The sequence below is a fragment of the Cupressus sempervirens genome, chromosome 6 (assembly GCF_028749045.1).
Source record: "Cupressus sempervirens isolate cs-2001-9-10 chromosome 6, ASM2874904v1, whole genome shotgun sequence".
Lineage (NCBI taxonomy): Eukaryota > Viridiplantae > Streptophyta > Pinopsida > Cupressales > Cupressaceae > Cupressus > Cupressus sempervirens.
Window position 1 is genome coordinate 574,500,970 of NC_143123.1, and position 72,089 is coordinate 574,573,058.

At 36.1% G+C, this 72,089-nt stretch overlaps 1 protein-coding gene across 2 annotated transcripts; it reads left to right on the forward strand.

Moving 5' to 3' along the window:
- The first annotated feature begins 16,532 nt into the window (after positions 1-16,532).
- Positions 16,533-40,961, forward strand: LOC149553557 (uncharacterized). Of its 2 annotated transcripts, none has more exons than XM_089788959.1 (2): positions 16,533-18,160; positions 40,643-40,961. In XM_089788959.1, exon 1 carries the CDS (start codon positions 16,805-16,807, stop codon positions 17,993-17,995), a length of 1,191 nt encoding a protein of 396 aa, XP_089645085.1. In that variant the 5' UTR covers positions 16,533-16,804; the 3' UTR covers positions 17,996-18,160; positions 40,643-40,961. The 2 variants fall into 2 exon arrangements, with proteins under 2 accessions (XP_089645085.1, XP_089645086.1); XM_089788960.1 differs by lacking the exon at positions 40,643-40,961 and adding an exon at positions 36,650-38,143.
- Positions 40,962-72,089: the final 31,128 nt, after the last annotated feature.

The following is a 72,089-nucleotide window of genomic DNA, read 5'->3' on the forward strand; positions in this document are numbered from 1 at the left end:
TTCTAATTATAAGACTCTTTGAATCAAGCTCTCCTTCTATGCTTCACTACTCCTATCAATGTTCTCAAAGCTAAAAACTTCAATTAATTCCTTAGTTAAAGATTCCATATTGTCTACTTCAGTCTTATCTAGATACAAACTATCCAAATCTTCCTCCCTAACCGAGTCTTTGTGTAAAAACTATAAAAAATCTTGTGGTAGCAATCTTTCTATTTTACTTTGTTCATTGCTCTTATCCTTGTAACTGCTACCAATTAATTCCTTAGTTAAAGATTCCATATTGTCTACTTCAGTCTTATCTAGATACAAACTATCCAAATCTTCCTCCCTAACCGAGTCTTTGTGTAAAAACTATAAAAAATCTTGTGGTAGCAATCTTTCTATTTTACTTTGTTCATTGCTCTTATCCTTGTAACTGCTACCAAAGAGAGCTATTGAATCTGTTGGTGGCATTTGCCAAAATTTGGAATACTTGTTGATTGGTTCTTTGCTGATAGTTCAGGGTTCTTTCCTATTTTTTATTGTCTGATTTAGAGGAGATCCTAGAACCTCTTCTATATTCTTGCCCATCCCATTTTATGGTTCTACCCCTACAAATAGAAGGGTATTTTATGTTTCTTCTATGATGCTGACTCCATAATCCAATGGCTTCTTAAGTAGTTTTGTCTCCAGTTTCTCTGACGACTCTTCCTCTTCAGTTGAGGCACCACTTTTCTTATTCTTCTTAGTTTCCCTTGAATTTTTCCTGACTTTCCTGTTGTTAATTGTAGATCCTTGTAGCCTCATAATAACCATATCTTTTTGACTATTTCTACTATTCTCATAGAGAGTTTATAGTTTTGAAAGAGGGCTTACACCTTTGCATTCTCCAATATCTGGTTCATCTAATTTTTCTTTGTTAGACCCTGATATTGTGTATTGCCTCTCGTGTTTGCAGTTGTAGCTTGTTGTCTATTTTGATTCGAAAGATACTTGATACTCTTTTTATTTGTACCTTGAGTTGACTTGAAGGTCAAATGTTATACTTTGATTCAATACCATAGATGCTTTAGTACTATACTGTTCAATTTATCATTTTTGCATGTTGATGCTATTTTGAGATGATAGAAGATCTATGATAATATCTGGTTATATGGTTTATTAGACATATTTGTTGATTATGTTATGAGATGGATTTTGTGTTATGGTTATTTACTTCAATCTTGTTCTTTATGCTTAATGCAAATGTGAGTGGTGTAAATGGATTAATTAGTTATTAATGCATTAATTGCTTTGGCTATTATATTATATGCAAATGCACTTGATCGTGTGTTTTAGAGTGCAAGATTTATATCCCTAGCAGTGACACATGGAGTTAGTGATTCAACTATTCATATATTACCGATATTGTCCCTGTATGGTTGTCGTATCCTTACTATAATTGTTTAAATTAAAACCTTTTGATGATTAGTAAATCCGAACTCATTTGCATTATGTGATTAGACCAGCGAGCATATCTATGCATTTAGAGGTTCACTTTATCATGAAAGTGTAAAGTGATTTTTTGTCATTTTGGGTTTTTAGGTTTTAAATCTTTTCGAATTTAATTTTTGGCAGCTTTACCTTAGGTGAATTCTCATTACAGAGAATAACCTATTTTCGTTTGGGTTGATTCAGAGTCTAACTACTCTAGTTGGCTATTTGCCCTAATTGACTATTCACTCGTAAAGTGAATAAGTATTGAAAAAGTGATTTTATTATTCACTTCTCACTTTTTGAAATAGAAAATTTGAGAACTTTTTGAAAATCCTCTTCTAAAGGATTTGAATTCTATTCATTCTAGGAGCTGTGAGTGTGGGTTTTTTCGTGAGGTCAGTCTCATTGGATTTGGTTCAGGGAGTTCTTGCTTTGCCATCACTTTCAACAATTTCAGCGTGATATTTGTTTTATTCTGTGAGTTTCAATTTTTGCCCCTTTTGCTATCAGGTAGGGTCTTCTTGTTTTGTTGATTTTGCTCCATTTTAGCTTCCGTTTCTTGTAGTAGTATGTAGAGGCTGAGATCTAGTGTTCCCCTCTATTTCTATTTGTTGTTTCTACCCAGTTGGTTGGGTATGAACATTGTCCCTATTTTTGGGATGGGGGTTTGGGATTTTGATCCATTATGTTGGTCATTTTTGCATACAGTGTCTGAATTCATTTATTTTTGGATTTTTGGGGTTTTTACACCCAAAGGCCAAATGGGTTTTAATTTCAAAGTTTTCCAAATTTTGGGGTTTTTACCTCATTTTGTGTGTTGCCCTATTTTCTCAGGTTTTCTTGGCACAATGTGGGTCGTGGACCTGGATGATCTGTTTGGATATCAATCAGACCACTATTGCACTTTTATGTTGCATTGGGATGCTTGTTGTATCCATCCTCTCAATTTTGTTATCGGTTGAGGGACTTTCTACTTTGTGTTCTCATCCAATCCTTGTGTTATGATCTTCATGATGGTGGTGCACCACACATGAGTACATGTGCATACGAATGTTAGAGGACTTGCAGGTCTTGACCTTCTGTGGTACTTTCAGAAGTTATGATCATTGGGGTTGGGTTGGGAATTTGCATGTCTATGGGCACTCATCATTGGATAAGCATGGGTAGGGTAGGGTAACATATGGAGGGGGCTTCTATCTCGCAGCTCGGTGATCATGATGCCAAAGGTTGGTAGAGGGAGCTTTATATAAGTGATAATTAAACAAAACATTGGGTGGTAATAAAGCTTAAGATACTAAAAAGTTCTGCATTCGTGTGATGGTTCCAAGGGAGTCTCTTGAGAGTGTTGCTACATGTGATCCAAGCTTGGACTTTTGGATGCCAAGCGACTCTCCATGATGTTAGCCCCTACATAGTAGCCTTTGAGATGTCTGACTAGGACCTGTAATTTATGCATTGTCTTTGTCTTGGAGTCAGTCATCATACTACCTAGTGTGTGTGTTAGCCTTGAATGTTGCTTGTGTGTGTTTTTGGTTGGATCATTATCTCCATCAACATGACAGGAGTGGACCTACAGGTGCCACGTGGTTGTGAGGCATAGCTACCTATGCCAATGCTAGGGATTGGTGAATAGAGATGGTCTATTGTTCTAATGCGACCATTGTTGGATGTTTTCACCTGACACTTCAAGTTTTGGAGTATGCCTTCTTGTGATATACGCATTTCCTTATTATGATGATTAACATGTGATAGGTGATATTATCTACTTGTAGGATTATCTTATGCTTTACTTCTTGCATGTTAGATTTCCTTACACTTATGTTGTAGCATGTTATAGTAGTGACATCCCTATTATGATAGTACTGACAATCTAATTAGTGGCTTGGGATGTTAGACATGGGGGATGGCTAGGGCCCATGATGGTCTTATGATGCTATTGACAGTTGGGAGGAATCACGTATTTAATTTGTTTGTACTGCTTATTGCGATGTTATTTCTATTTACTGCAATGTTGCTTTTAGTACTCTACGATGTTTCCCTTCTATTCTTTTCCTTCACTATATGATTGGATTGTTAGATGTTATTTTTAGTTTTCCATCTTTTTGATATGGTTCAAGTGTTCTTGCCTCGAAATGTGGATCCGGTACTCCCTGCTGTGGAGGAACTTTGTTACTTAGTTTTCTTAGCTTTGTTATTTATTTTTTGTTTTCATTTTTTGGCATGTTGATTTGAGATCTCGCGTGAAATTGTACTTTCTCACATGAGACTGCAAGTCTTCGTGCAACATGTTGGGTTTCTTCACCTGGCTTGGCACTTTCTCGAGTGAAACCCTACATCAATTCTAGGGTGTCTTGTTAACACTTCCTTATGCCTTTGAGCACTTCTTTGTGTGGCATGAGTTACTTCTTCATGCAGAATTCTGGCAGAGAATGTTCTCGCATGAAAAATAGGGGCTATCTAGGCTTGTCGGAGAAAAGTTCAAAAGTTGGTTTTGGATACCCCTTTAAGTTTTACACCTTTATAGTTCAAAACATATTTACTATGGGGTTTAAAATATTTTGTTTAAGTATAATTCCTTATGATATATTTTAATATATGTGACGAGTCTTTTCAGATAGGTTCTAGACCTCTACGAGCTCAGATAAAGATTCTAGGAAATTTTAGGACTTCAGAAATTCAGACTTAGCCAAATTTCAGGGCTTCAAGATTTCAGACATAGCCAATTTTTAGGAGTCAGCGTTTGTCTTTTAGCTTGGTTGATCTCTTATGTTTTCTTGTTGATGTTTTAGTCAGTGGTGATGCTTGGAGATCTTTAGTGATTGGTTTTTGGTTAGTCTTTCGCTGCAATAGTTATGATCCATGTATGATGGTTGGCTTGTGCTTTCATACTTTATTTTTAAAAAAAAAAAATTATCTTGCTTGTATTTCATCCTTGTTTCCAAGGATCTCTAGGCGGGGCATTACATATTGTGCATTTTCCTTTTTTTGTACACTGACCACTAGTTATCTTATCTTCTTGTTTTGCCTTTGGCACTTTCTTTTGTATTTCCTTAACATCTGAAGGGAGGTTATGTCTAAGATCTAACATTAGAGTTGCCCTTGTGGGTTCTTTAATACTTACTATCCCCTATTCTTGGATTTGATTAGAATTTTTTGGAATGTCCTGGTGAGGCTGAAATGAATCCTTCTTATGTAAAAAATCCCTTTGATGCTCTTTTTGATTCCTTATGTTCATCATAGGGAAGGTGCTTTTAAGATCCACATTTAGTTGTGATGTTTTGAATATGATTTTTCTATCATTATCTAATCTAATGGTTTTTGATATTTTGCCTTCATATTTGTGTAATTTTAGTCTATATATTGCTCTATTAGTTATCACTTTAACTTGATCAGATTCTAGATTATTAGCTTTACATTTGATTAGTAGTTTGATATTATTACAAAACTAAAAGGAAGAATCCAAGCCTATCAATTCACCCAAAGATGACCCTACTTCCTTAATAATATCCAAATGAAGGAGTTTCAAAGGTAGGGATTGGATGTTAAACCAGGTTAGAATCATGAAGTCTAACATCCCCTCATTACAATCTAGAAACCATTCAAAAAATTTCACAGCACAACCTTTAAAAAAACAATCAGAGACATAAAGGAAATCCTTTCTGACATATTCATCATTGCAATTCATATATACTAGTCTATTTGAATGGTGAGAGATACTTACCTGGTTCTTGCAGAATTCTTGTAACCAATTACTAAAGTTGAGCAATTCACACTTTGGACCGTTCCAATATGCAAATATGCCCACTTTTTGGTACTTTGCCAATGCTCTTCACTTGCATAGTTACTAATGATGATAGTTTTATCATTTGGATTGAGAGAGTACTTAACAGGTGAAGATCTAGAATGTTGGTGATTGAAACCTAATGGGCTGACAGCACAGATTCTACAATGGGGCTAAACATAGGAGCTGGAAGAGACACAGGGGGATGATAAAATTAAGGGTTCATACCTCCTAGGTTGGATCTTGTAAGAGTGATTTGTAGTGCTATCGAGGAGAAACCCTATCTGCTACAAAAACAAATCATTCTTATTGTTGCTTGAATATTTGGTAAGATTAAAAAACCTCATTTGACTATCCAAGCTAGTTGTGGAAAAAATAATAGGGCAAGAACTAAGATAAACCGATGGGAAGGAAAGCCACGAAGATTTGACATCAACTAAATGATAATTGCCCTATAGGTTGTAGTTTATCTTCTAATGGGCATGGAACTGAGGTTTCTGGAAAGGAGCCTTCGTGACTTGCTTGTTGCCATCCCCATCTGCGGTATAAGCAAATTTGCCTCCTCTTCTGACGGGAGAAGCTAATGAATGAATTGGAGCGACCCTTGAATGATTTTGACTTGCTCATTTTATTTTAGGGTGCTCCTGCTCTTTATGCCCACTCAGGATCTCAAATTGATTCGAGGTTTCTATCAAATACATGTTGGGCAGGTTGGATTTGGGAGGAGAAACTGTGTTTTTGATTCTCCATGGCTGATTCCTCTTCCTATCGAGGTTGCAAAGATTTGGTAGTGGATTTGTCACTGTGTGTGCCTTAGAAGTAGGAACTTCCTTAGGGTTTTTGGACTTCTTTGCAATCCACTGATATCCATACATTTGTTTTTCTCTTGTCGCATCTTTTAAAATATTTGCTAGGTTATTGCCTACTCTGCTCGACATTTTTGCTCCTAACTTTTTTTCAAATTAATGTATATGTTCTATTGCATATATATCATATAATACTATTATAGTATACATAAATTATAATATAAAAATAATAATATTTTTATAATAATAATATATAATAATATTTATTAAATGATAATATAATATAAGTAATATTATTTTTTAATATTTTTTATTGAATGACAAAAATTATATTATAAAAATAAAATAAAATAAATAAAAATACATACATAAAAAATTAAGCATTAATACATTAATAAAAAACTTTCAAAAAAATTAGTTTTACAATTATCAAATTTGGCCCATATAAGAGCTAAATGAAGTCACTGAACCAAATCTTAGAAAAATATTTTCTAAAAAATGTAAACGTAAAAAATTTGCGTCTATCTATGCACAATGTATTAGTTGTTAAAACAAACAATTCAAAATGTATCATAATAGTACTTAACCTATCCTATCGGCAAGTACTAACAAGTGCCACATAGTGGCATGTACTTGCCTTTAAAGTAATAAAAATTGTATGTATAGGATCAATAAATTATTGAAAAACAAAGTGTTAGTAAATTTGCCTTGATCTAAAGATAATTTTCTAAAGTTCTAATTATGAAAAAATTGAATATTATAATAGCTAATTGATATAGTAAATAAAAGATGACAGATATAGAGTATAATAAATTATTATGTTAACTTTATGTATGAGAGATGTTCATTTTGTAAAAATTGTTAGAAAATTAAATATATGTATGTTAATTATTACTTTTAATAAAAATTAAAAGATTTGCTAAGATTAACCAAAAAATAATTTTTAAATGATAATGTATTATATGGTTTTGAAGGAAATGGTGGATAGTAAGTATTTAAATTGAGCTAATCTATTTACACATTAAAAAAATATTATAAAATATTAATAATTATTCATTTTGACATAAAAGATAATACATTATATATAAAAATATTAATATTAATAAAAACATAATACTAATTTAATGATGAGTTGTACAACACTTTTATTATAATTTATATTCTATGATTATGATATGACGATACAAAAAATAGGATTAAAGTACATAGAGTTCATAATATTTATGGAAAATAATCAATCTAAATTAATTATGTTATTGTAAATCTTTTACTTTTTAACTAAACCTTATACCCGCATATAACAATATTTGGCCTCTATTTTTATTTTGGTTAATTGGCTTCATTCTAGGCTGAAGGAAAACTATACATTCATTAAAATTAATTAAAAATGGAGATTTTAAAGTAGGTATAACACTTTTCAACATGCATTGGTTCCCATTGGTTTAAGAATTTACATTCCATTGATATGACGTGAAAACTTCCCCACTTTGCTTAAGGAAATCTGTAGTTTTAAGTAAGAAATATATTTTCGATGGATATATTACAGATATGTCACAAGTTGTAGAATACACGTTTCAAGGATTTAAATTTCACATTGAAAATATATATAGAAAAATGATTTCCACACAGTCAAATCTATATGCTGTAATACAGTTTTGAATGAAATACAACAATATTCAACGATACGGAAGCGTTTTCTATGCATGATTATGCAACACAATTAATAGAGCTCCATTGCTCATGTAATTCTTAAAATACATCACTTTTCTGGTTTAATAACGATTCACTTCAAACTAACTTCCATGTAGATTTTGAATGAATCGCATAAATACAAACATTAAAACACTAACACTCATTTAAAACACGACGAAGAACAATGAAAACAACAATTCCTATAATGCACAATCCAAAACCTTCTTCAATAGCCAATGTTCTTGATCTCTGATTTTGTGCGTGCTTTTTGAGCCATAACTGTATATTTTATTCTAGTTTTTGGCTGTAACTGACCCCATCTCATCTAGGGGAGAGGACCCAGAAGTCGTGCACCCTAACTTCGGAGAGTTCAAAATATATTGAAACGATAAAAAAAATGACTAATTTTTTTACATCATCTTCTTCAAGTAGTTAAGTGTTTAAAACTAAGGTTTCGAGTCACGACTACCAAAATTGATGTCCATTTAACTCGATATTGTATAAAGTGTTCAATTAGCCATTTTCTGGACCCCCTACCATTCATAGTTAATTACCACCCCATATCTTTGATTATCGATGTCCCATAAGTTGAACATTCGAACATGTTAATTGACCATATATATGACCTTATATAAACATTCCGACTTTATTAGTTGCATAGTTTAGTATTTATAGATAAATGATTTTGATCTACATTTAATTATAATGTATCTAATTAAATAACAAATATGAGCATATAAAAGTTTATTTAAGAACTAATTATTATTATTAAAAAATGTGTTATTAAAGCACATGTAACCTAACCCTAATTGTATTTTATATCATTTAACCTACATCTTTCTACATCTTTCGAACATTTAAAGTAGATATTTCTACATCTTTATCGGATGCAGTCTCTGGCGAACGTGTCTTTTTTGAGGCGCCTGCAGGTACTTCGGTGGACAAATTTCAAGCGATTTAATTGCTATGAAAAACCTTGCATTTTCTTTTGCATTTTCTGGTAAGAGGGTTTTTACAGTTTGCTTGCATTTTGTTTGCGAGTTTGTATGGATTGTCTGCCGCCGCTAGTGCTGTTAACATCTCATGTCGTGTGGCAAGGATTAACAAAGATGGATGTCGAGGGAAGCAGACACGATATTCTCTCTGCAACTCCATGTGAGAAGACACGAAAATGGGTTTGCAAATCCATTGTAGATGACACAGAGGTGTTTATGGGTCTATATAGTAAATGCTTGAGCTTTCAGCAAATTGGGTATATTGTTCATAAAATCTACTCCAACAGGGTTTGGCGGCTACTATGGCACATTAAGGGTAAGTGCATCAATGTACAGTGGCAATTCATTGTTATAACTTACTGCTTTCTACAGATTTCCTATCTTTTTTCATGGTTTTTGCCTTAATCTGTATTTGGCCAGGGAAGCTTCATAGTCAAATGCAAAATAGAGGAGATCGATGGAGATTTCTACAAATGTGTCTATGGACACACAAAACTTTCAAGGATTTGGCATATTTCGAGTAGGTAAGGTCTTTATCAGACCTTACTGGGCAAATGACCCAGCTGTTCATTTCTGCAATTATGGGTGGTCATAGATTTTTATTTTCGCATCATTTCATGGATTTGTTAGTTTAAATTTCAAGTTTAACCCTGGTCATAACCCTTAGTTTTTATTTTTCGATTCCAGATCTAAAGGGGTTTTGTCTTTTTGTGAATCAAATTGCTGTTCCATGCTTTGATGCATGAGATTTGGTGTATTCCTATAAATTTTGTAAATAATATTTGTTTTACATAGAGATTCTGGTGTAGTATTTTTTCAGAAGTACATTAATAGTAAAATCCCAAAGAAGGGTTGTAACAAATAACATCCAATTTTTTCTGTAATGCTATTTCATGATTTTAGTAAACCTTCCTTGAGTTTTTATGCTCTCCTGTACAAGGACGAGCCCCTTCAAAATAGAGAAAACCAGAAATTGCAAATGGGTTGAATTGGTATTAAGAAACAAGTGTCCATGAGATAGAAACCCCTTTAATCTCATGGCTGAAAATGCATTTTCTTCTTCTCTTTTTGCTAACTTTAGAATTTCTAAACCATTCTATCACCACAATCTCCTCTTTAAAAACTTTAGAATTTCTAACACCAGGAAAGAAAATCAGAAATGGGAAATGCTAAGTACACTCGAGTAAAAACTCCCAAGGAAAAAATGGCTTGCAACCATATCAGATTAGAGGAAAACCACATTTTTTCATTGATTAAGGAAATTAAATAGTGCAACATTCTAACATCACAGCCAGCACTAAGTAAAAATATAAATTAGGTTGCGACACTAATTTTAGAGGGCTTCATTCCCAACTGTCAACGCCCAACAGTCACTCATATTATCTATTGTAGTCCTTGATTAATTTCCAAGGGAACATTGCATATTTTGTCAGTTTTGCATTACCCTTTGATTAATTGCCTTGGCCCCAGTAAGGCTCACCTAGCATACAATAGTTACATGTATGAACTCATAAATGATTTAGTTGAGGATCTTATTAGCCACAGTTCAGCCATGCATATCCTAATACAATCAATGGGTTAAATTTAGAGCATATCCACTACTTCAAAGGAGCATTTTTCTAAACAAAAATCCATTTTGGGTGCTTTTTCCTGAAATCTTCATTTTCCTATGTAGCATATTTGATAAGAGAATGATTTCACTTGATCAAATACTCTTAGTGAATGTTTGAAGGATTCCCTTAAGTTCCAAAATATTTCCATTGTTGTCAGCAAGTCTATTATAGGGGTATCATCAAATGGTGGCTTTGATTTGTGATGTCCCCAGCTAGGACTTTACTTGATTTACCCAAAAATGTCCAACTGGGTGGCAATTTAATTAGACTATATAATACATTCAAGTTCAAGTAAGAAACATCAGATGATTTATAATACATTGAACAAATAACATAGTATCATTAGGTAGGGATAGTATATTGCATAAAATTGTAGAACAACATATAACACTGGGTGGCAATTTAATTAGACTATATAATACATTCAAGTTCAATTAAGAAACATCAGATGATTTATAATACATTGAACAAATAACATAGTATCATTAGGTAGGGATAGTATATTGCATAAAATTGTAGAACAACATATAACAAATGGTCTTCAGTATCATTAGGCAGGATAGCATATTGCATATCATGCATCTTATTAGAATCCGGAAATCAAATATGGCTCCTTTATCACTCCAGCTCAAACAACATGCATTTTGTGATTAAGCTGTTTGCTATTAAGTTGTGTAAGTTGTAACACATTTTTGTTGTTGTGCTGTAGTACAACATTTTTCAGCTTCTAGTAGTTGGAACATAAGCATGACAAAAGAAATTACATAGTTGGAAATAGTAGAGGAGGTAGGAGATAAGGACTAGTCAATAGAACATTACAAAATTCCAAACTTGTCACTGGAAAATAAGATTGGACTGCTATTGTAAAATAGGACCAGTCTGTAGTATATAACAAAATGACTAGCTTATGAAAATAGAAGCTCTTCTGCTATAACAAAATGACAAGCTTGTGAATATAGAGGTACTCCATATATAAAAATTTCTATAGGATCATTAGTTCACCATAAAGCCAGGGAAGGGTTCAGGTTCCCCCTCAGTACTATCTACTATAGGATTTTCTGGACAAGCTGATTCAACTTGTGGGGTGATGGGAGTCATACGCTCAAACATATTTTCATCTAACAATCTGCCAATTGGGAATTGCTTGATTGGAGAATGAGGGGGGCTTTGGTTAACAACAGATTGGATGTTATGGAGGGCAGCATAGGTAGGGGATAGAATGTTGTACATGTCCCTCAAAATTTGATGATGCTCAGGTAAGGGGGTTGTTGGAGTACTATTGTGGCCTGCTCTGTTTGGATTTGGTTCTGAAATACTGATGTTATAATCAAGTTGCATAGGGGATATATTTTCAATTCCTCTATTGTCTTTCTCTTTTGCCGGCCTACCTTTTCTACAATTTACTTTTTCTTTCTTCTTCAACTCCCTCTCTTTTTGTTGCTGCAACTTTTCCTCTATATTCTGTTGCTTTATTGTCTGTCTTTCAAGTTTCTGATCATCTTTCCTTTTTCTCAGCTCAGATTGTAGTTTTTTCTTTTCCTCCAACTGTTGTTTCTTCCTTTCTTTCAGCTCTTGAAGTTCAACTTTCCTTGCTTGTTGTTGCTCCTGTAGCATTATGTACTCATTAGATGTAAGTATTTGAGATTTTCTTCCCAATCTAAGAGTAGCATTATCAGATGGCACAGATCTCTTTGTGACCCTTTCAATTGGTAGCTTCAAAAAACTTCTTAATGACCCTTGACTGCATAACATTTGTTCATCTTCTATCTCCAAAGCTAGAGATCTATTCAATGCATCTAGAGTATGTTCAGTTAGTCCACCTTCATCTTCAATGCATCCAACTTCATTCTCATTATGATCTGTAGTTTCCCAAATTTTTGCTTCAACATAGTAATGAACCACCTCTTCTGTTGGCATTGAAGGTGGAGAAGGAATGGATAATGAAATGTCTTCATTTTGAAAGTCAATCTGCACTCCCAATTCTTTTTCTCCTTCTTTAACCCAATCAGGTGGATCAAATTGTGTTGGCAAACTCATATCATCATGCATGCTAGTTTCAAATTGAGTTGAGGTTACAACATCGATTGGTGGATTTTGGCTTTCAAATGAAGCATCTTCTTGCTATTTTTCCATCTATGCCACACAATCTTCAATGGGCACAACATCTGCTAGTGGATATTGGCTTTCAAATGAAGCATCTTGTTGTTGTTTTGCCATTTGTGCCACACAATCTTCAATGACAGCATCATCATCATAACTAGCTAGCCTTAAAATGCTTGCAATTCCTTCAGCAACACTTTCATTTTCCACATTGAATGCATCACTTGGCTTCATGTCATTACGAAGAGCATCACTATTCAATGGCCAAATCCCAGTCCTTCGAAAGCTAGCTGTAATATTATCAGGTACAAGGGCAAGTTTGAAAGCTTTGCTTGCTAGTTCTGCTAATTCCATTCTCCTTATTTCGATGTGTGGATGTTTAGACATCCATTTTGACCTTTCACATTTGAAATATGACTTGAATGGAGAAAATACACTTACATCCAAAGGTTGTAGTCGATGGCTAGTGTGAGCAGGCAATATAAGAAGATCTATGCCTAATGATCTTGCCTCCTGGATTGTAGCAAAGGCAACATGGCTTCCATGTCCATCAAAAATAAGGAGATGCCTATTCTTGGGTGAAGCACCACCTGGAACAGATCTAGCAAAATGATGGAGCCAATTTAAGAATAATTCTTTTGTCATCCAAGCATGTTCTTGTGTTGCCATACAAGCTCCAGCTTCACAATTAGCAATGTAATTTTTAAGTCTTCTTTTTGCTTTAAAACGATAAAATCCTGGTATGCTGTTACCTGCAGCATTGATACAACATAGTATTGTAATCCATTCTCTACTTTTAGATAAGATTTGAGGCACACTTCAACTTCCCAACTTTGCAATCACTTTCATCCCACAGTTTCTACTTGCTTGCACTCCTGTTTCATCACAGTTCCAAATGTGTGTTGGTTCATAATGGTTAGTATCATACAATGTTGACAAATTATTATAAAAATCTGCCACAATACTTGGTTGTAGCATCACTGCTCTATCCCTATCTAGACCCTCTGCAGTCCTTATAGTCAAATCTGGATGGCATTTACGAAATCCAACCCACCAGGACCTACTAGGCAATCCATTTTTGAATGGATTTGGCCTTGTTTGGCAAATGTGAGCCACATGTGACTTCAACTGAATCACCTCCAATCCACGACCAAGTTGAGCTAAATCCTTACACCACTCAACAACTTCTAGCTCTTCTTCCAAGGAGAGAATCGTTGGGGGTCCCTTGATTTTTGTTGTTGTGAGTCCTGCTAACCAATAAGATAAGCTACTAACAGGGATTCCCCACTTCTTAGCTGCTCCTCTTATTGAAAAATAATTATCTTCGACATCTTCAATTGCATGTTCCATATCCTCTTCTGTCCATTGCTTTCCTTGCAACCTTTTCTTATTCTTTTGGCTCTCAGAGTTGGGAATTGTGTTATCAGGAGTTGGCTTCGCTGAACTATCTCCATCATCAGACTCAATGACATGTAATTTAACACCTCGTGGATAATGAATTCTAACTTTTCGAGCAGTTCTTTTGCTTCTTCTCTTCCCTGCTACCATAATGCCTAAATAGAACAACATACATTAGAATAGTACTGTGACAGATTATGCTTAGCTACTACAACATTTGAAAAGAATAACAACATACTTAAAAATGACTTTGATATTTCTGTTATACTTCATTGTTATTTTTACATTTGAACTTACTACAACATTTGAAAAGAATAACAACATACTATGTTACAAACATTAACAACATACTATGATGCAAACATTTTAATTTGGATTGTACAGATTTCTATAGTATGCTGTTATAATACTATGATGCAAACATCTTATGATGGACTGTATAGATTTCTATAGTATGCTATTATAATACTATGATGCAAACATCTTACCATAGACTATACAGATTTCTATAGTATGCTGTTATTTTTTCAAACGTTGTATGTACTTTTTTTGTAGAATCAAATCTATAAATAACAACATACTATTATATTGTAGAACTGTAACAGAAATAGTGAAGTATGCTGTTATTTTTTTCAAATGTTGTAAGCTATTATTTAATAGTTGACTGTAATAGCATACACTATATGAAAAGAAGAATAGCATACACTATATGAAAAGAAGAACATCATACACTATATGAAAAGAAGATCAACATAGACTATATGATGGATTGTAATAGCATACCTTAAAATAATAGCAAATTTTGATTGTAATAGCATACACTATATGAGAAGAAGAACATCATACACTATATGAAAAGAAGATCAGCATAGACTATATGATGGATTATAATAGCATACCTTAAAATAATAGCAGATTTAAAATACCTTGATGGTTGGATGCTACTGGGCCCTCTGATAGTGAGAAAATGATGCTACTAGGCCCTTTGATATTGTGAGAAACTGATGCTATTGGGCCCTCTGATATCCTAAGAAACTAAGTTCAATGCAGTCACAGACAATGCAAACACATTGTAAAATAAAGTTCAATGCAGTCATAGAGAATGCAAACACATTTGTAAAAGAACTATTTCACCGCATGTCATATTAATACCTAGAAAATTTTCCCTCCTAGTAAATAGAATTTGAAATTTGAAAATGGTTGATCGTTGCTTACATTTAACTCTCTGGTTTTCAAGAACAGATTTTGAATTATGTTGCATTAATTGTTTGATTTGAATGGATTGGGGAGCTCAAACAAATCCACCATTACGGTTGCAGGTACTCCAAGTTATTGCATCTACTCCAGCTTTGCTTGTAAAATACTCCAGCTTTGCTTCCAAACTTCTCCAGCTTTGTTGATCGAAGACTTCAATTCCAGCATGATGATTTTAGAATTTGTCAGAGATGGTTTCAGTTTTTGGCAGAGATGGGATGGGATATCGTCAGAGATGGGATGAGCTGTTAAAGAAAGTTGATTTATGTACATTTGTGTATGTTGCGGTAGTTGAACAACAATAGTCTAGTCATCAATTAGACATCAAGTAATAAGTTGACATCTTGTCCATGAGTTTGGACAACTATTTTGTAGATTTTGTGTCATTTTAAATATAACATCTATTGAATGTATCTTGATATTGTGTACACAGTAGTTTGACTTATGCAAAATAACATTTAAATGGGTTTTATATAAAATATGGAATGAATGTTTTTGTCCACAAGTGGTATTAGATATAGTAAATCAATGATCTAGTCATGAACATTCTGAAGTTATTTATGTTGAAGTAAACATTGGTAAATTTCAAACAGCAAAATTAGTGTCTTATTGTACAATTAATAGGCTATATTGATACAATAGTTGGCCCAGATTATCTTAATGGGATTCACAACTATTGATACCCGTTCAACTACCGGGTCCTCTCCCCTATCTGCAAAAAAACTAATTCTTCTATTCAATATGTTTATAAAAATGAAAACTATTTATACTAATGTATTAATTGAAAATTTTCATTAGAAGATTTAATCAATCCTAACTTCTTGTCGATAAATAATGAATATGGAGTGCTCATCCGGAAAAAGGGGTCCTATAAGAGCAAATTGAGTGAACCAATCATAATTGAAATAAATCAATTATATAACATTTCAAATTAATAAATATTTATCACAACTTTAGTAATAATGAAATAAGGAAAAAACATTAATATATGATTGGTTCGTGAGTGAATAACTATTGATTAATTGAACAGAACTGAATGCAATAGTACATTGCCTATGGCAAGTACAATAATCTAAATAGTTATTGACATCTAGATTACTCATTAAAAAAATTAGTTAATTATTACACATTAAAATAAATTGCCATATAACAGATTCATTCAACCAATTAAAAAAAAAGAAAATTCATATAAAAATAAAATAAAAATTAAGATATATTTTAACAAACAAAAATATTTAATAAAATGAATTTTAATTAATAGTCCATAAAATGTTACAATACTACTTAGCCTCCAACAATACAATTAAGAATAATATAACTCTCTCAATCCACATTGTTCATTTCTATTACAGTGTAACTTCCACCTGGATATCTATCCTATAATTAAAATGTTAATGATCGCAGACAAACATTTTCTTCCACTACTTAAGATCTGTAAAAGAATGTACATTGAGTTTCTTCTACTTAAAATATGCAAAAGAATGTTCATTGAGTTATATTTGAATTCCATGTTTGCCATATGGACGACACCATTGCACCTCTTTTTATTTGCAAATGCTAGGTTTGCTAGTGATCTGGCCTTGCCTTCCTTTTTGCCATCAAAATCATTCTCGCTCGAAGCACAGCCGCCTGCATGATTAAGCATCCAAGTGTTGTTGCTGAAACTGAAACCCTAACATTCTCGGTTGTGTTGCAGCAGCAGCTTCATTAATGAACACTTTGGCTTTGTTATGCCGCAAACAATCTGTTGCTGCAGCAGCCATGAACCCCAAAATATGCTGCAGACTGTTTGATATTCACCCATTTTATTTTCGCAATGTTTTCTCAACTCTTGCCATTTCCGATGCACATTCCCAGACCCTCTTTTCACACTTCGCCTACACCAAACTCAACATGTCTAATGCCCACATCACTCGCATTTTCAAATTTAACCCCGCCTTACAAAGGCTTCAAACTCTGGAAAATGTCGAGCAATTTATTAATTTGTTTAACCAGTACGGCTGTTCTGAAGTCCAGATTACTAATATAATGAGGGGTCCACCCGAAATCATCTCATTTAGTGCAGAAAGAATATTGGAACCCAAGATCAAACTGCTGGAAGGAATTGGTTTTGGGGGTAAACCTCTGACGAAGATTTTGACGTTGAATCCACACTTTTTGCGCTGCAGCCTCGAGGACGACCTTCTTCCCAAGATGGAGTTTCTAAAGAATGTATTTCAGTCCCAGGATGCGCTCGTTAAAGCCCTGCTACGAGCACCAAGGCTTCTCAATAATAGCCTGGAGAACACCCTGAAGCCCTCGTTTGCATTCTGGGAGGGATGGGGTTTTTCTGGGACGGATTTCCGCAGATTCTTACAGATACATCCGGCTGTTCTCTTACGCACTTCTTTAACGCCTGCCCAAGCTGATCTCATTCGCAAGATTGGCATCGACAAAGGAAGCAAAGCATTCAAATATATTTTGAATATGGTAGCAATGAGTCGCATGGAGACGTTAGAGGCCAAGTTTGAGAATCTCCAACTACGTGGGCTCTCATTTGAGGAAACCTGGCAAATAATTAGGGTTAATCCTGTGGTTTTTTACCTCTCCAAGGAAAGTATTAGTGCAAAGATGAACTTTGTAGTTAATAACATGGGGCTTCCTGCAGATTGTGTAGTGAAGCATACTTTTTTGTTACTAATCAGTTTGGAAAAGATCACTAGGCCGAGGTTTCTAGTTTGGCAGAAAATCAAATCCATCAATGACCCCAGCGTACCGCTTTTGAGGGTATTGGCGATGTCAGAGGCAAACTTTGTTAAAAAGATTATCAAAGATCACCCTGAATCAAAATCACTGCTGACAATTTATGAAAATGCCATCTCTAATGCTTCCAACAGCAAAAAGAGTTCAACAAATCGTTAATTAGGATTGAGACAGAGAGAAACAGGACTGGTAAAACGAAGGCCCTCCCCATTCGGTTGTTGGTTGAGAGTAATTTTCATTCCCGGAAGTACCATGTTCATCAGGACGGGCTACATTAATATTTCCTCTGACAAACTCTCTGTGCCTTATTGCTCTTCCTGTAAGGTATGCACTGTAATTATCTATGTTTTGAAGTGAGCTGATTCCTGTCACTGCCAAAATTCAATGTGTTCTAATTGGGGATTATGTAATAACGAAAGCATTTGTTACATCTGTCTTTTGGAAGTAGTGTCATTATTTGTTACAGAGCCAGGTGTGAATAATCATACGGATTGTTCAGCAAACAAGTTGCTGAGGCCCTAAATGTATACAGCTGCTGTAGTTCAGGGTTTGTAGAGAAAAATAGCTACTTATAATTAGAGTGAAGTTAATCTATATTTTATTGACATCAGAAAAAATTAAAAGTATAAGATATCGGCAGAAAAAATTAAAAGTAGAAGATATCGGTACTAATTGATTTTTGGCATAGTTTCGTGACAACACTCTCCAGAACCATTTCCTGCTTGAACTTGACCTTATTGATAGATTAGACAAATTGCCGAGTTTATAAATAAACTGCTACCAAACTAATGAATGCTGAAAATGAGGGTGATTGTTTCAAATTTTAGTCTTTAGGGTGTTTAACAGTGTTTTAACTTCTTAAAAAGAAGCTGAGCCTAATCCTGATTGAAGGTTCTGCAGAATGGCCGTATAATGGCAGGAGAGAAGTTGCTGCTGGCCCAATCGGAAAGCTCACTAGTCTTCCGCAGTTGCATAGAGTCAAAGTTATGTTTTTAAGCACGCGGCAACTTTCATAACTAATGTCTTTATTATAATACTGATCATAACAATTTCTTTATGCATTTTTTAATATCTTATGGTGGTATTCTACCAACTGTACTCCAGCCTACATACAGGTGTGTCGTTCAGTACTGCATGGTCTGTATATTTTGGCAAATATAGTCTGGTCACAGGATACTTCCAATGTCTTTTGCAGTTCTATGATCGTTAAGCGGTGTAGAAAAATTTAATCCACCAATTAAAAAATGATACTCATTTTTGAATTGAACATATCAATGCAAGAGGGATAGAAATATACCAAAAACAATTTTTTTAGCTCAGTGCAAATGTTTTTGATTAAGGCTTAAAAAGGTTTTTTAACAGGGGATCCGAAACCCCAATTGTTAATAGAAATAAAAAGAGCATTAAGTTCTTAAACAAAACAGTGTACCAACCAGCAGGCACACCCACTACAATTACCAGCTAAACCTAGCTGAAGCCAACATGAAAAACCCAAAAAGAAAAGAAACAAACAAAGAGCCAACCAAGACCAAAAAAGACCACAACAAGAAGAAGCTACTTAAGCCAAATCTTGAACTTTTTCTTTCAGCTCCTGCTGAATACCTTTTATCTGCTCCGTGTGAGCATCTTGATGTCGTGCTGGTCAATCTGAGCCGCCTCCTATTTCTTTTTTGTATTGGAGTGAGTCCGTTTACCAAGTCCAACTTCTTCCTCGTCCTTGCCTGGTTCCTCTAGGTCCAGTATCAGTTTGACCTTCTTGCCATGTTCCATGATGTTGAAAACATTGTTCAAACGGTCCACCAAAGAGCCCAACAATCCTTGACATTTAGACAGCATTTCCTTAATGCTCTTTTCCATTTTGTCTATTCTCTTTTTTCAGCTCTTCAATGACCTCCTGGTTCCCCTGCTGCTCTATTACAGTCTCCTTTTGCCCACTCTTGATCTCCATCTCATCAATCCTCCCCTACCCTTGCATTTCAGATTAAACACTTTGATAGAGTGGAAGGTCCATTTTTCTAGCCTAAGAGAATACAATTGATATGGCTTTGGCCATTTCCAACACCCCCTAAGGAGGATTTAAAGCTAGGTCTCTGATGTCATCTTCTGTTAGTTTTACATTAAGCTCATCCTCATCCACAATTTGGAGCATAGGGATTCTTGCCTTCCTCATTTCTTTCTTTTTCCCAGAATTCTTTATCCCTTTTCTCAGATTGGCATTCAGTAGCCTTTCTTTCAACATTAGTAAGAGAAATGTACATATCATGATCAATGGACTCATCATAGCTGACCAGCCTGATGGCTTCTTTTGGTTCTTCCTCATTCTTGTTGATCTTTTGTGACTCTTTAACTATAATGAAATAACTTGCACAATAGAAGAAATAATATGAAATATTATATAAATACTTGATAATAACTGAGAGTAATAGGCCACTTCGAGGGGGCAACCTCCAAATATCTCCAATGAGAACACACTTCACAATATGATGTTGAAATAAGACTCACAACCTCCTATATATACCTAATTATGTTTAGGTTGAATAGACACAACCCTACATAACACCTAGGCCGACCTACATACCTAAATAATAATATAATAATGAGAACATGACTTAATTAAGGATTAAGATAGCCATAAGTTGACTATTCATAACCCTATATACACCAATATTAAGGGCGTAGCATACCCCCTCTCTTGAAAGAAGCATTGTCCTCAATGCTAACCAAGTGTGGATTCTTTTGAATGAACTCCTCATCCTCCCATGTGGCCTTTTCAATTGGTAAGTTCTTCTGTTGGATGAGATACTGAGTCAGGGTTTTGTTCCTCAACTTCTTCATGCATGTTTGAAGAATGCACTCTGGTTCCAAAGTTATTCTTCCTTCTTCATCAAGTTCTGGTAGTACTGTTTGAGTAGGAATATTCTGCCCAATTACCTTCTTCAAAACAAGAAACATGAAAAACTAGATGTATCTTTGTTGTTGGTGGCAACTCAAGCTTGTAGACAACACTACCAATCTTTTGCATGATTTGTTATGGTCCATATATCTTGGAGACAACTTATTCTTTTATTGTTGTTTCATTGAGATTTGTTTATAAGGCTACAATCTCAAGAAGACACAGTTCCCAAACTTCAAAATTTCTTTCACTACGATGTTGGTCCGCTTGTTGTTTCATTCAATTTTGTGCCATAGCTAAATTCTCCTTGAGTCCTTAAAGTACTTGTTGTTGATGAAGCAAGTGGTCATCTATTGCCTGAACTCTTGGTGAAACCTTTAATGATGATGTGATGGAAGGAGGATGATATCCATAAAGTGCCAAAAATGGAGACATTTTTGATGAGCTATGAAAAGAAGTATTGTACCACCATTCTGGAAGAGGTAGCCAATCTACCCATTAAGATTGTTTTTCTAAAGTGAAACAACGTAGATATCCTTCCAAACATTTATTAACAACATCAGTTTGCCCATCTGATTGAGGATGATATGAAGAACTACGAGCCAATTGAGTACCAAAACATGAGAATAAATCTTTCCAAAAGTGACTAGTAAAGATATGATCACGATCACTAACAATAACCTTAGGTGTACCATGTAGCTTTTGGATATTCTCCAAGAAAACTTTTGCCACTATACTTGCCATAAAAGGATATGATAATGCAATGAAATGTGCATATTTAGTGAGGCGATCAACTACTACCATGATGACATTATGACCTTTAGATTTGGAAAGCCCTGTGATGAAATCCATGGATACCTCTTTCCAATGTTAGCTAGGAATATATAAAGGCTGCAAGAGACCTAGTGTCCTTATTGTTTCCCCCTTATTTCTTTTACAAACCAAACATTCAGCCACAAATTTTTGAACATCACCTTTTAGCCCTTTCCAAAAAAAATCTTGCTTGACCCGATGATATGTCTTCAAAAATCCTGAATGACCACCACTTCGAGACTCATGTAGTTCTTTGAGATTCTTGTGTTTAAGAGTGGAATTCTTGCAAAGATATAAATGCTCTTTATATCAAAGAATATCCCCCTTTAATCAAAACTTATCTGAACTACTAGGGTTACTTTTTATTTGATGGATGAGATTACTTGTTGCAACATTATTTTGCCACTCTTCTTTGGCTTCTACCACCCAATTTTCTTGTAATATTGAAAAGGTACTCAATAAGGCTTTATCTTTTTCATCCTTCTTGGAAAGTGCATTGGCCACAATATTTTCCTTCCCTTTCTTGTATACAATTTCAAAGTCATATCCCAACATCTTGGTGACTCATTTTTATTGCTCTTCTGACGATAGTCTTTGTTCCAAAAAATATTTTAGGCTATCATGATCTGTCTTAACCTTGAAGTGTCGACCCATTAAATAAGGCCTCCATTTTTTAACTACATGAAGGATTGCTAGCATTTCCTTCTCATAAATAGGTTTGAGTTGATTTTTACCTTTTAATTGGTGACTCTCAAAAGCAATTGGTTGACTTTCTTGCATGAGAATTGCTTCTATCCCATTTCCAAAAGCATCACATTCCATAATGAATTCCTTGGTGAAGTCGGGAGTAACAAGCATTGGAGTTGTACACATAGCCTTCTTCAATTGCCCAAATGATACATTAGCAGATTCATTCCAGTGAAAAGAATCCTTCTTCAGTAGAGTGGTGAGGGGTTCTTCTATACGGCCGTAATTCTTCACAAATCTTCTATAGTATCCTGTCAATCCCAAGAAACCCCTCAGCTTCTTAATAGTTTTTGGAATAGGCCATTCCATGGTAGCCTCAATTTTGTTAGGATCCACTTTTACTTCTTCATGTGAAACTATGTGTCCCAAATACTCCACCTCCTTAAGACCAAAAGTACACTTGGATGGCTTAGCATAAAGTTGATGATCTTCGAGTAATTGTAATGCTTGATCTACATGCTGCAAATGTTCTTCTCAAGTCTTGCTATAAATTAAGATATCATCAAAAAACACTAACACAAACTTTCTCAAGAACTTTTTAAAAATGGAATTCATCAAACTTTGGAATGTAGATGGTGCATTGGTAAGACCGAATGGCATCACCAAAAATTCATAATGACCCTCATGAGTTCGAAATGCTGTCTTACAAATATCTTCCTCCTTAATCCAAATTTGGTGATAATCCGATCTAAGATCTAACTTGGTAAAATACATAGCTCCATTTAATTCATCTAGAAGATCATCGACGACTGGAATACGAAACTTATCTTTAATGGTGCACTTGTTGAGCACTCTATAATCTAGACACATGCGCCAATTTTCATTCTTCTTATGCACCATCACAACAGGTGAGGAGTAAGCACTTTGGCTATGCTTGATAATTCCTGCCTCTAGCATTTTCAAAACAATTTTTTCTATCTCACTTTTTTGTATGTGTGGGTACCTATAAGGCCTGATGTTTGGTGGCTGGCTCCCTGGAACTAGTTGTATGGCATGGTCATGATCCCTCTTAGGAGGAAGTCCTTTAGGCATATCTCTAGGAATCACTGAGTGACGATCAATTATTGCTTGTAAATTTGGATGAGTAAGAGCATTAGATTGAGAGACTTCTAATGAACATAGTTGGGCCGCAAATCCATCTGCACCTTTCTTAAGAAGCTTTTGCATTTGATGAGAGCTTACTATTTGTGGGGATTTTTCCTTCAATCCCCTTAGCTCTACTACCTTTCCTTTTGATTGAAATTGCATGAATAGTTCTTGGAAGTTCATCTCAATTGTTCCCAATATAGTAAGCCATTGTACTCCCAAAACAATATCTGCTACACCCATGGATATTGCATACATTGGGGTATCAAGTTGATAATCTCCCATGGATAATTTGATGCTATGACACTTCCCTGAACAACTAACTGTGCCCTCATCTGCAATCAAAACTTGAAACTCTAGGGCTGGATATATAAAACAATTTAGAAGAGTTGCGAACTTTTTGTTGATGAAATTATGAGTACTACCTGAGTTGATCAACACTATTACTTTCTGCTTCTTTAAGAAACCCACTACCTTGAGAGTTTGTGGTGCACTGAAACTTGAAAGTGCATGACAAGAAATGATTGGTTGAGAATCATGTGATTCCTCACTTGACTTCCTATCCTCCTTTGATATGGGCTCATCCTCTTCTTCCTCAGTTGGACCTTCAATAGAGAACAATTTCTTTTCACTACATTTATGTCCTCGACTATATTTGCTATCACAATTGAAACACAACCCTTTTGCTCTTTTCTCCTTAATTTGTTGTGGAGTCAACCTAGCATGTTGAGGAAGAGAAGGTGTTGAATATCCTTTTTCTCTTGTCACATTAGCCCCTTGCTTTCTAGGAATCAAGAACTTCTCCTCTACCTTGTGTGCCAATATAAAAGACTCATTTACTGAGCTGGGACAAAACATGTGTACCTCATGTTGAATGTGATCCTTGAGACCACCCAAGAATAAATCATTCAAGTTCTCATCTGTAATTGTATCCACTCTTAAGGATAGATTTTGGAATTTTTGAATATAATCCTTAATTGATTCTGTTTGTTGAAGCTTAGCAAGTTGGCTAAAGAAGTTTTTGTCACACTATTGTTATATTGTGCTTGGAGTTCTTCTGTAAAAATTGACCATGATACAGTGAGACCCTTTTTCCTCCTATGAGTACAAAGCCAACGATACCAAATGAATTGATCTGGTTTTAGATATAAGGAAGCCATCGTAACCTTTTGCCCATATGGGATTTGATGTACTTCAAAAAAATTCTCCATTTGATTTATCCATGTTAGAGGATCCTTGCCATCAAATTTGCACATATCCACCTTTGGAAAAAAAATTCCTAGATCCCATAGGATTAATAAAATTTGTGTCATTATTAGTTGACTTGAAGGTTTCACCTTGATTGTTTGAGAGCTCCTTCCTTGTTTCATTCATATAGGTGTTTAACATGCTTCGTATATTTGATATATCTCCTCGTAGGTCACACATATCCCTCTTAACCTCTTCCTTGAAATTACTAGGTTCCTCATTGGAATTACTATCCTCTGCTGCTTCCCAATTTTGATCAGAGGATTTCCCCAGTGTGGTAGCATTCCTTTTGCCTCTTGTTGAAGGCCCCGTCATGATGGAAACCAATATTTTTGAAATAAATCACACAAATGAAATGTAAATTCTCTGATTTATTTATTTATTTTTTTACTGTAACTTACTAGGGCCAAGATGCCCTTACTTGGAAAAAAAATCACAAAAAATTTAGCAAATTTGCTGTCTTAAGAGAGAATTTTCCTAATTTTGCAATATCTTGCTTAATTTTTTTTTCAATTTCTCCAAGCTTTGAAATTTAAGCTCCTCTACTATGTATTCAAAATCCCGATACAAGTTATATTCCAATTCGGCAGGATGTGAGAGATATGAAGATCTCAATAAATTGTGTAGAAAAAGTAATTCTACAATAATTTCCTCAAATTTGCGCTCCAATTTCTCTAAATTTTGGACTATAGCTTCTTTAATATGGTCTTCAAAAACCCTTTAAATTTTTTTCAAAAATTTGCTAAAATCTAAAAGTTATGCTCTTCCCAAAATCGCCCCGATGTTGAGAAAAAATCTTGACTCTATGGTGCCAAGATCATGCTCTGATACCACTTGTAATGAAATAACTTGCACAATAGAAGAAATAATATGAAATATTATATAAATACTTGATAATAACTAAGAGTAATAGGCCACTTTGAGGGGGCAACCTCCAAATATTTCCAATGAGAACACACTTCACAATATGATGTTGAAATAAGACTCACAACCTCCTATGTATACCTAATTATGCTTAGGTTGAATAGACACAACCCGATATAACACCTAGGCTGACCTACCTACCTAAATAATAATATAATAATGATAACATGACTTAATTAAGGATTAAGATAGCCACAAGTTGACTATTCATAACTCTATATACACCAATATTAAGGGCATAGCATTAACATTTTTCTTGTTAATTAGGGTAGCCGGGGTACTCATCTCTTCTTGATTAGTTTTGGTTTCTTTTTCTTTGTCTATTGAGGAAATAATTTCATTTTGCGTAGAAACTGGCAGAGTCAGAGGCTCCATGCCCCACCAAACATTCTTTCAACAGATTCATAATTTTCTTCTTCCTCGGAAACGTTTGTTTCCATTTCCACTTTCCCTTGACCCTCATTCACCTCTTTCTCCTCTTCATACTCACTGTTAGCCTTATTATCCGACACCAGTTCCTCATTGATCTTAGATTTCTTATTTTTGTTGGAACTAGAGATATCAATCCTTAGTTCCCTCAAAATTCTTTTCCCCTTCCCCATTTTCGGTTTTTTGACACTTTTCTCCTCATTTATCTTTGAGATAGGATTAGAAACAAACTTTTCCACATAAGTGTGAATCAACATCATCAAACCCTCATGCATTATAGGTTTGTTAGGGTTAGCCCTTAAAAAATTGATACTAAGAGACAATGAACTGAGCAGATAAAAAGGGAAACACACCTTTTTCTTATATTTGAAATCATTTAATGACAGAAAATGATAAGTATGGGCCCTATCATATCTCCCATCCAAGGCATTGTACTCCGTCACCGCAGTTAACACACGATGCCATAAGAGTTTAATGGATGACGTAACAAAAATACCACCTCCCCTTTAATAAGTTGACCATCCGTTTCCTTAGAGAATCTATTCACAGCTAATTCAAAGTACTTAAGATCCCGAAAGAAGAGCTTACCTTTTGTACTCAGCCTAGTAATTTCTGCCATTAATGCTATGTCAAGCTTCAACTTTCTCCCTCCAAGGTTGACCTCACCATTGTTCCAGCCATTGGTAAATGCTTCTGTCATGTCTGGTTTCATTGGTTTCAACCTTTTCATGAAAGGTGTAAGCTCTCCATCTGCCAATTTATCCCAAACTTCTTTTTCCTTTCTCCACTTGTCACAAGCGTTGGGTTCTCTTTTCCTCACCTTGCCACCCATTCTCACAGTTTGTAGAGCCGAATTCTCAAAGAAAATTGCAGAGACAAACTTTGAAGAAACTTCACCAAGAAGAGAGAAAACTGAAACAACCCATAATACGTGCGACTTAATAATAACCACACAACTCCAGCTCAAGCTTATTTCAAAATAATTACGCTTCATTTCCCAAAAATCTTCTGTTCTTTACATGATTCAATGAAATATTTCCACTTTTGCTAGATGTCTTGTCATAGTTAATAAGCACTTTATTTTCATAATTGACATTGTCCTCGTGTCTCCAAAAAGTGGTAGTACCCTTAGTACCACCACGTTAAGAATATTTCTAAGTTGCCGATTCGGGTTTGGGGACGGGTTCGGGTTCGGGGTTCGGTTCAGGGGTTCGGGCAATTTTTTTTTTTCTCATTTGGGTTCGTGGGTGGGTTCGTTAGTATATATATATATATATGCAAAAAAAATATAAACTCATATAGTTGTAAAAGTAAAACTAAGTCATTCCATAGTATGAATATATCAATGTTACTTGATTATTGATCAATGCCAAATGTCAAAGATAAACATTAAATACTCACTCATTAATCTATGCTAATGTTGTAAATAAAATCATACATTGAATTACTAAAATGCAAAATGGAATTTCAAAACATAGACTACTTCATCAGATTGATAGATAATAAATTATGACTTAATAAAGTTTGAAACTGTGAAACATAGTGATAAATCATAAATGACTCAATGAGTCAATGACAAATGTTTAAACATAGTTTATCAAAGATGCAAATGCCCTTCAAGGGTCAAATTGGTCATCAAAATATGAGGGATCAATGGCTTCATCCTCATCTATATCATTGACATTTTCCACATCATTGGAACCCAAACCAGTTCCACTAGCCCTAGATGCAGCCACATCCTCCTCCTCGTCCTCCTCAACATCTAGCAAGGCAATTCTAGATATATCTTGGACAGTCATATCCAAGTTAGAAGTCTCAGGTAGTACATCCCACAACTTCTCTGGTCTCTTCTTATATCCTGGATCCTTGCATGATAAGAGGCGCCAGTTGTTGTGAATAAATACCAAGTCCTCTGCTTTATTCGAACCCAACCGGTTACGCTTCACTGAGTGGATAAAGGAGTATGTACTCCAATTCCGCTCAGCAACAGAAAAGCTTGCAACCTAGAGAGACAACCAACAAATTTTAAAAAATTAGCTAAGTAATTTTACAATACAATAAGAATTTAAGAGTGCTAATTCGACAAGCTAAGTGGCCATAAGAAAAGAAAAAAAAACTTAAATACATACTTGTGACAAGATCTTAATGGCAAGAGGTTGGAGGTACATGTAACTTTCCCCATGTAAGTACCACCATCCAATGGCATCCAATTTACTTTGGTCATTGATTGCATCAGGCTCTGCATTTTTGCTTGAGACAAAACCAACAAACTCTCCTCTAACATTTGATGCCACATCAGGATCACTAAAGAGCCTGTTAAGTGCCCTCTTATACCTAGCAGCAACTTCAGGATCTCTATATGGTGCCACTGTACCAGGAATAGCAAGTATCTCACTGCTATAATATCTAGGAGAAAGTGCATATGCCAAGAGGTGTAAAGGTGTAGTCATCTCGTTCCAACGATGTAGAACAATTTTCTCCACCTTAGTGTACAAGGTATCAGGATCCTGCTCTCTCCTCTGAATGACCTGGGATGTCAAATGATGTACATGTAAGTTATCTTGGTGTAGTGTTAATAACTTAATTAAAATAAAAAATCAAAATCTCTCAATAAACAAGGATGAAGTATTGTATAAAAATTTAAACTTATTGATTTCATTTTTTCTAGCATAGAGTCCATGGCATCATATATGTTCCCCAAACAAGGCTCATCCGTGTCGGCATACCGAAGCATAGACATGATGGGCTCGGTGAGTTCTAATGCATATTCCACCCTATTCCAAAAATTATCACTCAAGATCAAATCCTTTATAGTTTTGGCCTTTTTTGTATCAGCTTGCTTCCATCCACCCCATTTGTTGCTAATAACCATTTGACCCAATGCCTCTTTCACCCTCACAAGTCGTCTAAGGACGATTGTGTGTGAAGCAAACCTTCTTTCAGCAACCTATTACCATGTTAATTCAAATTGTAAGTTAATATGATAAGTTGATAACACAAAAATTTAAGAATATGTATTAAATTTTGTAAAGTATGACACAAAAATTAATATGATAAATGAAGCTAAATAAAGTTTAAAATTTGCCTTCAATAATTCCAAGCGGGAGAAAGTTCTGAAAATTGCTTGTGACATATGGTGGTTTGTCACAAACATTTCGATCTGCTCACCCTCCTCATACACATTTTTCATCCATTCAATTTGGCTGCCCATTTTTTTCATCACCAAGTTCAAGGTGTGGACAGTGCATGGTGTCCAAAAGATATGCTCATATCGTGCTTCTACCAAAGCACCTGCAGCCTTACAAACTTTAGCATTGTCCGTTATTACTTGGACAACATTGTCAACTCCCATGGACTCTATGGATTCAATGAGAAGTTAAGCAATAAAATTTGCATCCTTTACTTGCTCTTCACAATCAATCGCCTTCAAAAACATTGCCCCCTTGGGGCAAACAGCAATCACATTTATTAATGGACGGTTTTTGCAATCTTTCCATCCATTAGAGACAATGCTCACCCCCGTTTGGATCCAAGAATCTCTTATTGGTTTGAGGAAGTTTTCTACATTCTTTCTCTCCTTATGCAATATGGTGGTTCTCAACTTTTTATATCCAGGGGATTGGTAACCATGAGGTGCATCATTTATTGCTTTCACCATCTCTCTCCAATAAGGGGATCTCACTAGATTGAATGAAACACCATTTGTAATGAGGCAACGCCCAACCTTTATGTCAGCAATTTCTCTCTTGTCATTTTCAAATGCTGTATCTAATGGGCCTCTCTTGCGGGATGCGGGTGTTTCAATTTCATCTTCATCCATAGAGGGGGTAGGTAGGAAGGGATGTGGTTTACTAATTGTTTGAGAGGGTGGTGTTGGTGGTATTTGCTTTGACTTATCTTTTTTTGCCTTTGACACCAACCTATCAGCCTCTTCTTGTTCTTTTAACATGCCTGCTATTTGAGGAGCCGGCAACCCTTTTTTACCTCCCTCTGGGGCCCCCTCACACATGGAAATCCCTTGACCTGGTGGACCTATCAAATGATGTTTAACTCAGAAATAGGAGCTTCTATATTGGTTTTAGATAAAATTGCATTTCCATATATACCCTCCCCCACCAGCACATTGCTCAATTCTTGTTGTATACTTCCACAAAGGAGAGCCTTTATCAATTTTAAATCTTTGGGATCCCACCCCACCCACTGAACCCTGACTACTCATTCTTGAATTCTTGCAATCTATAAAAACAAATTAAAAAAAATATTTCAAAACTTATACAAAACTTGATAAAAATTTAGAACAATAAGTATAAAAAATTTAAAAAATTAAAAACAAACTATGAAAGAAGCAAAAGGAAGGTCAAATGCATACCTGGAACACTTAGCATTGATTATTTGAAGGATTTGAGACTCCACAAACAATCTCTACAACCTTCTCTTCAAACTTGCAAAATGGCCACACCAAAATGAGAGAGCAAAATGACAAAGCAAATGAGAGATTAGATGAATGAAATGCATCTCATAGGCCTTACTTTAGGGTTTGGCAAAAAAAAAAAAATGAAAAAAACATAATTTTAATGCTTTTTTGGGCCACTTTTTGGCCCCACTTGCCGCGGGTCCGCCCGGATTCACCCGGGTCCGCGACGGGTCTGGGCAGGGTCTGCATTTTGGCCTGTGGGTCCCCCTGCACGGACCCAGGCTCGAATCCGGACCCGGACCCGAGCTCCAGGGTGCGAATCCGGTAACATAGGAATATTTAAGTAGTCCCCTTCTATCCATATTCCCTTAGGTTTTAAATTTCTTGCCATCTTCATCCCGTGAAGAAGACCCATCACCTTGGCCGCATGGTTGGTTTGAGTACCAAGTGGGATAGCCATGGCTCTGATCATGTTACCCTCTTCATCCCTTATTATGGCACCGCACCTAGCAAGGCTTCAATTACCCTTAGCAGCACCATCAAAGTTCAATTTGATCCAGCCCGGCGGTGGACGACCCCATCTAGCATTTTCCCTTTTCCCTTTGACCTTATCTTTGAGATTACATTCTCCTTATACATTGAGTTGAAATTTTCTATTACACTATGCTTAGTCTGATTCGCTAGAATCTGGAAATTATCCCTGAAAACCGTATTGTTCCTTACCTTCCAGAGGAACCATATGACATCAGGGAACACAAGCATCCATAGGTTTTTTTCGATGTTTCCTCTAAAATCCTTCCACAACCTCCACAAATCCACTACTTTTTCTGGCATTGTCCAACTCAAATTCCATACCTTTAAGATTTCCATCCAAGTATTCCAAGCATAAGGGCAATCTATAAAAATTTGCCTGTGCTGCACAAAGAAAACACATTCCTCTTTTGCTAAGATTGTCCAGAGTTAGAATTTTATCTTGGAGGGCAATCCACTGGAAAATATTTATTTTGGGAATAAATTTGTTGTTCCATAGAGAAACCCAAACAGGAGGCGGAATATCTATCTCAATCATAGCTTGGACAGCCAAAGAAACGGAGAAAACCCTTGAGGGTTATCCATCCCAAATCAAAGAATCCATAGTACCAGGCCAAACGATAGCAGTATTGAGATGGCATTGAATAGAATTTAGGATTGGGTCGATATCAGAAATTCTAACCCATTGACCACCTCTCCAATAGTCCACCATCTTAGAACCAAGAAGTTGAGTACATCTCTCTCTGACTTGAACATTATCCACAATAAATGACAGGTTTTTCCATCAGCCAACAATCTTTCCAAAAGTCAATAGTCTGACCATCTCCTAGTTTCCATCCAGCTTTAAGATTGGCTGTCACTTTAGCTTGCTGAATGTTGTTCCAGAAAGCTGAGCTCGACATCCTATCATGATTGGAAAGGAAGTTATCCAAAGAAGGAAGATCTTTTAAGCATTTGCTCCTCATTATACTGTTCCAGTCGCCATAAATCCTCCAAATTTGCTTAGCCAGTAGAGTTATATTCATAAGTTTAATGGATCTGAGTCCTAGACCACCACTCTTCTTGGGTCTACAAACCAGGTCCCAGGCCACAAGAGCAAGTTTTTTCTTTTCTTCCACTCCCAACCAGAGAAAGGTTTTTTGGATTCTTTCAATAGATTCTTGGAACTTACTTGGAATTTTGAACAAACTTAAGGCATAAATAGGAAGGCTTTGAAGACAGCACTTGATAAGTTGCAATTTACCAGCTTGACTAAGAAATGAGCCTTTTCAACCTACAAGTTTTCTATGAAATCTATTCACCAGAGAGACCCAAAAGGAGTTAGGGGGTTTAGTTCCAAGAGGCAAGTCAAAGTAGGTTGTAAGCAAGGACCCAATCTGACAATCCAAAATTATAGTTGTTTTTCCTTGTCTTCTGACCGGAGTATTAATAAAGTAGACCAAGTTTTTTTCCCAATTAATAAGCTGACCGGTAGCCGAGGTATAAGAGTGAAGTAGATTTTTACACTTAGTAGCCTCCTTAACTAAAGACTCTCCCATTATCACAGTATCATCACCAAACTGCTCATGAGAGCACAACAGATCCTTCGAAGAAGGTTTCAGACCCTTAAGCAAACCTAAAGCAACACCAACTTACCAAAGGCAGACTAGAGATTCAACCATAAGATAAAAATGGATCAGGGAGATGGGATCCCCCTACCTTAATCCCCTAGAAGGCTTAAAAAACTAGAAAAAGAGCCATTCACAAGAACTGCAGCCAAAGAGGGCGAAATGAGCTGATAAACAAGTTGAACAAAATGATCACAAAAACAAAAGTATTTTAAGATTTTGAGCAGAAGATCCCAGTCCACACTGTCGTAGGCCTTCGACAAATCAAGTTTAAGAAGGAAACCTTGAGTATTGGAGCTTTCAGTTGAGTGTATAACTTCATGGACTTTAACAAAAGAATCCATAATTTGATGGCCTGACACAAAGCCATTTTGCTCCGGAGAAATAAACGAAGATAAATAAACGAAGATAGGAAGACCAACAGGCGTGAAGTCAGCACTTTAGAGAACACTTTATACACAGAGTTGCACAAACTGAAAGGTCTGAAATCATTGACCAAGGAGGCCTAAATTTTTTTTGGAATTAAAGCAATGAAGGTAGAGTTGATTTCCTTGAGAAGATGTCTAGAACCAAAGAATTCCTTAACAACATTACAGAGGTCCAGCTGAACAATATCCCAAAAAACCTGGAAGAAGAACATTGGGAAAACATCAAGCCCAGGAGTCTTATCCCCATGAAGAGAGAAGACCACTTCCTTGATTTCCCCCAAAGACGAAATAGCCACCAAAAACTTATTATGCTCCTCTTTCAGAATGTTAGGGATAGACTCCAATAACTTGTCTTGATCTTCCAAGGCAGGGGAATTATCTTTAGAGAGGAGGGAAGAGAAAGAGCCAATAAACTCTTCAGAGATCTTCTTGTCAGACGTTTTCACTCCAGAGTCAGAATGTTGGGAAACCATCAGGCCCAAGAGACTTATCCCCATGAAGAGAGAAGACCACTTTCTTGATTTCCCCCAAAGAGGAAATAGCCACCAAAAACTTATTATGCTCTTCAGAATATTAGGGATAGATTCCAATAATTTTTCTTGATCTTCCAAGGCAAGGGAATTATCTTTAGAGAAGATGGAAGAGAAAAAGCCAATAAACTCTTCAGAGATCTCCTTGTCAGACGTTTTCACTCCAGAGTGATAAACAGTTCTAGTGATATGGTTGGCTGCCTTATGTTTAGATGCAATAATGTGAAAGAACCTCAAATTTCTATCTCTAGAGTTCAACCACAACACCCTAGATCTCTGTCTCCAGAATTGCTCCTCTTTAGTAATGATCTCTGTCTTTTGGATCACATCTAGCTCAGATTTGATGTCATTTTTTTGTTGAAAATGTCCCCAAAGACCGTTTTATTCCAAACTTTGACCTTTTCTTTAATATAGCTCAGTTTTTTAGCTACCCTAAACATAGCAGACCCATCTATCTAGATGTCGCACCATTCTTGAATTTTGCCTCGTAAATCAGGATGTTCCAACCATATTTTCCTAAACCTGAAAGGGAAATTTCTTTTGATTGTAGAGGGTTCCGCAACCAGGGAAATAGGAAAATGATCAGAAATAACTTTAGGAAGGGTCACCAGAGAGCAGTAGAACAAATTTAACCAGTCAACCGAGAGAAGGGCCCTATCCAGCTTAACTTTTATCAAATCATTCCCAGGTCTATGGTTTGACCACATAAAATTCAGCCCTAATAGGGCAACATCCACTAAGGCCTGGGAATCAATGAATCTCATCAGATCCAATCTACCCTTGGAATGGCTTAGGGTCGATATCCCACCAACCTTTTCAGAATCTCAAAGGGCAATATAGAAGTCACCCATAATGAGCCAAAGCTTCCAAAGGCACAAAGTTTCTAAAGAGAGACAATCTCTCCCAAAAATCCACAAAAACCAAATGCACAAAAGATTGTTCTCAGACAAGATCAACACACGTTGAAAATAGCCTCATTCCAGAAGACAAGTACTCCTCCAGACGCTACTTGAGAACTTCATCCCAACACTTTACTTTTCTTAAAAAAAGATAGGAGTTCTACTTTTTCTCTTGGCATCTTAGTTACTTAAACCAGAAGGATATCCGACTTATGATCTTGAGCCACATATCTTAGAATGTCTTGCTTTTGAGGAGCATTCAATCCTCTTATGTTCCAAGACATAATCTTCATTTAGAACATTTGGTGCAACTCTCCTGGATGGTTAGTTGTTTTCCATCTGCAATATCAGCTTTACTAGCCATTTCTCTAGTTTCTTTATTGTTCTTCCTTCCAAAGCAAGGCTTCTTACCACCTACATAAGTTTCCGTTTAGTCTTTGAGACAGTACTGAAGCGCTGGTTGGACGTCGGGAGTTTCTTCTTCCTCCTGTTGACCTCTACCCATTGGCTTTGAGCTCTATTCTCCATTTCCAGACTTTTCTTAGAACCTGAAAGAAACTGGGTTTCCGGAATAAATGAGGGAAGAGGCTCCTGAAAAACAGATGTGAACCTCTCTGACCCCTTTGAAACAGACCGAGATACGGGTTCAGCCATGCCCTCTTGCCCTGAAGCAACCATCCCTGGCAGCACCACCTGGGTTAAGCTCTGACTTTCCTCTAACCCAATCTGCCTAGTCTCTTCTTCTTCAAGATCTTCTATCAATATTTCCTCAACCCTTGAGCCTTTCAAATACCCAAGCTCCATGGGAGGCACCTCGACCCAGGGGACAACCAGGTCTGGTTTGTTGGGAGAGAGAGCCAATGAATGCATTTTCCCCACAACTAGGTGGGAAACCGGGGCTTGGAGTGGAACTGGCTGAGGATCTACAGGCTGGAAGGGAACATCCTTTTCCCCCTGCTTCTGGGCCTCTACCAGAGCTTAATATCTTCGTTTTGTTGAGCCAATAGTTTTTCTATCCAAACCTGTTTGGAAAAAGGAATGGAGGAAGGAGGAGCCAAGGAGGAAGGGGCCTCCTGCTGAGCCACTCCCTTCTTCTTGTTTGGGCAGTTTCTGGCCAAAGACCAGTCTTTTTACAGACAGAATAGGAGAAGGGGAGGGATTCAAACTCCACTTCCTGCTTTAAGATCTGTTGTTTCAAGTTAATTGCTATAACCGAGGGGAGATTCTCCAGGCTCCCAATATTCACACAAATCCTTGCCGAGGAGTCTAGATTTTGCAAAGGTACTTGGGTCAACAGAAAGGAGTTCCCCAAAGCAACTCACCAACCCTTTCAAGACATCCATGTTCCAAGACTCTCGCTGAAGGCCTGGAAACCTAATCCAAAGTGGAACTGGTGAGAAGAAAGAATCATCATAGTTCCATTGGGCAACCATTTTCAGAAGGACAAAGCCATCTTGCCAAATGTCCACGGGCCTCAGCTCAATGCAAATGTTGATAATGAACTTCTGTGCATGTTCTCAATATACCTTTGGAAAATGTCTTCCTGTGAAAGTAGTTAATCTGAAATTTAGTTTCACTTTAGGAATTTCCTACTTTAGAATGAGGCTACAAACATACCCAGCTTTAAGGTTCTATATCACTTCCCACCTTCAAGATTATTAAAAAAAAAATTTGAAGTATACCTTCATGATTGTTAAAACAAAAATTAGAAGTATCAGTGGTCATCTGCAAGATTTTATTAATGGAGAATTCACTTTACAGCAATTTAAAATTTGGAAATCACAGTTTTAAGAAATAATCTTAGAGGATTGGAGAGGGAAAGTGATGAATCCAAGACTGATGGAATCCTCAGATGTTTTCGGATGCTGGTGCTGTTTCAATTTACAATGCAGGGAAGTCTGATCCTACCTCATATATTGCCATTAGCTTGCATTTATAGTTTCCAAGATGACTTTATAGTGAATCACAGACACTCAAGCATGTTCGTAAAAATAGTCAAGATTAAAGCTGCATTGGGAACTCTAATATGTGAAACAACTGTTGGAACCTTTTGCAATTTCCCCCACTTTGCATGATGCGAACTGCTTGTGTAGACTGTAGTTTTGCATGAATTGCATGAAGATAAAAATTGATTGTTTGATCTCCAGTTTGCATGAATATTCATGAGATCAATTTCTATTTTTAGCTGCCATTTAATGTATTCGAAGAGCCCTATTTATTGAGGCAATTTACTAATGAATAATTTGTCTTTGATCTTAGATCAGTTGATCCTTGATCTTGTCATCAAGAAGATTATGTAATCTCATTCAGATCACTATAAAGTTTTACCTGTTGTTGAGCAATTCTTGCCTTTCTTTCAATTTCTTCAATTGGTATTAGAGCAGACTAGAAAGGATCCAGGGAAGAGATGAAGATTGCAGAATAGATTAGATTACTAATTTATTAGATAAATTGGATCTCAGAAAATGATTCATGTAAAATAAAGTTGTTGTGCCGGTAAATAGAGTGGATCACAGAAATAAAGGCGACTATAGCTGATATGAATGCCGGTGAAGTGTTTGAAGCCACCGCAATTCAAAGTAGATCACAAGGTGTCTAGAACTTTTAAAGGAAACTATTGAAGATTGTTTGTAGATCACCAGGTATATAGAACTTGTTAAAGGAAACTATTTAAGATTGTTTTTACAAAACAGAGGAGGAGCAGATCCAGCCACTAAGAAGCCTGCAGAAGTCCACAAAGACTTGAAGAATTGTTTATTTAGAGTGATGATTGCATGATGAGATCGCAGAAAAAATTTGAATGCTCCTGAATGATTGCAGAAAATAGTTAGTCACTTGTTTGTAGAGGTGCATTGTAGGCGTTGACTGCAGTTGTGTGAGGAAAATGGCCAATAAAAGACAGAGGTGTGAGAAAACTGAATAAAAATTGCTGACTATGTTTTCTGCATGAAGGTTTCAGACTGAAATAACTGCCTGAAGATTTTGAGAAGCCGCCTGTGTGGAAAGTGTCATCACCACCCAATAAAAGAATATTGTTATTTTTTTGGATGCCAGTTAAGCAAATTTTGAAAGCTGCAACCTGCAAGAAAAGTCAACAAGATCTTAGCACAGATGATAGATAGCATTCCAGATGGAGGACTGGAGGAGCATTTGATGAAAAAAGTGTTAAATGTGAGGGATTGCGAAAAGATTACTACTGATAAAATATTTTTTGAAGGCACTGGCTAGGAGTTTGAAGTCCCTGGAGAGCTTGCTGCCAGTAAAATGAAGAGGACCCATAGGGCAAAGACATCGCCTTGGTGCCATGCAAGAAGGTATCACAGTGTGTTAGGTGTTGATTGTAGAAGGAAAGAAAGGTGTGTGAACCGTCGATAATGAGGAAAAGTGTTGAAACCACATTAATTTTCAAGAGGTTTTCTGGTGCAAGGAGAGGCATAAAAATAAGGGAGAAGAGATTCCGGGTGTTAATTTGAAGCGTGCTTACATGTTAACTGGAACCATTACAAAGTTGATCTTTGAAGGACTGTGTAATTAGACTGTGTACTACTTTTTAAAGATTACAGTGCATTGCCATTGCATAGATATATTGAAATAAAATAAAATATATTGTTCAGCCCAATAATTGTAAAAAATTGATTTATATTCATATTTCTGATAACATTTCACAAAACATACCACAATGGCATAAATGCCAAGTACAATATCATTGTCAAAATGTCAATTACAAGATAGACAAATATTTAATTGTCTTTTCATGATGGCAGGCACTATGAAGTTGTACAGGTCTGAGATCAAGTATTAGGTGAGTTTGTGAATTTGTTGAAATAGAAATAATGTTAGATGATTAAGACGTTCAAAACAAGAGTAGTTTTAAAGTATTTTATTATGTATCACTAAAAATCGTAGACCACTGGCTGTGACAAAACAGTTCTTAATCCGAAGCTGGCATTGCTACAGATGCTATGGTATACATCGCAAGATAATGTAAAGTTTCTGCAAATTCTGTGTGATCAAACTGAGATAATACCTTCTCCTATGCTTGCTGAAGATGATCTTCCTTTAATCAGACTTGTATGAAGAAATGTCAATAATATATTTATTATTTTGAAATGTTTTATTTTTGCAAGGATTCGTATGGGGCAGACTTGCTTAAAGGAGCAGACTAAGGAGCAGATTATGTTCTTTTTGTATGTCCTTTAACTACAACCAAACCCCATATAAATAAGTAACCAAAGGGCATGTCCCTTGAAGGGACATGACCCTATCTAGGTCGGCCCTTAGCTGATTTCTCATAATCGGTGCCAAGGAGGGATGGTAATTGTTTGTAATCCAAACTAACTATGATTAATTTAGTTCAAACTTAAATGCCATCATCCAAGAGAGACATCGATCATGCTTAGACAAGGAGCAATTATTTATAGTCTTTCCATGCATGAATAGATCTATATGATCTTGTGCAATCAAATCAGTATTATATCGAAGTTATAGATTTAACAAATAACTTGGAACTATGTTCTTAACGATAGTTGTGAAGCATGAGTCCATGTGATTTTCAATGGATTTATTTTAATTCAGTAGGACATGGTTGCCGGCTTTTATGTTTTATTCATTTTACAATTTACTTTTCTTAGCGATTTATGTGCATGAGTGGAAAAGAAAATTGGTGAGCTGAAGTTATTGAATGCCTTATTTCAGTTTGTCTTGCTATAATGCCTACCCCTACTTGACTGTTCTGATTTGTTTTGATTGGATTTTTTTAGGCTTATTCTATTGTTATGTTTTATGATTAGTGGTGTTGGATTACCGGAATTGATTAGTTGTAGTGCACATTCTATATATATATATATATATATATATATATGCTTAGTGCCAGTTATTTCAGTTATTGAATGATCTTAGTTAGATTTATGCGGTTTCTAGGGATACTCCATACTTGCATGTGTATGGTGTGTGTGTGTTTTTTTTTATGTTTGACGTTTTTGATGTGGTTGAGGAAAGGAGTCATAGTCACCTGTTAGTCGAGATTTACATGATGAACCACTCCCTGCCATTGCTTGTTTAGTTTAGAATATTGCGTTTGTACATGTGTGGATTTTATGTAGATTGCAAGTACCGGGTATCGACTTCCTTGAATTGTCAGGATGAGCGTACCCTATTGTAGTATTTCAATGATATAAGTGGGGAGATAACTCTTGAGTCCAAATCCTAAACTCTAAGCCAATTGTCCTAGAAAATAGGACAAGTATCTGAGTTTGTTTACCTATTCGAATTTGTAAAGTGACATGAATTCATGATTTTGACCATGGAGTTTGATTATGTTTGGTGCCTTCAATTGAGTTGTCATTTTTGGTTTTGTAGGTATGTGATGATTTTTTGTTATAATTAAATCAAATTAAAAGACAATTTAATGAAAATTTTATAAAGAAATTTAATATTTAATCGTATTTAATTAATTGAGAAATTAATTAAATTTAAAAGATTATATTTGTTGTGAAGTTTACTCCCTTTTTTTCGTTTGCCTCAACAATTTTTTGGTCTAGAGGTTTCAAATTTGAAGATTTCACGCCTTGGACACCTTTAGGGCTAGTGGGGAGAAAGGTTAGATTTATTTTCGCCTGGATTTTTTAACTTGATTTTTTAGAGCCACCAATTCTATCTTTAGGCCGAACAAATTTCAAAGTTAATTCCAACTTGGCAGGATAAAATTGTAAATTTTGTACTTAGACATTTTCTTTTGAAAATTTGGATATAATTGTATAAATTTGGATAATTTTCAAAAAAATGAAATTTTTGTTAAATTTGGTCTTTTGGAAAATTTTAATTATTTTTTGGTGAAGAAAATTAATTTTTGTGATGGTGAAGTCAAATTGCAAAATCGTTTTTTAGGCTCTAGAGAAATAATTTTATTTGTGTTAAAATGTTAAAATTGCTTACCAAAATTGATTTGAATTAAAATTGCAAAATTTGGCTTTAAATGGATTAAATTCTCTTGAAAACTTTTTGGCCTTTAATGAAATTAGTAATTTAATATTGAAAAATGGCTTTTGGCTAGCCAAAATTCAATTTTAATGATGTATTAATTACTAAATTCTCATTAAATGGAAATATTTAACACCCCCATTTAATTTCTTTTTGCAATTTTGGTCTAATTAGCAATTTAAAAAAGTAAATTTTCATCATGGCAAAGTTAATTTTGGTTAAGCATTAATTGTTGGGCCAGATTTGGAATTAATTATTGTTTTTTTCTTCTCTCCTAGGTCCAAGTCGGCCAGCTAGGGAAAGTTTGTGAAGTTGGGTATAAGAGGAGGCCTCTCTCCCATTTCCTCCTCACTTCTCACTTCTCATTCGCAAGGTGTTGGCGATCTTGCAAGAGTAGATCTGCACTCTTCTTGCTTGGTGAAATTTGTGGAAGGCCAAAATTTGTGGGAGTCGAATTTTGTGAGAGTTGAAATTTGTGAAAGATGAAATTCTTTTTTTTTTTTGCAAAGAGCTGCGAGTTTTGCCCTAGCTTGGACGATTTTATTTGGAGGTGAAGTACATGATAAATTTCTAATTTGCAAGTGGATTTGAAATTCTTGAGGTCTAGTCCTAATTTTGAGAAGTCGTCGTACGATTATTGGTTAATGTGTATTTTAATTATTTAGAGTTGAAAGGGGTCCTTAAGCTGACATCCTTCTTTCGTTCTATTCTAAGGATTGCTTCTCTTGGTTCTACTTGCCTTCTGGTCCACCACTCTACCATCCCATAATAGGGCAACGAGTATGGAGGATGTTAGTGCAAGTAAGAATCCCAAGCGAACAAATACTAAGAAAGACAAAGAGGATATGATGCCCAAAATACCTTTCTTCTCGAAAATGGAGTGAATAACTGACACTAATATTGGTGCAGTGGACATGATACAGATGAAGGACAGACTAAAGGAAGGACAATCCCCTTTGGCAAAGAAGATATACAAAAGAGGAATTGTACACGTAGCAGTTTTCCCTCCTACATTGCCGTGTCTAGAATTGATTATGGAATGTGCACCTAGATTTGATCTAAATAGTAAATCCATCATTTTTTATGGAGGGAAGAGAGTGTTGGCCAACATCAGCGAACAAGCAATCGAAGAAACATTTGAACACCATTTCCTCCTTAAATGCTTTATTGGATTTGCGAAAGAATATGAGAAGGATCATGAAAAGATACTACAAGCAGCAAACAATGTGGTGAAGTCAGTGGAACTCAGGGCAAAGCACACACCTTGTCCTCCTATGGAAGAAGTTAACGAAAGGCTAGCTAAGTGCATTGCCTTAGCTAAGAAAATGAAAGAAAGGGGAAGAGTTATATTTGAAGATCATTTGATGTGAGCCCAAGTGGCAATTTCTCTTTCTTTTAGAATAGGACAAGTGTCTATTTATGATTGATCGCCATTTTGGTGCCTTTTCATTGGTTGCCACTTTTTGTGCTTTTTCATTGGTTCATTGATGAGGTGGCACCTTCTCATTGGTTGATGGGGTGGCGACCCTAGAATTAGAGTTTTTTGGATCCAATCTAGATCGTTGATCTTGTTTTGATCTCCACCGTCTGTTGCATTTTTTGCCCCTATTTAAGGCCATTTGCTCTCATTTGTAAAGTGTTGGAAAAATTGTTGCTAAGATAATACCAAAATCGCTCTCTTCTTCATTGTTGCGACTTGCATGGTGATTAAGAACATTGGGTGTTATTGCATGTTTTCTACTTCCACATAGTTATATTTCCTTTCAAGTTGTTAAAGTTGGTTGCATTGAAATTGTTTAAGTGAGAGTAAGGTAGATGGATAGTTGCATGGTGGCATTAGTAGATGTTTGATAGGGATCAATACTAAACCATTAGCATCCTAGGGGCTGGTTGGGAAGCCTTGTGTGGTAAACTAGTTCATTTTCCTTAGAATCATTGCATCTATGGAGGTGGGGCTGCTGGTTACCCTTCATTAGATTCGATCCCCGTCCATTTGCTAACCTTCCATTCATAGGAGTGGGAGTAAAAAAGTGAGTAGTTGAGTAGTCAAAATTTAGAGAAGGAAGTTAGAGAAGTAAGTCGAGTATCGGAGCACATCCATTCACCTCTCACCACCACCGCTTTCCCATCAACGTCATCCTTAACAGACACATCCTCCATCATCACCACCATCAACATTATCTGCCCCTGTATATTTCACAAACCCATCACATCTTCACCATCTCACTAAAGGCCCAAGTCATCATTGAATGAATAGCGTAAGACCGCCTACGTGATTACCAACAAATCACATCAATAAAACTGAGCGAGTATCCACAAGTGTAAGGAACATTGGAGTTATTCTCATATTCGATGAGCAATACCTTTTCAAGAGAGGAATTGTATATTTGATGCTCCATATCGGATATCCAATTGCTAATATGTTATGTAAGTGATACAAAACTTGCATCAACATTATCTGGCGCTAGAAGGAGGGTTGAATGACTTTCATTCTTGGATCGACTTGGAAATTTAGAGTAGAGATTGAGGAGGAATGCGCTTTCAAAGTTAGATTTGAGATGAGAGATCTCTTTTAAAGAAAAAATAAAAAAAATTATTTAAAAAAGAAGAAGAAGAAGAAATAAAGGTTTTTCAATGGATAAGCAAGTGGACATTCTTCCCATTTGGTTTGATTTGAACAAAAGGTTACCTCCATTGAATTTGTCTCAACTTGTAGCATCAGGGAAGTGTAGGATACATGGTACTATAGATCATGAGGAGCTGGATTGTTTTGTGTTTCTCTTAAGAGTAGACTTGGCATTAAAAATTTTCTTTTTCACAAATACACGAGCCTGTGATCTTTGTCAATTCAGAGGAAGATTTTCTTGTTTTCAAAGAAAATATCAATAGGGAACCAAAAAACACATATGGAAGAAGATCTTGGTGTGTAATACACGGTTACTCACATTTAGAGTCTGCTTGCCCATCTTGCCAAGACACCATTGACTTGGTCAAGTTTCAATTGGGTTGGTATGGGGAAATATCAGTGGGGGGTGGTAGACATTTCTCTCAACTTTCAAATTGGACACCAAAGAATGAAGAAGATAAGATGTATCAAGATGATATAGTTGATTCTAATATTCAAGATAATCGAGTGGAGGAACCTTCACACATCATATCACAAGATGGAGTGGTTGATAAGAAAATTGAGGAAACAATCAAATCTATCCAAGGGAGAGAAAGGATGGTAGGCAGAGGTCAACATGTGAGGGCACACAAAGAACTACAAATGGAACATTGAAAGGTGGACGAAGCGGAAATCTTTGGTGAGCATTCATGTATAATTCAAGAGGTGACTCTTGAGGATGGGTTGCAAGAAGTTTCAAATATCCTTGAAGAGGAAGATAATCAAGTGGGCGAGTTAAACAGTGAAATACAAGATATCAGAAGAGAGTTCAAATATGAGGAAAATATTGATAAACCAATGCAAGATGCTATCTCCACCACATTCTTTGGGGGGATGCTTGAAGATCTTACAGAAGAAGTACAAAAGGAGTCATCGCCTAAGGCCTTTCAAGGTGATCAAGTTGTTGCAGGTGGCATGATTCACCATCAATTTCAACCCCCAGAACTTTTGCTGCTTGAAATGGAAGTTGATGAACAATTCACAAAGATGTATGATGGTTCTCCTATCCGTCTTGGAGGTGCTATGTTTGGTGAGAGTCTACATAAAGAATTGCAAGATGTTCCTGAAGAAAGTTCAAAGGAAAATTACATGCTAGATGATGACGCTTAAGTGGTGATCGAGTTGCTCCCATGGAGAAGGAAAACAAAGAATAGTTTGGGTTGATGCTATAGTTGGATATTGTGTTTGAGCACCTTGGAGAGGTGTTTGACGGGGACGATATCAAAAAATCCTTAATTTTTGAGGATACACTTGAGGAGATTCACAAGGATTCATGGTTCACTGTTTAGAGGGACAAGCCCCCAAAGGCGATATTTCATGAGCTTGATTCCAAGATTGATCCTGCGTGGACTACCAATGAGTTTGGTGTTGATGCTATTGGGATGGTTCACCACCAACTTTGACTTCCCAAGGCCATGGAGAATTTGCAGGTTCCATTTGCATTTGAAGCACACCAGGTTGTTTCTTTCGCTGCTCTTAAAGATGAAAGGTTTGAAAGTCTTTATTTTGATTATGGAAATTCTAGAGAAACAACTTGTATTTGGATTAATCATGGACCCTATGAGTTGCCTCAATTGTTGATCTTGCATGATAATTTTCTAGAGTTTGAGTTTGAGGTGACCAATTTTTTTTTAGAGTATAAGGATGAGTTTGCCAGATTGAGAACTATCACCCAAACCTTGTTACTTTTGAACACCTTGAGAAACCATGTTAGATCTAGTGTATATATTAGATCGGTTAGCGTTGTCTCTTTAGAGTCTTGTACATAGTTAGGGTAGGTTTGTCTTGGACCATTTGGTTCAAGAGAGTAGTTTAGTTTCCTTTCAGTTGGGTAGATTAAAGTTTCCCTTTCAGTTGGTTAGAATAGTTTTCCTTTAGTTGTTTAGTTTTGGTTAGGGTAGTTTTCTTTTAGTTGCTTGGTTTAGGTGTTGTGAGGGAGCTTGAATTTGATTTGTATTAGGACATTTGACTTGAGATCTTTTAGCTTCCTTAGTCAAAGAGCAATTTTGGTTTTAGGCCTTTGCAAGTGCGAAAAGGGGGTCCATGTTATCACTCGTGGGCAAGGTCTATAGATTTTACATTTTTGGTGACAAAACGGAGTCTACTTGGTTCATTTCTCGAATACATTTGACGAGGTTCAGAGATTAAAGGATGTGTTTAGTCATGGTCTATGGTAGGACTTGTACTAAATTTGGGTTTAACTTGATAAAGGTTCTTAAGTTGTCTCTGGCATGGTTACAACATTCTGCTCACACTTAATCGCTTTGAGTTCTTGATGGTTCGAAGTGAAATTAGACTTAGTAAGAATCATACACCTGCTTCAGTGCACTGTGGTCTTCCAAACCCTCTGCAAGCTTCATTGCCTGCAAACCAAACAAAAGATTGAAAACAAAAAAAGAAAGAGAGAAAATATCATGAGAAAAGAGAAAAGACAATATCAAGTGAAAATAAAAATGAAATTTGGTTCAAGGGTGTGCAATCATCTCTACCGGTGCTATAAAAATAACCACTAAAGGTAGAACTGTGATTGTGGTGCCACAACGATAACTCTGTCGGGGCTATAGATGCTTGATTGGTAGCGTGGCTCTATCCAGGTTGCTTTTGAAGTAAGGATATTATAATAGTTGAGTTTGATGGATCTAAGAGATTATCAAGTTCTTGTCGAGCAAGGAATAAATCATTTGTGCACATGTGAGTAACTCATGGTTGTATATGAGCAAATGTTAGTATGCTAATAGAAACCAAATTTAAATAAAGCTTCTACAAACTAAACAAAATTCATAAACTTCAAGATAGACTAAGATGAGCTCTTAATTGAGAATATGAGCCATTAATGGGCTCTCTCAATAAGAAGCTCTCTTGTTGAGTAGCTTTGTCTAAATAGATAGGATGTATGCTCAATATGCTTCCAAAGGCTTCAATGGATGATTGTGGATTTTTGGTGTGGATAGATGGATTTAGTATGAATTTGGCTCTCAAAATAGCATTATAACTTTACTTCATGGATTGTGTTAAAATGGCTTGGGAGAGGATTCCTTAAATAGGCAAAGGGCTTGAGGGTTTGAGGGCTAAGATGCAAGGATGGGAAAAAGCTTATGGAGGGCTCAGATTGCATGAGAGGAGAGCACATGGATTGTGCTTCTTTATAGCCAATCAAGGAGTGACACATGTCACATGGTGAGAGGATGGAGGAAAGGGGAAGGATGAGTCAACAAAGGAGGCTCAAGAGATAAAATCTTCATAAAGACCCTCATAATGACTTGTAAGAGCAATAAAAGGGCTTGTAAGAGTCATTTATGACCTAGTGGACTTCATAAAGTTTTATGGTTGAGATATTTTGAGGGTGATGAGAGCAAATTCGACTTGGACTTGATTAGGAAGGTTCTAAGCTTGTTTAGGCTTGTGCAAATGATTAGAGGATGGATTAGGATGGTTTAGGATTAGCTTAGGGATAGGCAAGTGGATGGCATTTAATGAGGGTGGGTGAAGGAAGAGATATTTGTTAACTTTGGCTTGGGTTAGTAAGTTTTAACCCATGTTTAGGGAATGTGACAAGGTTAGGAGGGGATTAGGATTAGGTTTAAATACATCTTCTAGAAGAGTCTAGATTTTGGATGAGGATAAAGACTTTCTAGAATAGTCTAGAATTTCCTAGGATGAGGATGAAGACTTTCTAGAAGAGTCTAGAACTTCTTAGGGTGAGGATAAATTAGATTTTTAGGAAATAAATAAAGTTTTATTTATTTCAAGGGTTTGGGTTGAGGAGATATTTATTAAAACTTTTTTAATAAACATGAGGATTAATATTTAATTTTAATTAAATATTTTGAGTTGGGGTTAGGGGTAGGAAATGATGAGATTAGCCTTTAATCGAAATTAAAGAAGGATTAGAAGATTTTGGAAGAGGTTATTGGTCATAAGGAAATTGGCCAAGTTTTGGGCAAAAAATAAATTTTTTATTTATTTTAGGATTTTTGGTCAATTTATTAATTAAATAATTAATAAATAAGGAAATAATGTTTAAATAAGATTTAAACATTTTTGGGAGGGATTCCTTAATTAAATATTTTTAATTAAGATAAAGGGATTTAATGGCATAAAAATTAATTAATTAATTAAATAATTAATTAATTAATAAATGATGATGTCATCAGGACTTTTTCAGAAAATAAAAATACTTTATTTTCTAAAGGTTTTTAGGTGTCTACATTTTGCCCCTCTTTGATGTGATGCCGCAAGTGGCATGACATCAAAGATAAGAAAATAAGATGCCCAAGGCTAGAGCAGAAGAGGAGAGAATGGACTGTGAGATGCCCCCTCAAGAAGGCAGCGGGGAGAGAAAGCGAGGCTTGGTGGCTTCTTGAAAAATACAAGAATCTGGGATGAGCAAGGAGACTTAGATTGGCAAAGAGAAGGGGCTGAATTAGCTCAAACTCTCACTATGGGAGAATGATAAAGGAGAATCAGATGCACAAGAGGAAGCAAGCTTAAGACCTTAGGGAAGGTGGAGGATGAAGGAGCAGAGTGCTATAGAAAGGAATCCGGGATAGGGAGATGGATGAGGGGATTATAAAGCTGATGCAACAAGATTTCAAAGAGGTAGATTGGCGGAAGATGGGTTTCGGAGATCCCTAGGACTAGGATTGTGGATCTCGAAAGATGAGGCTTGGTGGGTTGATTTGGATTGGTGGATCCCTAAGACTAGGATTGTGGATCCCTAAAGCTAAGAGTGATGAGTGATTCAAAGAGATACTGATGCATCAGCTGGGGTAGGAGAGATGGATGCTGGATATGGATGGGGGATAATGGAGATGAAGGAAAACCATTGAAGCTTTTTGAGCGGGGGGATACTTCAAAGAGAAGTACCACCATGTAGTTGAGCACTAGATTTGCTATAGGACTGTTGGTTAATTGCCAAGGTTACCAAGAACATCAAGGCCTTTTCACCAACCATCCAAAGGACTGACAAACTAACTCAAAACAAACACACAAGGATTGCCCCAGCATCACACATGAATCCTAGAGGAAGCAGCGTGGAAACGACACTGGAGAACCCACAAGCAGTAAAGAAAAACAAACGAAAGACCTGATCAAGACCTTACGCTCTAATTGCCCCATTCGCAGCATACCATGATATGGAAGATCGTGGCAACCTTGAGGAGGGAACAAGGAGATTGCTTGGAAAAGATACTTCAAGACCCAAAAGGGAAGATCCCAAATCAAAAGAAAGTGAAAATCCAAAAGAGAACTATTTGCCAACGAGATGGGTAGGACAAGGTACTAACGGACCAAGATCAGACATGAGGAAAGCTATATCCTGCAAGGACCTATCGGAGAGCACCGAAGCTGGTGGATTTGGATGAGTGATGCGTCTGGCAAGCTGAACTAAGAAGGATAGCACTTTGGTGACAAGAGATCTAGCTAAAGGATGCATTGGAATAGCTAACCAAGATGTGTGATGGGTGCAAGATGCTAATCAAGGATGAACTGACACGAACACTGGATAGATACAATGGTACTAAGCTAAAGAGGATGTACAAGCTGATGGACCAAGATATGTACAAGTTGAAGCTGACCAAGATAGTTACAAGTAGGAAAAAGCTCAGGATCATAGGATAGCGGGATGGTTCGATGTTGTGCAAGATGCGAAAGCTAAGGGTGGGGTGATAGCAAAAGATATGGATTTGGCAAGATGCATCCAATGATGATGAGAGATTTTGTGACCAAGGATAGCTAGAGAAGCAGGATGAGATGGCTGGATAGGATGGTAGATAGCTAGGATTATGATGGATATAAAGAGATGACATTGGGTTTGCATGAGGATAGCCTAGAGCTAGATACCAATGACAAGGGAGGATGGACAAGACAAGATCTCCAAGGAATATAGTGCCCCCAATCAGAAGATAACATGCAGAAGGAGGTCTTATGATGGATGTGATAGGATTGAAGCTAGGATGAAAAAAGCTGAAGGGGCTAGGGAGATGGATGATAGCTGAGATGATTGGCTGAAGCTGCATAAGATTAGTGGATGGTGTGAGATGGAAGCTCGAGGATGGAAGATAGGTGGATAGATTGGAAGATGGAGTTGGATGTCAAGAGATGACCAAAAGCATGAGGGTGATAGGCTAAGCTGGGGATGGCGGGCTTACACATGATGCTTGTTTGCCAAGTTTTCATCATGGTACTTGTCCAAGGTGCTTGAATTGCCAAGTTTTCACCAGTGGACGCTTTATTTTTCTTTTCTTTTTTGACTTTTTGACTTTGGACTTAGCTGGAATGATTTTGGCTTTCTTCAGCTATTTTGGCTTTTTTGGGATTTTTCACTGGCTGTTGGAATGTTCAATTTTGTTGCTAGCTGTTGGTACACCGGATGTGTGATTTATGCAATAGATCGGATTAGATGGGATTGATGGTAGGAGATGGAGGGATGAAAATGCTGGAAAGGAGCATGAGATGAGGATGCTTGCAAGAGCAACATTGGCACATGTTGGGACGGGTGTGAAAAGAGCATATGGGGGATAGATGGTAGATGCGGGCGTGATGGAGGATTTGTGGAAGCGTGCTTGGGGATATAGGCACCCAAGATGGAGTTAGGAGATGGGAGACATGAGTCACTAGATGGGGGATTAGCAATGGTGGATGCCATTATGCATTGGGTTTCAACTTTTTTCTTGGGGATCCACATGGTTTTGGATTTTCTTTTCATTGGCTTTTCCATTGTTTTGCATTCTTTGATTGGATTTTTCCTTTTTGGAGTATGTCTTTTAGAATAGACATATGATTGCCTAGGATGTGGATTTTTAGCTTTATGCATTTTGAAGTTGGCATTTACATTGTTGTGGTAAGCTTTGGGAAGATGGTTAGGAGAAGCTTTGTGAGATGGAGAGGATATGAAAGAGCATGTAGGGGGATGATGATGGATGATGTGCCCTGATATGTGCCTTTGTTGATCTTGCATAGAAATGGATGGAACAGGATTTTTATGATGGCTGATAGGAGGATGGAGGATGGTAGATTTTGGGACATAGGGACCCAAAATGGATTTAGCGGATGAAGGGGGGATATGGTAGGTTGTTTTGGGTTGCAAAGATGGTGGAGGGGGGATGACATAAGATTTCTTGAAGGAGTGATGGGAGGTTGGCATGGTGGGCTTGGAGATAGGCTTGGTTTGGGGGTGTGGTGTACCAACACCTTTAGATGGTGAGCCTTTGGATACATAGACAAGACCATGAAATCCTAGATTTTTTTGTGCAATAATAGGCTCTCTGATTCCTTGCTCTTGTGGTCCTAAACCTTGACCTTGATAATGCCATCGATTGAGCATTTGAACAAGCTGAGGAAACTCTTTGCTTGCAAAAAATGGTAGAAGTGATTTATTAGGTGTATTGCAATGGGGAGATACTGTTCTTAATTCTTCTGCTGAGAGAGGGCCACCGTGGATGAATGTAAGTGAACCAAGAGGGTATATTATAGATGGTGGAATAGCTTGGATAGGTGGTAAGATGGAAGCATGGAGCGGGGGAGATGGAAGGATTGGATCTTGATGTAGCTTCTGGGATGACAAGATATCTTGTAGTGGAGGAGATATGGCTTGAGGTTTTGGAGATGGAGGAGATGGTGACTGCACTATGGATGGAAGACATGGTACGATGATATCTTCATTTATGCTTTGGGGGATGTCAACATGCTTTTGGGAAGGATCTTGATAGGATTGGTTTGGAGTGGATGGTGCGATAGGAGGTGAAGGGATGGATTCTTCAAAGGAAGCGGATGGATAAATGGGAGATTCAGTAGTGGAGATGGGTGAGTAGAAGATGGATGCATAAGGGTCATTACGAGAGATTTGGGAAATGCTTGGAGGCGATGTGGATAGGATTTGGAGGGATTTGATAGGTGGTGGGATTTTGATGCTTGTGGGAAGTGGAAGGATTTTTAGCAATTTGATGGATGGTATGGGGATGATAGCTATGGGAGATGGAGGTGATATTATAGATGGGGAAGCTTCATCACTGACTACTTCACATGGTTGGATTAGATGACATGGCTTATCGACTGTTGGAGGCGGCTTTTCTTGTATTTCCTCTAGGATATTCCTTGGAGACTCGTGTGTCAAAGGTGGAGGTGGATTGACAGGAATAACTAGTGTGATGGGGGTGGAAGATTGGAAGCTTGGTTGATGGGGTGATGGAGGGGAAGTTGGAATATCGGATGGCATGACTAGATAGTTTGGAATAACTCTTGGATTTTGGGGGATGCTTGGGGGAATGTTTCTAAGGCTTTCAATATACCCGTCATAGTCAACAAGATTTTCATCATCATTGGAATAGGAGGTGGCGAGAGCAAGGACAATGCGACCAAACACATCATGATAGGATTGGTACTTCATGCTTTGATGATGAGTTTGATGGGGATGGGGTCTTGCGTATGGATGAACACGGAAGCTCATGGTTGGATTTGGGTTAAGTACAAATTTTGGATTGGCTGATGAAAGATTTCCTAGGGAGAGTCAAAGCTGTATGACAGACCTAAGGAGGATTGGATGGAGATTTTTGGCTTTCCTGTGGATGGAAGACTTCAAGGGCATGCTATCAAAAAGTGAGAGTTTTGCTTTCCTATGCATTGGATTGGTGAAGATTGTGTCAACTTAAGGATAGACTAATGATCCTATGGGCATGACACGAGATTGACCACTTGTGGATCCCAACCTTTAGCTCAAGGTGATGAGGGATACAAATGACAAAGCTGGATTACCCTAGACAATGCTCTATCAAAGGGATAACCTTGGTGAGGCTGGTGGATTGGTCGGATTGATTGGATAGCAAAATCTAGCAAAGTGACAACAACTCTTTAAAGGCTTGGGTGATTTTGGATTGGGTTGCTAGCTGGCTGGGGGGATGATTTGGATGGACTTTGGATTTTGGATTGTTCTAAAGCAAGGAACTAGATAGATTCAGTTGTAGCGGGGGAAGCTTGGATGATTTTCTGATAAGGCAGCGACTACGCTAAGTATGCCTTGAGCTGGGAGATTTTTGCTTTTCTGAGATTTTGACCAAAGTTGGCAAACATTCATTCAAAAGCTATGAACAAACAAGCAGACAAAATTTTGGAGCAAGCACGTCAAACACACCAACATCCTAGGAAGCTTTCTAGAAGGATGAAATTTGGTTTAGCTTGGGAGTCCTCGATATACACAAGGTACGTGAGGCCCAAATCCGTAGATGAAACCAAAAAGATGTCACACAGCCAAGAGGAGCGGTAACCCACTTCTCCTCTTTCACTTCTCAAGGGTATAAAGTTCTTTGAGGCTTAGCCCGAGTGACAAAATTTTGATCCCAAGAGAGGTGTCTTTGGATTCACCTCCCGATCTTTATACTCCGCCGGAACGCTGGAGTTGAGGTCGTCCCAAGGGGTGATGAAATCCCCAAGCAGGCCTCCTAAAAAGCTAAGACAAGATTTTGGATCCTAATCTTATGCACCCAAGATGGCCTCGAAAGACGACAAGGGGAGAGAAGACTTGGATGATCTTGGGCTAAAAAACACGCTTGTTCTTTTCCAATTGATGATTTAGATTTTGTAAGCTATGATTGAAGACACTCGTGATTAGGACATACAATGTTCATTCCAACTTGACAGCGTCGTCAACATAATGAAAATCGAGAATTCGTCAGCATAAGAAATGCGAGCGTCATTAAAATGCATCAAAACCATGCAATGTTCATTGATTGTTAGGCATTCAAGATTGTGTTTAGCAACATGCATTCAAAGACAAGTGATTAAACATTCAAGTTTTTTCCTTTGAGCATTCAAGATTGAGATTTTGTGTGTTGTTTTAAGAACTTTGAAGTGCTTTGTTTTAACCTTAGATCATTCAAGATTGTTTTTGGACTCAAAAGTGAAAATGACTCTTTGGACTTTGGTTTTCATTCAAGATTTTGTGTTCTAGTTTGCATATTTTAAGCCCAAAAAAGATATTCCTAGATTGTTTTGATGCATGAAAAACCTAAGAAACATTCAAGATTTTGCAACAAGACATTTTTTTGGAACAAATAACAAAGCTTTTAGGACAATTTTTGGCAACCATTTAGGACTCTTAGTTTTCATGAGATTTTTTTTAAAAGAACTTTAGTGTGCACTTAGTGTTGATTTTGAACCTTTTGAAATAGAAACTTGAAGTTCCTTTTAAATTCCCAAAAATGAAGTGTTCCTAATTTTGCATGAATGCATCTAAAACCTTGATGTTGCAAGGATGCAAATGATTAGATTGGTTTAGTTTCACTTGTTAAAAGATTTTTTATTTCTTGCAAATTTTTAATTTTTCAATGGATTTAAGTATGATTTGGGGGTTCATTTTAAGCACTAAAAAGAAGTGTGTATGATTTTGCTTCCTTAAAAAAAAATGGCCAAGATCTCCCACAAGAAGAAGAAGAAGAAGTAGATGGAATAAGAAGAATATAGACAAGAAGAGGAAGAAGAATTCCAAGTGCTTTGTCCACCTATAAGCTTGAAAAATTTGCAAACACTATGAGATAGATTATGAGTTCCTTTGTCTTCTTCATGCTCATGTGGACCTACAAAACCAATTTATACAATCCTACCAATCACAAAAACAAGAAAAATTAGCCAAAATCAGCAAATAACATACAAAACTTGACTAAAAAAGCTAATGAAGATGACCCATGCGGGGTCCCACCGGGCGTGCCAAAATGTATATGAGCAAATGTTAGTATGCTAATAGAAACCAAATTTAAATAAAGCTTCTACAAACTAAACAAAATTCATAAACTTCAAGATAGACTAAGATGAGCTCTTAATTGAGAATATGAGCCATTAATGGGCTCTCTCAATAAGAAGCTCTCTTGTTGAGTAGCTTTGTCTAAATAGATAGGATGTATGCTCAATATGCTTCCAAAGGCTTCAATGGATGATTGTGGATTTTTGGTGTGGATAGATGGATTTAGTATGAATTTGGCTCTCAAAATAGCATTATAACTTTACTTCATGGATTGTGTTAAAATGGCTTGGGAGAGGATTCCTTAAATAGGCAAAGGGCTTGAGGGTTTGAGGGCTAAGATGCAAGGATGGGAAAAAGCTTATGGAGGGCTCAGATTGCATGAGAGGAGAGCACATGGATTGTGCTTCCTTATAGCCAATCAAGGAGTGACACATGTCACATGGTGAGAGGATGGAGGAAAGGGGAAGGATGAGTCAACAAAGGAGGCTCAAGAGATAAAATCTTCATAAAGACCCTCATAATGACTTGTAAGAGCAATAAAAGGGCTTGTAAGAGTCATTTATGACCTAGTGGACTTCATAAAGTTTTATGGTTGAGATATTTTGAGGGTGATGAGAGAAAATTCGACTTGGACTTGATTAGGAAGGTTCTAAGCTTGTTTAGGCTTGTGCAAATGATTAGAGGATGGATTAGGATGGTTTAGGATTAGCTTAGGGATAGGCAAGTGGATGGCATTTAATGAGGGTGGGTGAAGGAAGAGATATTTGTTAACTTTGGCTTGGGTTAGTAAGTTTTAACCCATGTTTAGGGAATGTGACAAGGTTAGGAGGGGATTAGGATTAGGTTTAAATACATCTTCTAGAAGAGTCTAGATTTTGGATGAGGATAAAGACTTTCTAGAATAGTCTAGAATTTCCTAGGATGAGGATGAAGACTTTCTAGAAGAGTCTAGAACTTCTTAGGGTGAGGATAAATTAGATTTTTAGGAAATAAATAAAGTTTTATTTATTTCAAGGGTTTGGGTTGAGGAGATATTTATTAAAACTTTTTTAATAAACATGAGGATTAATATTTAATTTTAATTAAATATTTTGAGTTGGGGTTAGGGGTAGGAAATGATGAGATTAGCCTTTAATCGAAATTAAAGAAGGATTAGAAGATTTTGGAAGAGGTTATTGGTCATAAGGAAATTGGCCAAGTTTTGGGCAAAAAATAAATTTTTTATTTATTTTAGGATTTTTGGTCAATTTATTAATTAAATAATTAATAAATAAGGAAATAATGTTTAAATAAGATTTAAACATTTTTGGGAGGGATTCCTTAATTAAATATTTTTAATTAAGATAAAGGGATTTAATGGCATAAAAATTAATTAATTAATTAAATAATTAATTAATTAATAAATGATGATGTCATCAGGACTTTTTCAGAAAATAAAAATACTTTATTTTCTAAAAGTTTTTAGGTGTCTACAATGGTTAGAGTGGTTAGGTTCAACTTGAGAGTTCTTTCCCTTGTTGAGTGCTCGTCCTTAAGTAGATTTTCAGATAGGTCGTCTTGAGATTTTTGTTTTAAATTCCTTATTTCTTGAAATGTTCGAAAACATTTCTTTGCGTTGATGCTAGATGTTGTGAAGTTTTCACACCATCGCCCCAAAAGTTTGGGGACCCTTTTTTCGTTTGCCTTAGCAATTTTTTGGTCCAAAGGTTTCAAATTTGAAGATTTCATGCCTTGGACACCTTTAGGGCTAGTGGGGAGAAAGGTTAGATTTATTTTCACTCGATTTTTTTAACTTGATTTTCTAGAGCCACCAATTCTATCCTTAGACTGAACAAATTTCAAAGTTAATTCCAACTCGGTAGGATAAAATTGTGAATTTTGTACTTAGACATTTTCTTTTGAAAATTTGGATATAATTGTATAAATTTGGATAATTTTCAAAAAAATGAAATTTTTGTTAAATTTGGTCTTTTGGAAAATTTTAATTATTTTGTGGTGAATAAAATTAATTTTTGTGATGGTGAAGTCAAATTGCAAAATCGATTTTTAGGCTCTAGAGAAATAATTTTATTTGTGTTAAAATGCTAAAATTGCTTAGCAAAATCAATTTGAATTAAAATTGCAAAATTTGGCTTTAAATGGATTAAATTGCCTTGAAAACTTTTTGGCCTTTAATGAAATTAGTAATTTAATATTGAAAAATGGCTTTTGGCTAGCCAAAATCCAATTTTAATGATGTATTAATTACTAAATCCTCATTAAATGGAAATATTCAACACCCCCAAGGTGTTATTTAATTTCTATTTGCAATTTTGGTCTAATTAACAATTTAAAAAAGTAAATTTTCATCATGGCAAAGTTAATTTTGGTTAAGCATTAATTATTGGGCCAAATTTGGAATTAATTATTGTTTTTTTCTTCTCTCCTAGGTCCAAGTCGGCCAGTTAGGGAAAGTTTGTGAAGTTGGGTATAACAGGAGGCCTCTCTCCCATTTCCTCCTCACTTCTCATTCTCAAGGTGTTGGTGATTTTGCAAGAGTAGATCTGCACTCTTTTTGCTTAGCGAAATTTGTGGAAGGCCGAAATTTGTGGGGGCTGAATTTTGTTGGAGTTGAAATTTGTGGGGGCCAAATTTTGTGGGAGCCGAAATTTGTGGGAGCCGAATTTTGTGAGAACTGAAATTTGTAAAAGATAAAATTCTTTTTTTTTGTTGCAAAGAGTTGCGAGTTTTGCCCTAGGTTGGGCAATTTTATTTGGAGGTGAATTACATGATAAATTTTTGATTTGCAAGTGGATTTGAAATTCTTGAGGTCTAGTCCTAATTTCGAAAAGTCATTGTACGATTATTGGTTAAGGTGTATTTTAATCATTCAGAGTCGAAAGGGGTCCTTAAGCTGACATCCTTCTTTTGTTCTATTCTAAGGATTGCTTCCCTTGGTTCTACTTGCCTTCTAGTCCACCATTCTACCATCTCGTAATAGGTCGACAAGTATGGAGGATGTTAGTGCAAGTAAGAATCCCAAGCGGACAAACACTAAGAAAGACAGAGGATATGATGCCCAAAACATCCTTCTTGAAAATGAAGTAAATAACTAACACCAATATCAGTGCAGTGGACATGATACAGATGAAGGACAGACTAAAGGAAGGACAATCCCCTTTGGCAAAGAAGATATACAAAAGCAGAATTGTACACTCAACAACTTTCCCTCCCACATCGATGTGTCTGGAATTGATTATGGAATGTGCACCAAGATTTGATCTAAACAGTAAATCCATCATTTTTGATGAAGGGAAGAGAGTGTTGGCCAACATTGGCGGACAAGCAATTGAAGAAACATCTGAACACCCTTTCCTCCTTAAATGCTTTATTGGATTTGCGAAAGAATATGAGAAGGATCATGAAAAGATACTACAAGCAACAAGCAGTGTGGTGAAGTTAGTGGAACTCAGGGCGAAGCACACACCTTGTCCTCCTATGGAAGAAGTTAACAAAAGGCTAGCTAAGCTCATTTCCTTAGCTAAGAAAATGAAAGAAAGGGGAAGAGTTATATTAGAAGATCATTTGATGTGAGCTCAAGTGGCAATTTCTCTTTCTTCTAGAATAGGACAAGTGTCTATTTCTGATTGGCTGCCATTTTGGTGCCTTCTCATTGGTTGTCACTTTTTGCACTTTTTTCATTGGTCCATTAATGAGGTGGCACCTTCTCATTGGCCGATAGGGCAGTGACCCTAATTAGGGTTTTTTGGATCTAATCTAGATCGTTGATCTTATTTTGATCTCCACTGTCCGTTGTATTTTTGGCCCCTATTTAAGGCCATTTGCTCTCATTTGTAAAGTGTTGGAGAAATTGTTGCTAAGATAATACCAAAATCGCTCTCTTCTTCATTGTTGCGACTTGCATGGTGATTAAGAACATTGGGTGTTATTGTATGTTTTCTACTTCCACATAGTTAGATTTTCTTTCAAGTTGTTAAAGTTGGTTGCATTTGAAGTTGTTTAGTGAGAGTAAGGTAGATGGATAGTTGCATGGTAGCATTAGTAGATGTTTGATAGGGATCAATATTAGACCACCAACATCCTAGCGACTAGTTGAGAAGCCTTGTGTGGTAAACTAGTTCATTTTTCTTAGAATCATTGCATCTATGGAGGTGGGGCCATTGGTTAGCCTTCATTAGATTCGATCCCCATCCATTTGCTAACCTTTCTTTCATAGGAGTAGGAGTAGAAAAGTGAGTAGTTGAGTAGTCGAAGTTTAGAGAAGGAAGTCAAAGAAGTAAGTCAAGTATGAGAGCACATCCATTCACCTCCCACCACCACCACTTTCCCATCAACATCATTCTTAGCAGACACAACCTCCATCATCACCACCATCAACATTATCTGCCCCCGCATATTTCACAAACCCATCATCATCTTCACCATCTCACTAAAGGCCCAAGTCATCCTCAAATGAATAGCGTAAGGCCGCCTACATGATTACCAACAAATCACATCAATAAAATTGAGCGACTGTAAGGAACATTGGAGTTATTCTCATATCCCATGAACAATAACTTTTCAAGAGAGGAATTGTATATTTGATACTCCATATCGGATATCCAATTACTAATATGTTATGTAAGTGATACAAAACTCACATCAACAATATTAAAGTTCTATTTTTGACATATTTATATTTATTTAATTTAATAATAAGTATTTAAGAGTTTTATTTTAATAATAAATTCTAAATAATATTATTACTTGAATTAATAAATATATTATTAAAACGTCTTGTAATTAACTTGAGAGAGAAAACATAAAATTTATAAAGTTTATTTTTATTAAATTGCATAAAGCGTATGCAAGAAATTTAAAGATATAGTTCTAATTGTGAAGTAGTTATATTTATTTAATCTAATGATAATTATTTAAGAATTTTATTTTAAATAATAAACTCTACATAATGTTATTAATTAAGCAAATAAATATATTATTAAAAATGTCTGTGAATTTAATTAAATAAAAGAACAAAATTTAAAGATAAAGTTATAGTTCTAATTTTGGCATATTTATAATTATTTAATTTAATAATAATTTATTTAGGAGTTTTATTAATAAACTCTAAATAATATTATTAGTTAAATTAATAAATATGATATTAAAAATGTCTCATGATTACTTAAAGTGAGAAAGAAAATTTGGAAAAAGGGATAAAATTTAATTCAATCAAAGCCAAATTACAAAAGGCCTTAGGTCCAGAATAACAAGGCAAAAACCCAAGAACAATTAGATTCTATCCTTTTCCACTAACTGCTCAAAAGTCCCAATATAATCAACAAGAAGATCAACCCTTCCTGAAATATCCCAACCATCTCCTTTCTCCAATGCCCATTTTGCCAAGACATCCGCCACACTATTCCATTCCCTAGGAATATGACAAAAGGATATCCAGTCCAAAGAGCTGCTCAAATGAAGAATCTCTTTGACAATAGAGGCTATTTGCTAGTTAGAATCATCCACACTCTAGTTATTTATCGTATCCACAACAATATGAGAATCTGACTCACACACCATTTTCCTCCAACCTAAAGAGCATCATTGCTCAATAGCTATCTTAATGGCCAAGGCCTCCATCATGTTATTGGAGTGCACTCCTTTATAAATAGAAAGCATAAAAATAACATTACCATCTGTACCTCTCCCAATCCTCCTCACACCAGCCTACCCAGGGTTCCCACAGGAAGAACCATTTGTGTTAATTTTAAGGATATCCATTGGTGGAGGTCGCCATCTCCCCTCTTGAAAAACCTTTCTCTTGAGTGGCTGAGATCTCTTACCACTTATGCATCCCAACCCTTTGTCCACCAGTCCCAAATTCTTGGCTATACTGTAGTCCCTAGGATCCACAGGTTCAATCATGTCACACTTGGCATAGATAGTTTCCTGAAGTCTGCTCAAAATCATCTGCCACAGCTTAGTAACTCCCAAACTAGAGTTACAAAAAATCCTATGATTACGTTCCAGCCAAAGATTCCAAAGAATAAAAGTAGGTCCAACAGCCTAAGCCACCTGGAGGAACGTAGTTTTTGCCGGGGGTCTCCCAAGGCTACCCCAAAACTCAATAAGAGATTCAGCATGAATGCATCCATGACACCATGCCTCCCACCACTTATGCCAAATTTCTCTAGAGAGAGGACATAAGAAGAATAAGTGAGAAGAATTATCTCTATTCAACATACAAAGAAAACAAATAGAGGGACCCTGAAACCCTCTTCTCTGGAGGTTATCCCAAGTAAGACACTTCTTTTGAGCAACTAGCCACAAAAAAAAGTTACATTTCGGCCAAGAGAATCTATTCCAAATCTTCTTCCACCAAGGAACTTCATTAATTCCATGACATTGATTATCTAGCCAAGCATAGCCTTGGGCCACACTGAACTTACTTTTAGGAAAAAGACCCTAGGCAAGGATGTCTTTGTCCCTAGAAGAGCTGCACAGCCAAACATAGAGGAGATTAGCCAGCTCAGCCCAAATCTCCGAGGAACCTCCCAGAGGCCAATCAAAAGGATCCTTCCAACAAGCCACATCCATTGAGCCACACCTTTTAATAGTCTTGAAGTGAATTACTTTACTCTATCCTACCACTGTAAAGCTCTGACACAGAAGTATAAAGTGGGGGTCGCTGGAGAGAATGAGAGGATGGCCGTCCCAAGAGTCCTACTAGAATAGCCCACTCGATCCTTCATTACAAATCCAAAAAAGGCCTTCTTTGATAAGGGGAGCTCCCCTTTTAAGAGTATCCCAAATAAAGGAGCCCTTGTCATCTAGAGCCAGTCTAGGAATATCCTGATAATCCACTCCTGGAAAGTACCTTTGGGCCATAATCTTAGCCCAATCCCGATCTTGATTCTTACACCATCTCCAATATAACTTAGCAGCTAGAGCCTTGACTCCAAGAGCCATGCATTTAAGGCCTAGACCCCCAACAAACTTAGGCAAGCACACAGTATCCTAGTTGACCAAACTCTATTTAGAAGAGAGAAGATTGCCAGACCAAAGGAATTGTCGTGACAAGCATCAAATTCTTTCATAACCCTTATGGGAGGAGCTTGCACAAGACACCTGTAAATGGGAAGAGCCTGAATCATAGTCTTGAGGAGTATAACTCTCATAACAGAAGAGAGCCACCTATGAGTCCAATGGCTCACCCTACTATGAAATTTGTCCAAAAGACCTTGCCAATATTCCTTCAGCTGAGTCCCCAGAGTTAAGGGTACTCCAAGATATATCAGTGGAAGAGAACCATTTGAAACCTGAGAATCCTAGCAATCTTGAGTTGGATAGAGTGTGTGTTAGGAATAAGCTGTCTCAACCTTGGGTAATTCCTATTCTTATTATTTGTTTTGTAAAATGTATTTCTTTCAAATAATGTTGATGTGTCGACATCTTGAATTGTGTATAAGGAGATCATTGCTAAAACGGTTATGACGGATTCCTATGACACGGAAGAGCTATGTTAGGAAGATTCAATGACAGGTGAAGACATGTGGCAACTGATAAATTTGAGTACTGTACACTCTACCCGAAATTTTTTTAGGGTTCCTATTTTCTTGGAGAATGGTAAAACCCTAATACAGTTACCTTTGGGAGTAGCCCTAAAGTGAAGTGCATGATATAAGCATTTTTAGGGTTGTGAAGAGGAGGGATGCAAAAAAGTGTATTATTGGTACTGTGAGTTGCTACTAGAGTCTTCTGTTGTCACTATTGAACTTGCATTGCAAGTGTATTGTAACCTTGTGTTGAAGATAATACATTGTGCAGGTTCTGGAGCAGTGAGGTTGTTTTACGGAAAGATTTTTCCCCACCGACAAATCTTTGTGTTATGTGTTTCTTTCTCTGTCTATTTTCTTTATGCTTGGTTTGTTGTAATATTGTTGTTTACATGATATTGAATCTGTAAGTGTAAAAGATTTTAATAGGATTTGCACCATACTTCTCTTAAGAGATTAGTGTAGGAAGCTGTTTCTGCACCTGAGTTTCCTTACACTGTGGAGTATTAAAGAAATAAATAGATGACTTACTTTCATTAATTTGCTGCCTAGAAACTTTTAAATAGGTGTCCAAAATCATTATGAAGTTTCTTGCCTCATTAATAGTAGCCAAGTCCATCAACCCAGTATCATCCACAAATTGGAGGTGTGTGTATGCTAGAATATTATTGTGCCACTTCCACCCTTGGAAAAGCCCTTGCTCAGCTTGAAATTTTATAAATCTACTTAAACCCTCTACCATAATGATAAAGAGATATGGAGAGAGAGGATCCCCCTGTCGAAGTCCATCAGAAGCAAAGAATAGCTCAGTGGGTTCTCCATTAATAAGAACTAAAAAAGATGGGGAAGTTACACAACTGAGAATCCAATCAACCCATTCCATATCAAATCTGAAAGCTAGAAGAACATGACCCAAGAACTCCCAGCTGACTCGGTCATATGCTTTTGCTAAATCTAGTTTAATAAACATAGCCTTTTCCTTAGATGTGGCCATAGAGTGGATAGCCTCTGAAGCAATAACCACCCCATCAAGAATCTCTTTGCCACTCACAAAGCCTCCCTATTCCTCGGATATCAAAGTGGCCAAATAAGGCTTGAGCCTTTCAGCAATCAATTTGGTGATAATTTTGTAAGTGACATTACATAAAGCAATATGTCTGAACTGATCCAAACTGTTAGCCCCATCAATCTTGGGGATGAGAGCTAGGAAGGTAGCATTCAAAGACTTGAGCATTTGTTTGTTATGATAAGATTCCTAGACTACTTCAAGAAGATCAAATTTAATAATCTCCGAAAGTTCTTGGAAAAATTCAATGGGAAAACCATCCGGGCTTGGGGCTTTACCTTTCTTCATACCAAAAACCACCTTCTCAAGTTCATCAAGCATGATAGCTCTTAATAGATTCATTTTCATATTGCTAGACACAAGTTGGGGAATGCAATCTAAAATAGTCCTTGTCTCCACTGCTGAATAAGGTTCTTCTATAGAGAAAATATGAGAAAAGTATCTAATGGCCTCAAGATAAATTGCCTCTTTGGAGAAGAGCTAATCTCCAAAAGTAGAAACAAGAGAAGTGATAGAATTACTAGACCTACGAGCCTTAACTGTGTTATGGAAGAACATAGTGTTTCTATCACCCTCCTGCAGCCAATCCACCCAAGATTTTTGCTTCCAGAATATTTCCTCTTGAAGCTCCCATTCCTCAAGTGCCCTTAGAGCTAAGGACTCTTCGAAAATTAAATCTGGAGTCATTTCGTGGTCCTTGATCTAGCATGTGACATTGTCCAGCTTGGCCTGGGCCACCCTCAAATGGTCTTGAAGGTTCCCAAAACACTATTTGTTCCACTTTTTAAGCCTAAATTTCACATGCTGAAGCCTCTTCTCAAAGGTGAACATGGAGGTGCCATGAGGAGGCCTACCCTCATGCCACTAGGTTATCATAAGATCCTACATAGAGGGATCCCTCAACCACATCAGCTAAAACTTGAAAGAAGGATTCTTAGAAGTCTTAAAAGGAGTGACAAAGAGCATAACAGGCCAATGGTTAGAGCCTCTCCAATCCAAAATTTTTGATCTGGTTGACCATCTAATATCCATCCAAAAACAAGAAAAAAGGAATCTATCTAGCCTTTTTAAAATAGCCTCTGTTCCACTCCTTCTATTATTCTAGGTGAAAGTACTAGAGCCAAGTTTACCATCAACGAGATTCAAATAACTAATGTTATCTCTAAGCATACTAGAAGAAGGGCCCAAATGGGCATTCTCGCCTCTTTTTTCCTCTAAACTAGTAACAACATTAAAGTTTCCAGCCACAATCCAAGGAAGGAAAGGAGCTAAAGAGCGAACAAATGTGATATGTGACCACATGAGATATTTACCCATCAAATCATTAGGAGCATAAATATTAGAAAATAAGCACCTTTCTCCTATCTCAAAGTGAGAAACCATCAAAGAGATAGAGGACCTACTCAAAACCCACCACAGAGGAGTCGCCTTCCTAGGATTCCAGAGACAAGCAAGTCCACCCGAGCTACCTTGAGCACCCACTCCCTGCCAGCTACCATGGGGCCACAACTTTGGCCCACAACTATCCAACTCATCAACTGTAAGCTTAGTTTCCTGAATGAAAATAATATTTGGAGAATGAGAAATAATCAATCTATGAATAGTATTTTATCTAGGGATGCTGTTCAACCCCCTCACATTCCAAGAGAGAATAATCATATGGAAGATTGCAAGAAGTGAGAGTCAATGGGTTTCACAAACCCTTCCTCAACTAAAGTCTCTCCCATCATCTTAACCTTCTCTTGATCTGTCTTCCTTCTAGTCTTAGAAAATTACTTTGTGGTCCCTTTTTTAAAAAGCTTTTGCTGTAAAACTAAAGAGGACACAACTTTAGAGCCTTTTGTGGTGTTAGGTATCCCTTTCTGGCTAGGGAGAGTAGAAGCTATGATATTTGGGGCATCTTGAGGATGAGATCCACCAGGAACATCACACCTTTTCTCCTGATCTAATCCTTCCAAAATAACTGGTTGATCTTGATCCACATCAGGTACCTGGGCACAATTCCTAACCTCCTCCACCTGAGGCCCTTGAAAAGAACCATTACCCAACGGCTACTCAACTAGTATGCCTTCCTCTTGAACCAACTTATCCATAACATTAAACCTATTAAAAGTGCCATCATTTTGTCTGTCCATCCAAGTTCTTTTTTGCCCCTTTCCTTTATTACGCAGCTTAATTGGGATAAAACCCTCCTTGTCTATAGTACCTTTTGGCATAGGGGCCTTACCCTTATCATCCTTAGTGGTCGGCATAGAGGAATTCAATGATTGAGAAAATTTATTTTGGGGGCACTTCCATTGCAAGTGCCCATACTCACATCTTATCTTGCACCTAAAAGGTAAAGTCTCATAATCCAATTGTTGAATCCATGAGGTAGGGCCCAAGAAAATTTCCATAGAATCAAGTAGCGGATTATTAAGATCAACCTCTACACAAATTTGTGCATATGAAATTACCTTTTGATCTTGGGTTTGTGTGCTGACCCAACTGTTTTCCCAAGAAAAAGCAAGATCGAATGAAGAATATCCTCTCTCCAAAATTTCAACGGCAATCATGGAAGACGAACTCACACTAGGACTCGAGATGAGATTTCCTCTACAGAATTGAACCCGATGTGCCAAGGTTTGATAAAAAGCCCAACTTGATTAAAGAAATATGGATCACCTTCAAATACAGTGTTTTTGTCTGCCATATTTGAAAAAAAACCATAAAATAGTTGTTTGCCACCAGAAGAACCTCCATAGTGCCTTCCAGATTCCAAATCTGATGTGCCCATGATTCCAACACAAGAAGAGAAAGCCAGAGACCCAGAAACTTACAGATGAGCGCATGCTTGCCCCAATACTCTACATCCTCTGAAATCTACTTTGGTTGAATAACCAATACTGGTTGATCATTAGATCGCTCCAAACACCTATTCATCTTCTTAATATGGGTAGAACCCTTTGACGATGAGGCGTTCACTCCAGATGGGAGGTTATCAGCTTGGCCTTTAGCCCCAACCCGCATCAAAATGGAGGAATCAACCATCTCCAAATCATCCGATAAAGTTTGAGACGCGGGAGGCTCCGATTGCCCCATGTCCAGAACCAAAGACTCTAACCCTAATCTGAAAACACAAACCCACAAACACCACCCTGCCCTGCACCAAAAATTGCCATAGATCAGAGGTCTCACTCACCAAGACTAGCCCTTGCCAGCCCTAACCCCACACGTCTACCCCAAAAACCCCACCTAGCCACAATCACTCCGTCCACAACACCCACCACCGTTGGTAACCAGATCGGCGACCAGACATAAGAAAATGCCGCCAACAGCTAGGCTTAGGGCACACGGGCCCTAGCCTCGCAGGTTGCCATGAATTGCAGTAGAGCCATCCGTATTTTAACTATTATTTTGTCAGAAAGAAAATTAATTTAATAAAGACATTTTAATTTAAATTGCTTAAAGTTGTTGCATGAAATTGTATGTAGAAAATTTAATATTTAATTGATTGAAAAATTAATAAAATAAAATAATCTAATTTTAACATATTTATATTTATTTTATTTAATAATACGTATTTAAGAGTTTTAGTTTAATAATAAACTCTAAATAATATTATTAGTTGAGTAATAATTATTATTTGATTAAACAAAAAATATTAAAATATGTGAATATTTGATTAATTAAAAACTAATTAAATTTATGCTTTAAATAAAAAGTCTAAATTAGAGGTCTAAATTTATAAAATTGGTTAAAGAAAGTTTAGAATATGATGTTATTTAATTAATTAAATATGTACTTCAGTTTAAAATATTTATTTTAAAAGTCTAATTTAAGAAGTTGGATAAAAATAGAATTAAAATATTAAAAGATTAAAAATTTAATGTTATTTTATTATGATTATTTAATTAATAATTATTAAATTAGAGTTGCATTTAAATAATGAGCTTTAATTATTCTTATTAATTTAAATAATAAACTATGCTTTAAATAGTGATTATACTAATTAATAAGTGGAGGAAAAGAAAATATAAAAGAATATTTTAATTAAAAAGTTCTTTAAATGTGCATGAAAGAATTAAATTTAAAAGATAAAGTTCTAATTTAGGTGTATTTATATTAATTTAATTTAATAATTATTTATTTAGGAGTTTTATTTTTATTAAACTCTAAATAATAATATTAGTTAAATTAATAAATATTATATTAAAAACGTCGCATGATTTAATAAGGGAGAGAAAGCTTTAATTTAATAAAGTTTATTTTAATTAAATTTGTGTGTATGAAAATTAAAATATAGTAATTATAGACAAAGGGTTTTCGCATGATTGCATGATCAAAGCCTTGATTTGGGAGAAAAACTCTTTATTAAAGAACTTAGAGCTCATTTCTAGATACAAAGGTTTGGAGGAAGCAATTTTTGAAAAGAGGGTTTTCGAAGGAAAAAGAAGATTCTTGCATGTTTGTGCGTTCATTGTTTTAACATCAGATCTAGGTAGGATCTTGTGAGTTTGTGCAGTAGTTGTTCATTTTTCGAATTCTTGTCTTCTTCGTGTCTATTGTGTTTCTGTTTTCAGAAGTTCTCTGGGTTGAAACTCTCATTTTAGAAAATTGATTTCCATTATAGAATTGTCTGTGATTTAATCTAAAAACTTTAGTAAATATTGAACTTTAGGTTTTTCAAAACCTAATGAATTATGAAATTCACTTTTGTATGCACTTTATGTAATGTGTGATTTATTGGTGTTGGGGATTTCAAGTTTATTTTAATTAAATTGTATAAAGTGTGTGTATGAAAATTAAAATATAGTAATTAAAGACAAAGGGTTTTCGCATGATTGCATGATCAAAGCCTTGATTTGGGGGAAAAAATCTTTATTAAGGAAATTAGAACTCATTTCTAGATACAAATGTTTGGAGGAAGCAATTTCTGAAAAGAGGGTTTTCAAAGGAAAAGGAAAATTCTTGCATGTTTGTGCATTCATTGTTTTAGCATCAGATCCAGGTAGGATCTTGTGAGTTTGTGTAGTATTTGTTCATTCTTCAAATTCTCATCTTTTTTTATGTCTATTGTGTTTCTGTTTTCAAAAGTTCTCTAAGTTGAAACTCTTGTTTGAGAAAATTGATTTCCATTATAGAATTGTTTGTGATTTAATTTGAAAACTTCATTAAATATTAAACTTTAGGGTTTTCAAAACCTAATGAATTATGAAATTCACTTTTGCATGCACTTTATGTAACGTGTGATTTATTGGTGTTGGGGTTTTCGGGTTTGACTTAGCTTTGGCCAGTTAGGATGTTTACCAGAGGCTCAGGAGTTCTATTTTGTGATGTCATGATGATGTTTTGATCTTGATCTTTTATACTCAACCATGGTAATGTGTCTGGTATGCTTTATGAGATGTTTTGATGCACTGATTGTTATTGCTTTCTAGTGTTGTTGTGTGAAACTAAGGTGAATGGTGTGACCTATCTAATATACCCTCGGAGACTTCAATTAGTTGTATTTAGATTGCTTTCTAGTCACTTTTATAGGACTAAGGTGTTTGTATGATTTGTTCTTGTTGATGTCATGTTATACATGGATTGGTTTATGTATACTTGATTTTGGGATCAATCATGTTAGGATGATTGTATTGGTGGAATCCATGATTATGATCAATTTTTTTTTCAATACTTGTCAGTTGCTTGTTTAAGAACTAATGTATGATATGTGGTCTTTTGTGATCTTTTGATTTTACTAAGCTTAGGGTAGGTTATCTATATGTCATGTCAGGAAGTGGCTTGCAATGGAGGCCGGGGCCCAAAGTGGCTGCCAAGGTAACCCATTGTAAGTAGTTTAACAAGTGAAAATATTACATTAAATGGGAATAAAATGAACCTAATAAGAGTCTTTATATTTCCTCGCCCATGCCTCGAGTGCTAGTACAAACTAGGATGGGAGTAGAGAGGATGCTTGGTTGTGATCATGCATTGTTAGTATGTCTTGTCAGTATGAAATGATACCAGTGCCACATAGAGTCACTAGGGGGCCGACGTCAAGTTAGACTGCCAGGGTAACTCTAGCATTGATTTGTGCAATGACACTTGCTTGCTTGCATAGTAGATTTCCTATGTGTCTGTGTTGCCTCTGGGATTAGTTGATACTTGTGTCTTGGTACCTTTGAGTTAGATTGCTTTGAGGTGATTCCTTGAACCTAGATGTTGGATTTGATTGTTGAGTTTGTTATCCTATTTGGGACTTGAGACTATCTCCTCAACATAGTGGGAGTAGAACTTTTTGGATTCCACGAGGTCAGGTGTTAGTGCTTTTTCTTATACCATTGAGATCCGACTATCAGATGCCACTGCTGAATGTGTTTGTGTAGATTTTCCTTCCTATCTATTCTTGTATTTCTACGATGGATAATTTTACTAGTGTATTGTATTTGATTTCATAAGATCTTAAGAGATAATGTAATTTATTTCATTTTGTATATTATTTCAGCCTGTCATACCCTGTGACCTGTACAGTGGATGATTGTGCATTCTATTTGTTGCCAAGTGGCATCATATATAATCGTATAATATTTAAATGGATTCATATTGGTATATTATTATTTGATGTGGATTTATTATATATTAGATTTATTATTAATTAAACTTAAATGTGATTCAATGTCATGGGACCCTTAAGAATTATAATTTGTTTTATGGTATGTGTTTATGTGAGTGTTAATTGCTTCTGCGATGTTATAACTATTGTGGTTAAGTTATTATCTTTAACTTAAAAAAAAAAGTTTGACAAACTTAGTAAAACTTTAGGTTAGCTTCTTTTGGGTCACATGGTAGGGCATCACATTTTCTATCTTTTTATTTTTGCTGTTTAAGGTTGTATATTAGGCTTTTGATTTTTATCCTTTTGATATCCCCTACTATTTCATCTATTTTAGAAGATATTGAATTGTATTTTTGTTTTAACTATATGATTCAAATAAAAATGCTTTTTCCTTTAATCTTACAATTTATTATACTGTATAAACAATAAAATATCTTGTCATTTATTCATTAAACAATACAAATGTAAATGATGACTACTATTTCACTAACTTTGATTTAATCCTAGAATCAGGCTATCTTTGAGTGTTTATGCAATTTCACAAGATTTTTAAGGGTTTACCAAGTTTTTGTAATAAATTTTCTATAGTTTTTTGCCATTTTGTAGGCTTTTAACATGATTTTAATGATATTCAAATGCCATAAATCTTTGAAAATTGGGTGGATAGTTTTTTCATGAATTTGGATTTTCTTTAAGGGAAAAAATTGTCTTGTTGAGAATTTATGATTAATTGAGTATAATTGCAATTTTTTGCAGATAATTGCTTCTTTCGGTGAAATTCAAAAGATGCAATTCAAAATTGATAGTAACTATAAAGCAATTGTGAAAGGATATCTATGAAAATTCATGTGAGAATCATATTTTTCAAATGGAATAGGAGAAAGTCAAGAAAGATGATGAAGATTTTCAGAATAGTTTTAGGACCAGTCTCCAGAAACATTTCTTGTTCGAACTTGACAAGTGAAAAAAAATGTACTTAATAATAAACATAATTTTATGGATTGCAATCATAGTTAATAAGGATGGGGATACTTGGAGAGGTTGTCAACTGGTACTGGTACAACTCATTTTGAAAAATAGGAGTTGTGGGTATGAGAAGGCTTTTACATGAGTCTCAACTCAAAACCACTCAATCAACAAACTGTACCGTGTTGTCTATGTTTTACAAGCCAGATCCTTTGGTATGAAAACTCTACTGCTAGACTCCTAAGTCTACCCCAACTCTTGAAAATAGTATACATAGAAATAGTTGTACCCCAAAAGTTTGAACAGTTACAGACAACCCCATCAAGATAGGGAAAAAGATGAATTAGTCCCTATAAATTGGTTTGACTTGCCTCTTGAGTTCTATTGTGACTATATACTTTGCATTAAAAATTATATGGTAACCACAAAAGCAATGGTGAGAGTGTTTTTTTTTTTGCATTGTACTATCAACAATGATTGTATATAGAAGTGGTTTTTGAGGTATAGTCAGATTTCTATCTCTTTTTGAATGGAAAGATAGTGTTCATAATATTTGAGAGCTACTTGCATTTTCAGTCTACATAAAAATGAAGAGTTATAAGCTATTTACAATTGAGAAAGTTGCCTATTTATAGATCTTCTCACATGATATGCTGGCAATAAATATGGTAATAATTTTCATTTTCCTTGGATTGGCTATTGTATTTGACTATATTTGAACTATAGTAACTTTTGGAGAAACTATTTCATTAAAATTGTAATGTCCCCATCTTTTTAGCATCCCATTGGAGTTCCTTGCCTTTACGTTCTCCGAAGGCTAAGTGAATAAATAAGGAGAAATTGATTAAATTGATTTCTTATAAAGTCATTAAATAATTAAAATTAAAATGTGACTTCATATTAAATTATTTTAATTTTCTAGAAGCACAACTAATTATTGTATTGGAAAGGGGGAAGCTTGTAGAGAGTGCAATTAAATGATATTTTATTTCCTTCTAGAAGGGTGAAGGAAAATAATAAATAGGGAGAGCAACCTCATTGTTGAGCATCAAATGTGTTGCCATCTACTCTTTTGGATAGCTTGTGGATCCAAGGGTTTGCGGTTGTTATATTGATCATCGAGAATGAACACACCCATTTATTTGCATAACTAAGGTGGTGAAATATCTTCTGAAGAGTTGCGACTATTGGAGAAGAAAAACCAGTCTTTTCACTGTGCCAAATTTGTGGCCTAGGGCCAATTTTGTGGAGTAAGGAATAAGTTTGAATTTACTATAGGAAAATTCATGTTTTTGGAGCAATTCCAAGTTTTTATCTACTACATTTTGCATTGTTTGAGAGTAAATATTTAGTGCAATAGTAGGGTTTGTATGATTTATATCAGAATTTGTTGCCCTAGTTGATGTAGATGCATATTTTCCTATTTGTAATTAGTGTTATGAAAAAACAATTACATTTACATTGTTAGTTGTTTGGTGTGTTCTTTGGAAGCATATTTATTAAAGTTTGGCATTTAGAAAGAAATCAGAATTTACATATACAATACATCTCTTTCTTGCAAAGTCTTTGACAAAATATTAGACATTTGAAGTATAAAAGAATTTGGTGTTTGAAGAAGTTATAACCGGTTGGGGTTATTACATTGGTATCAGAGCTAAATCCTACCATCTTGAGGGTTTAGCAATCACATATAGCCACTTAGGGTTGGCTCTCACAGATTTTCCACTTGTAGGCAAGCTTTGTTTGATAGGGAACAAGATTTTGATAGGCAGCTATACACCATGGGTGACAGGCAAGAGCATAGCCCACCAAGAGATAATAGGAATGAGGATCAGGAAATAAGGGAATTTTTTAGAACAATGCTTATAGGACAAGAGCGGATGACTCAAACTTTGTAGGCACTCACCATTATGGTTGAGCGCGTGAACCCACAAGACAGATGAAATCGAGAACAAGGGGATAACAAGAGTGTAGTAGGATCACCTAGAGCTCATATAACTCTTTTCGAAATAGAAGACATGCCCACACATCCTACCTTTGTTAGAGAGGAACCAATATAAGAGCCAATAGAGGGAGCTGAGGATGAGACATTTGCAGATATCCTTATGGATGCTAATGATGAATAAGAATTATTGGCACCACAGGTATGAGAGAGAATGACATTTGAGAGGTTTGTGA

Bases quoted from the DNA above. Each gene is read 5' to 3' on its own strand.
- LOC149553557 (XM_089788959.1), top strand. From the start codon at position 16,805: ATGAACACTTTGGCTTTGTTATGCCGCAAACAATCTGTTGCTGCAGCA.